This window comes from Hylobates moloch, unplaced genomic scaffold, assembly GCF_009828535.3.
Source record: "Hylobates moloch isolate HMO894 unplaced genomic scaffold, HMol_V3 SCAFFOLD_6, whole genome shotgun sequence".
Classification (NCBI taxonomy): Eukaryota; Metazoa; Chordata; class Mammalia; order Primates; family Hylobatidae; genus Hylobates; species Hylobates moloch.
In genome coordinates, this window is record NW_026652281.1 from 92099709 (window position 1) to 92170634 (window position 70926).

General features: G+C 46.0%; 2 protein-coding genes and 1 non-coding gene across 3 annotated transcripts; all 3 read left to right on the forward strand.

The window, feature by feature from the left end:
• The first annotated feature begins 26235 nt into the window (after positions 1–26235).
• MT4 (metallothionein 4) lies at positions 26236–30052 on the forward strand. The gene is made up of 3 exons (XM_032157385.2): positions 26236–26322; positions 28913–28978; positions 29936–30052. The coding sequence occupies exons 1-3, from the start codon at positions 26292–26294 to the stop codon at positions 30025–30027; spliced, it is 189 nt and encodes a 62-aa protein (XP_032013276.1). The 5' UTR covers positions 26236–26291; the 3' UTR covers positions 30028–30052.
• Positions 30053–35592: 5540 nt separating this feature from the next.
• On the forward strand, positions 35593–35654 carry LOC116472061 (U7 small nuclear RNA). Its single transcript, XR_004248972.1, has one exon. It is a non-coding gene; the product is annotated as a U7 small nuclear RNA (small nuclear RNA).
• Positions 35655–48135: 12481 nt separating this feature from the next.
• Positions 48136–50162, forward strand: MT3 (metallothionein 3). Its single transcript, XM_032157384.3, has 4 exons — positions 48136–48264; positions 48604–48699; positions 48952–49017; positions 49918–50162. The coding sequence occupies exons 1-4, from the start codon at positions 48195–48197 to the stop codon at positions 50025–50027; spliced, it is 342 nt and encodes a 113-aa protein (XP_032013275.1). The 5' UTR covers positions 48136–48194; the 3' UTR covers positions 50028–50162.
• The last annotated feature ends 20764 nt before the right edge of the window (positions 50163–70926 follow it).

The following is a 70926-nucleotide window of genomic DNA, read 5'->3' on the forward strand; positions in this document are numbered from 1 at the left end:
CATGATCTTACCTCTGCCACTCCAGCCTGGGTGATAGAGCAACACACTCCATCTCCAGGAAAAAAAAAAAAAAAGAGAAGAAAAGAAGGAAGGAAAGAAAGAAAAGGAAAAAAGAAATGGTAGAATTTCATAAACCTGCAAAGTATGTGTATGCATGGAGAGAGAATGGGATAGGAGTCTAGTCTTTTAGGTCAGCTTTACAAAGTTTATGGGGGCCACATCTGGAAAAAGGCCCTGTGCTAGATGCTGGTTACAATAAATAACAGCCAACAACTGTATGGCTCTCATCCCACAGCAGCTACTGTTATAAGCACTTTAAGCATGTTGACTTATTTAATCCTCGCAACAACTTGATGTTGTAGGTGCTATTACTAATTACCCCCATTTTACAGGTCCGGACTGTAAGGCAGGAAGAGGTTAAGTATCTTGCCTAACATCATTTGGCAATGAAGGACAGAACAGGGGATTGAACCCACAGAGTGGGGCTTTAGGGCCCTTGCTCTTGTTTACTACATGAGCTGCCTCTCAGGCACACAAACACTTACTGAACTTCGTGCCAAGCCCTGGGCTTCCTAATGAGAGGGATATAATGATGCCTTAGCCATAAACTTCACCCTTGAGGAGCAACAGGGACACAGTTCACCCCAATACAAGGCAGACAACTGATCTGTGTTATACAAGAGGAACATATAGAATGTTCTGGAGGCTAGAGGAGGGATGGTACCGAACACTGAATGCCATGTGGAGGATGTGACACTTAGATGTGAAAGGGAGCAACACCCATTTGTTACATCGAGTCTTCCTGACAATTCTATTATCATCCCCATTTCATAGGTTTAAAAAGATTACTGTAATCCTAACACTTTGGGAGGCTGAGGCTGGAGGATTGTCTGAGCCCAGAAGTTTGAGACCAGCCTGGACAATATAGTGAGACCCAGACTCTGCAAAAAAAAATTTTTTTTAATTATCCGGTATAGTGGTGCCTACCTGTAGTCCCAGCTGCTTGGGAGGCTGAGGCAGGAGGATCACTTGAGCCCAGGATGTCAAGGTTGCAGTGAACCATGATTGCACTACTGCACTCCAGCCTGGGTAACAGAGTGAGACTCTGTCTCAAAAAAAAAAAAAAAAAAAAAAAATTAATTAAGGCTCCCAGAGATGCATTAAAGTAGTGGAGCTGGGATCTCTCCCAGGCTCCTCTAACTCAGAGCCGTGCCTTGCCAAGACAGCCTGGCAAGGTCTTCCCCATGCTGTTCACGTCAGCCCTCCTCCATCAGGACGAACCACCATCCTTGGCAGGGCTGCACCGGGCAATTAACGAGCCAAAAGCACTTTGAAGATAAAATTGTCCGTAAAAAGGGCTGGTTCCCACAGGTGCAGGCAGTGAGGCAGGGATAGTCTGTGGGGAGGATTGTGGTGACAACAACGTGGGATCCTTGAGAAAGGAGGCTGAGTTTCCAGGCCCTTCCAAAAATTTCCTTCTCTGGCCCAGAGGAAGCTACGACTTGAAACCATCCCTATAAAGTTTATAAAATTAATCAGCTGACAAGGGAGGGAGATAAGTGAAAATAAACCAAGCTTTCAGGACATTCAGCATTAATCACTAGGTCACCTTGCTCCCTGGCCTCCTTCCTCATGGTCATTCACTGCCTCTTGCCCTAGAATGACGTAAACCCTGCCACCCCTTAACTGCTCTATAGATAACAACTTGAATGTTGTGAAACGTTGTTTTCCATTTGAGATAGTCTTTCAAGTCCTGCGTAACAGTGAAACTACTGACATCAGCTGGTCAGAAGGACACCATGAGAAGCTGACTCACCAAAAAATGCAGTTTCCACATCCTGATGGTTTCATTCCTCTTACCCCAACCAATCAACGGCCCCAATTTTCCAGCCCCTCACCTGCCATGATCCTCTTAAAAACCCCAGCCCAGGCTGGGTGTGGTGTCTCACACCTGTAATCTCAGCACTTTGGGAGGCAGAGGCGGGCAGATCACCTGAGGTCAGGAGTTCGAGATCAGCCTGGCCAACATGGTGAAACCTCGTCTCTGCTAAAAAAAAAAAAATAAGATACAAAAGTTAGCAGGACATGGCGGTGCACACCCATAGTCCCAGCTACTTGGGGGACTGAGGCAGGAGAATCATTTGAACCCGGGAGGTGTAGGTTGCAGTGATCTGAGATAGTGCCACTGTACTCCAGCCTGGGCGACAGGGTGAGAATCTGCCTAAAAAAAAAAAAAAAAAAATACCCCAGCCCAGCACTCCTCGGAGAGATGGATTTGAGTCTTCTTCTATCTCCTCATTTGGTGCTCTGCAAAAACTTTCTCTGCTGCAAACCCTGCTGTCTTAGTGTATTTGTCTGTTACTGTACCATGGACATATGAACTCGTTGGTCCTATAACAAATTGAAGGCAAAACATTCCAAACTTCAGCATGAAGCACTGTCCTCTGAATTTTGCCATAACTACATTCCACCTGTGCTATAGTTTATTTAGTACTATCTTTATTAAATTAACTCACTTAAAAATTATTCATCCTGGCCAGGCACTGTGGCTCACCCCTGTAATTCCAGCACTTTAAGAGGCCGAGGCATGCAGATCACCTGAGGTCAGGAGTTCAAGACCAGCCTGCCCAACGTGGCAAAACCCCGTCTCTACTAAAAATACAAAAAATTAGCTGGGTGTGGTAGCAGACGCCTATAATCCCATCTACTCAGGAGGCTGAGGCAAGAGAATAGCTTAAACCTGGGAGGTGGAGGTTGCAGTGAGCCAAGATCGCGCCACTGCACTGCAGCCTGGGGGACAAGAGCGAAACTCTGTCTCAAAAAAAAAAAAAAAAAAATTCATCCTAAGCACTTAATCTTTGTGAAATTATTTTCAATGCATTTATAATTTCTTTTTCATATACATAAGTTAAAACTATTAAAACAACAACAAAAAAAAGTTTTTCCATGGATCATCTAAAAGCCTCTCCCCTTTGGGAACACCAGGCTAGGGTACCCCTCTCCCTGGTGAGAGGAGATTCACTAACCCCACACTTCCTCCTGCTCCATGACTTTTGGCAACTTTTCTTTCTTTGAGCCACAGTTTCCTCATCCGCAGATTCCTTGCAGCTCTTATGTAAGGAATTGGTGAAATGCAGCCTCAAGCCAGTCAGCCTGGGTTAGAATCCTTGCCCTGCCCTTTCTTGCAGTGTGACCTCAGGCAAGTTATTTAGCCCATCTCTGCCCCAGTTGCACCATCTGTGAAATGGACAACACTTCACAGGGCTGTTGAAGGGCTTTGCGTCTCCCTAAGAAGCCCACCCTGACCATTTGATTGTATACACCACATGTTGCCTACCCCAGCAACTTCTGGGCCTCTTTATTGTACTTTTTCCCATAGCATTTATTACCTTCTAACAAACAACTGCATGATCTAACAAACTGCATGATTGATTGGTTATGTTTATTCTATTTCCTCCTGCCCTCTCTGAGAATGTAAATTCCACGAGGCCAGGGATATTCACCAGTTTTGTTTGCTGTTGTATCTATTCCAAGTACCTAGGTGGAAGACTGCCTGGCCCTCAATTAATATTTCTTGAATGAAGGGAACGACTGAATGATTCCTGAGTCTCATAGCCTCCCATATGGGGTAAGAACCCCACACCCCAGGAAAAGTCAATAAAACCCCGACCAAAGAAAGTATTCCCTTCAGTTTCACAGTGTGAAGGAACAGGGGCTATTAGGGAACAGTCTCTGACTCAAAGGAAGGCAGTATTTTGGGCTTTCTAGAAGTACTAATGATACACCAAAGGAAGTGAAATTGTCATCAAAATCAATGCCTTTCAGCAAGTTCAGCAGATGTGGGTGGGGCTGCTGTCCTGTGGGTTTTGAAAGGGGTGTGTACTGGGAGAGCCCCCACAGTCACCTGCTGGCTGTGATTTCTACCTCCCTGTTGGGTTGGGAAGTTGTAGTTACCTTTACTAAGTGCCTGCTAAATACCAGGGGCTTCCTACAGATTAGTTCATTTATTCCTCAAAACAGCTAAATGTTGGCTGAGCGGGCATGGTGGCTTACGCCTGTAATTCCAGTGCTTTGGGAGACCGAGGCAAGAGAATCATTCGAGCCCAGGATTCAAGACCAGCCTGGACAATATAGAGAGACCCCATGTCTACAAAAAATAAAAAAATTACCCAGGTGCGATGATGCCCACCTATAGTCCCAGCTACTCGGGAGGCTGAAGCAGGGGGACCGCTTGAGCCCAGGAGTTCAAGGCTGCAGTGAGCTCTGATGGCGCCACTGTACTCCAGCCTTGGCAACAGAGTGAAGACCCGTCTCTAAAATACCAACCAAAAAACAAAAATACAAATAAATGTAGTGGTGGAATTATGCCTATTGTACAGATGAGGAAAGAAGGATGAAAAAAGGAGTGAGTTGCCAGGGCCACCCAGCTAACTGATTAGTAGCAGAGTCTGGCTGGAGCCCTGGCCCACTGAGGCTTAGGCTTATGGTCCCAGTCTATAGCTCCTGCTCATGGTGCTCCCAGACCCTCACTTCCACCGCTTACCTCTGACCTGTGGATCTTGGGCTTCCCTGAAACAGGACTGAAATGAGCTTCCTTAGATGCTGATGTAGAAATATATCCATTCACCATGGAAAGATGGTTACAGCATCACTTGAAACCCAGACCTTGCTTTCTGAGCCCAAAGGAGTGTCCCACCTCATCTACTAGGCTGGTCTCCAAGAAATCTTGGCTGTTTCCAGTGGGATCAAAGGAGCCTGCTGGCCAAGTGCAGTGGCTCACGCCTGTAATCCCAGCACTTTGGGAGGCTGAGGTGGGATGACTGCTTGAGCCCAGGAGTTTGAGACCAGCCTTGGCAACATAGTGAGACTGTTTCTACAAAAAAAAAAAAAAAAAAAAAGGGAGAAAGAAAAGAAAAGAAATAGTTGGGTGTGGTGGCACATGCCTGTGGTTCCAGCTACTATACCATATCACTATATTACCTATTCAAAAACAATAAAACTGGCCGGGGACAGTGGCTCACCCTTGTAATTCCAGCACTTTGGGAGGCCAAGGTGAGCAAATCACCTGAGGTCAGGAGTTCGAGACCATCCTGGACAACATGGTGAAACCCCATCTTTACTAAAAATACAAAAATTAGCCGGGCATGGTGGCAGGCACCTGTAGTCCTAGTTACTCAAGAGGCTGAGGCAGGAGAAACCCTTGAACTCGGGAGGTGGAGGTTGCAGTGAGCCAAGATTGTGCCACTGCACTCCAGCCTGGGTGACAGAGCGAGACTCCATCTCAAAAAAAAAAAAAAAAAACCACAAATAAAACTAAAAATGGTTAATGTTAAAAAATAAAGATGATCATGATCTATGATTGGGGAGAGGGAAGGTTGCAAAGTAGCTTGTTTAATACAAGTTAATCGTTTTTGTGTTTTAAAAATGTATGTATGTCACTAGTAATGGACAAACTGACATCACACACCTCTCGGCAGGACGGACTGAGGACACAGCATCATTTCTGCCGCTGACAGAAATGCAGAACCTGTTGTATCTAATCTTAAGAAAGTATCAGGCAAACCCTGAGGGGCACTGTACATAATAACTGGCCTATACTCTTCAAGGTCAGCCCGGCTTGGTGGCTCTCACCTGTAATCCCAGCACTTTAGGAGGCCACGGCAGGCGGATCGCTTGAGCCCAGGAGTTCCAGACCAGCCTGGGCAACAGGCGAAACCCCATCTCTATTTAAAAAAAAAAAGAAACCTGTCAAGTTCATGAGGAAAAAGAAAAGCTGAGGAATGATTTCACGTGAACAGAGAATAAAACACAGGACAACAAAATGTAATTGTTGGTCCTGGGTTAGACCCTGAACCAGAAAAACAATCGCTGTACAGGCCATGAGTGAGACAATTGTGGAAATTTTAGTAAGGTCTGTAGACCAAATGATAGTATCGTATCAAAGTTAGATTTCCTGATATTGTTAATTGCATTATGGTTGTATAAATTAATATCCTTGCCTTTAGGAAATATATAATGATGTATTTAGTAGTAAAGGGGCAATGTACTCTCCAATAGTTCAGAGGGAAATATAATATATATATATATGTACTGTATATATCTACATATATGTAGAGAGTGAGAGGGGAAAGAGGAATGACAAACTAGATGTGGCCAGGCACACATGTGCGTAAAGAGATCTTTTTATTGTTATTTGCCAGTTTTCTTTAAGTTTGAAATTAATTCCAAAACAATAGAAAATTCTGAGTCAAAATCTTACCAGGGCTTATTTCTGAATGGTGTTATATTTTCTTCTATTTTTGCTTTTTTTTAATCTTTTTTTTTTTTTTGAAAACGTTAATACAAGCATATGGTAAAAATAATCCAAATGCTAAAAAAAAAAAACAAAAAACACCTCCAGTGTAAGTTTCCTTCCCAGTTGAGTGTGCCTTCAGCTCCCTAGTCCTCTCAGAGGCAGCTACCACTACCTGTTTGGTTCAGAAGTACACCTCTATTCTGCCAGGTTCTGCATTTATTTTCCTTTTTTTTTTTTTGAGACGGAGTCTTGCTCTGCTTCCCTGGCTGGAGTGCAGTGGTGCGATCTCGGCTCACTGCAACCTCCAGCTCTCAAGTTCAAGCAATTCCCCTGCTTCAGCCTCCCAAGTAGCTGGGAGTTACAGGCATGCACCACCACCTCTGGATAATTTTTGTACTTTCAGTAGAGACGGGATTTCACCATGTTGCCCAGGCTAGTCTCGAACCCCTGACCTCAGGTGATCTGCCCACCTCGGCCTCCCAAAGTGCTGGGATTACAGGCGTGAGCCACAGCACCTAGCCGGTTCTGCGTTTCTGTACTAAATAGGTAGTGGTCTACCAGTAGATATATTCTGTTCATAAACAAACACGTATGGTTAGGCTGCCTCTTCCCACTTCCCTCATCCCCCCACCAAAAATAGTGGTATCCTGATCCATACCAATCTACACTTTGTTTTTCCCTTAACATAATTATCTTCATGATCCTTCCATATGGTGACACATAGAGCTACTGTGTATTTGCAGTTGTTGTTGTTGTTTTGTTTTGTTTTGTTTTGTTTCTGGGACAGGGTCTTGCTCTGTTGCCAAGGCTGGAGTGCAGTGGTGTGATCATGGCTCACTGCAGCCTTAACCTCCTGGCTTCATGCAATCCTCCCACCTCAACCTCCCAAGTAGCGAGGACCACAGGTATGTGCCACCACACCCAGCTAATTTTTATTTATTTTTATTTTTTGTGGAGATTGGATCTCACTCTGTTGCCAAGCTGGTCTCAAACTCCTGGGCTCAAACGATCCTCCCATCTCAGCCTCCCAAGGTGCTGAGATTACAGTTGTGACTCATCGTGGCCAGCATACCTTATATTTTTATGGGCTATTTAGAATTCCACCATACGGACGTATCATAACTTATTGAACCCATTCCCATTGTCATGAACATTTAAGCCTATTCCAGTCTCTTACAAACAAGATTGCAATGAATGACAGCCACTTCTTTGTGCACAATGTGTAAAGAAATATACATAATAATCTCCCACAAGTGGAGGTGCTTTGTGAACATACATGTGCCTTTTACATTTTGAAAGCTACAGTGGTCACCCTCCAGTTAGCACTTGATCATCAGCACTTGATCACACCACCTTCTCACAGCCACCCTGCACAATACAGTTCACATTTTTTGATCTTTGCTAATCACATGGATTTTTTTTTTTTTTTTTTTTTTGAGACAGAGTTTTGCTCTTGTTGCCCAGGCTGGAGTGCATTGCGCGATCTTGGCTCACTGCAACCTCTGTCTCCTGAGTTCAAGTGATTCTCCTGCCTCAGCCACCTGAGTAGCTGGAATCACAGGCATGCGCCACCACACCCAGCTAATTTCGTATTTTCAGTAGAGATGGGGTTTTGCCATGTTGGGCAGGCTGGTCTGAAACTCCTGGCCTCAGGTGATCTGCCCACCTCAGCCTCCCAAAGTGCTGGGATTACAGATGTGAGCCACCAAGCCTGGGCCACATGTGTTTTTTAATGCTATCTGTTTGTAGTTTTAATTCTCATTTCTATCATTAAAAGTGCAGGTGAAAATCTTATCATTTGCTCTAAAAGTCACTTGTATTATTTTTTTCCTCTGTGATCTCTTCCTGAGCTTATAGGAACGGTCTGATTTTCTACAGTGGACCCAGCCCTTCTACAGGGAAACTCACAGTATTAATGCCAGGCTGAGCCTTTCTGGTCCTCTCTGGGTGCTGGAAAGAGGAGCATCTGTATCTTCTCGTATATTTGGACCAATGTGCGTCTCAACATGTCCAATGACTCACGTCTCCTTTCAGGTTTTCTAGCTATAAGCCCAACAGCGATAATTTACCAAAGGTGCTGGGTACGTGATGGCAGCCCACGCCAAGGGCAGCCTCCCTATCCCACGGCAGGCCTGTCCCAGGACGTTGCAGGGCGTCTATCTGCCCATCCCTGAGAAGCAGCACTTCTTAGTCACTCTGGGTTTGTTTTCTCCCCACGTCTTTCAAAGCTTCGGTGGGAACAGAACACTTCATTCAATAGGAGGCCCTGAAAGGCCCTTTTGTGCTGCATCCATCCCAGGAACCAGCTCAGTGTTCTCTGAAAGAAAAAAGGCTTGCATAAAAGCTGGCATTTTAAGAACCCTGGAAGTCAGGCCCTTGGTAATGAGCCTCATTAGTATGCAAACACACACAGAGCAAAGCTTTAGCTCCTCCTGAACCTAGCTCTTTGAAGATGCTGATTTTAGAGGTGGGATTTTTTTTTCCCCTTCAGCATCTGTGGGGTTGCTGCACAGATAGGAGATTTGTTTCTACCTGGAAATGTAGCTGAGACCGGTCACTTCCCAAGCATTCTGCCAGGTTCTGCATTTCTGTACCAAACAGGAAGTGGTCTCCTGGCAGATGTATTCTATTTATAAACAGATGAGCATGGTTAGCTTGCCTCCTCCCAATTCCCTCATCCCCCTACAAACGTAGTGGTATCCTGATCCATTATCTTGACCATCCCTGCATTGTGCACAGAGCCTGGGTTTTGGGACCAGATAGACTGAGGTTCAAATCCTCACTCTGCCTCTTCCTGGCTGGGTGACCTTTGCAGATGACTTCTTTGAGCCAGTGTTTTCACCTCAAATACAGATTTATAATAGTACCTATTTTGCAAGTGAGGTGCCCGTGTCTTAGGATGCAGAAAAGATGCAAAAATGAGATTTGGTGACCAGAGAAGAATACAATTAGAAGCGATTCACTGGCCAAGATTTTCCTGTAAGGAGATGAAATCAAGGAAGTAACCACTGAGCTCTGAAAAAAAATGCAATCAAATCCTAACATTTCCTTTTGGATTGAAACTCAGAAACTTCCTATTACCCTCAAGGTAAAAACACACACACACACGCACACACACACACACACAACAACAACAACAACAAAACAAAACAAAAACAAAAACACCCTTACTCTGGCTCCGAAGGCTCTGAGAGTGTGTGATTCACTTCCTAACTGCCAGTCTATGGCTTGGCCTTGGGCTCTGGGGCTCTGCCAGTGTAGACATCTCTAAGGTCTGAGACTTCTTAAGCTCTGTCATCCTCCCTCCAGCCTCTGATCCTGGAAGCTCCCTCTCCCTGGGATATTCTCCCATCCTCTCCTCCCCGCTGGCTAACTCCTGCTCAATGTTCAGATTTCAACTGTAGCATAACTTACCCAGGACTAGGGGGTATTAAGCCCCTAAAAGGGTTATTTGCTTCTGTGGCTTCTAGGGCCCCTACAAGTTCCACCTTGTAACACACACTACACATGGAATTTCTTTTCTTTTCTTTTTTCTTTTTTTTTGAGTCAGAGTCTCGCTCTGTCGGCCAGGCTGGAGTGCAGTGGCTCAATCTCGGCTCACTGCAACCTCTGCCTCCCGGGTTCAAGGGATTCTCATGCCTCAGCCTCCCAAGTAGTTGAGATTACAGGCACATGCTACCACGCCTGTCTAATTTTGTTTGTTTATTTTTGTATTTTTAGTAGAGACAGGGTTTCATCAAGTTGGCCAGGCTGGTCTCGAACTCCTGACCTCATGTGATCCACCCGCCCTGGGCTCCCAAAGTGATGGGATTACAGATGTGAGCCACCGCACCCAGCCATGTACGTGGAATTTCTGACTCCCTATTTTCCTTGCTGGGTTTGCAAGCTCCGTGGGGATGTATTTCTACCTGGTACTATGGCTGGCACACAGAAGGGGCTCACTGAGCTCCTGGGTGAGAAAGAAAAGGGGAGCTAAAGGAAAAGATAGGGTGATAGGGGAGATGTGAATATATTGGGGTGCTCCCCAGGTTCCCACAGCAGAGTGCAGCCACTTGTTCATATACCCTCTGAATCAGGCCCCCTGGACATGGGATGAGATGAAGCATATGGTACCACTTTAAGGAACAAGCCTTTGAAATTCCCTTCTGAGCTTTACTGGGTACTTAGCTCTTTCTTCTGCTTTGGAAAGCTTCAAAGTCATTTCCAAGCCCTAATTACCCCACATACCATAGCCCCAGGCAGCCGCCAAACTTGGCCAAACTTGGCCAAACTTGGCCTCAACACTCCCAGTTGCAAATTAGAAAACTGAGCCCCAAAGTAAAAGCTTGCCTGGGTCCCAAAGAGAAAATCCACCTGAAATGTCCCTTGTTCCTCAGGAAACCACCTATGGAACAAGGGCTGACGGCTGAGAATTCTTTGGGCCTCAGTTTCCTCACATGAGTGTGAGACGTTCCCTGCTGTACAATTCCTTGATTCTCCCCTGTGGATTTACCCAGTTCAAGGGCTGCAAGGAGGTAGCACCCAGGCTGTCAAATGTGTTATGAGGATCTTGATGTTGTTTTTTTAATTGGAGATTTTGTATAAAACTACCTATTTAGAGGTTCTTTTGAAAAATCAATATATCTGGCAACACTGGACTCACTGTTTCCATCTCCATATGTGTAAAACTGGCTGCAGTTGAACAGTAGCTGCCTCTTTTCAACAGGTCATCTTCTCTCCAGTTTGCCACAGTCCCCACTCCTCCATATTGTCTGTGACCTGGCTCACATTACTCTTTGTGAAACCTGCTAAACCCTGTAGGCATTTGATTCATAGCTCTTGCAGTAAACGCCTTCCCCTTAGTCACTACTTCTAGCTACACTGGCATTCTCTCAGTTTCTCAAAAAAGCCAAACTTTTTCCAGCCACAGTGCCCTTGCATATACTGCTCCCTCTGCCAGGAATGCCCCTTCCTCCACAAGTTGCAGCTGAAGGGTCACCTTCTTTGTCTGAATTGGGTTTCCCTTCATGCATCTGTATTCTTCCATGTCACTTATCACACTTTGTGATTGCTCATGGGTGTGATGGGGTGTCTGTCTTCTCTCTCCTCTATTAGAATTAGGAGGGCAAGGACTTGCTTAGTTTAAAGGATTGCTACCTCTGAAGCATACAGTCTAGAACCTGGTACATCTTAGGACCTTGGTAAATATTTGTGTAATAAATGCATGAATGAATACATGAGTGGATCTCTGCCAGGCATCCATTCCATGAGAAGTGGCTCCTAGGTGCAGTGGCTCACACCTATAATCCCAGCACTTTGGGAGGCCAAGGCGGGTGGATCACTTGAGGTCAGGAATTTGAGACCACCCTGGCCAACATGGTGAAACCATGTATCTACCAAAAAAAAAAAAAAATCAGCTGGGCGTGGTGGCATGCCTGTAATCCCAGCTACTTGGGAGGCTGAGGCAGAATTGCTTGAACCTGGGAGGTGGAGGATGCAGTGAGCCAAGATTGCGCCACTGCACTCCAGCCTGACACTGCACTCCAGCGACAGAGCGAGACTCCATCTCAAACAAACAAACAACAACAAAAAAGAAGTGTCCAATCATCCCATCTTCCTGCTTCCTGTGGGGTTGGTAAAAGGATGCCACTCTCTGGCCTCCCTATGTCCTCGGGCCCATGTCAGCAGGTACATGTGTTCTACTTTTCCAGAAGCCCTAGGATGAAAGGTGGGTGAAGACACTTTAGGAGCATTTGCATTCAAACCTGGGTATATTTGTCAGGCAACTGCAGATGCCTACAGAGATCGAAGGGATGATGAGATGACAGAGCTATGAAATGAGGCCTCTTCCACGTGGAGAAAAGGAGGTTTGGCTTGAATTAGATCTATAAAGTCCCAAAGTGGATGCAGAGGGATGGATGCTTTGACAATTAGAAGGATTCGAGGTCTCCCTTGAAGTATAAAAGCGTTCAAGGCAAAGAAACATCTCTTCCAACTGACTTGACTCAGAAGGATCTTATGAAGTGTTCTGCTCCTGAAGTGTCAAATCCCAGAAGGAACAGCTCCTTGTCATTGTTTAAAACTTGTCCATGTTTAAAAATTGCAATATTACCCTGCTCTCCTGCCCCGGCACACACACAGTCCTGATTTTCAATTTCTCTATAAAATCAGAAGAGCTAAGCCGGGCATGGTGGTTCACAACTGTAATCTCAGCACTCTGGGAGGCTGTAGGCAGATTCCTTGAGGTTAAGAGTTCAAGACCACCCTAGGCAACATGGTGAAACCCCATCTCTACTAAAAATACAAAAATTAGCCAAGTGTGGTGGCACCCACCTGTAATCCCAGCTACTCCGGAGGCTGAGGCAGGAGAATCACTTGAACCCCAGCGATGGAGGTTACAGTGAGTTGAGATTACGCCACTGTACTCCTTCTTGGGAGACAGAGTGAGACTCCATCCCTGCCTCAATCCCCTCCCCCACCCCCCAAAAATCAGAAGAGCCAGCAAAATTTGACCCTTATTCCCAAATCCCAATATTCAACTGAAGCTCAGACAGTTTGCCATAGTCCCCACCACCCCCTTTTACCTACAATCAGCCTACTTCACTCTTGTGTCTTAACCACCTAGCCCCTGAATGCACTTAAGTTTGAGATCTTTAATTCAAAGTTTCCCAAGAATTCATCAGCTCTGGATATTGTTGACTCTAAGGTGATTCCCAAATTGAGACAGAGCCGTTTGCTCCTGGCTGAGCTGGGAACTGAGGGGCCTAAGGTCTACACTTTCCCCAGCCCCCTGCCTCCCAACCGCTGACCTCTGGGTCCTGTAATTCTAGCACGGGGGCCAAGCACTTCGAAGCCAAACAAGATCTAAATTTAGTTGGCACACATCCTCTTTGGCCTCGACCTGTTTTCTTCTGCCAGGCAGAGCCTTCTGGACTCTGCTCACTTCCTATTAAAATTAACAAGCTTTGCAGGCAGGCATCAAAGGCCGGGTTGTGCCTTTAATATTCTAGGCAGGCCCAGGCTGTGATCACAGCCCCTCCCGCTTCCTCTCTTCCAACTGAACTGGGGAAAGTGGTTTGGCTGGGAGGGCCAGAATCAGAACATTGGCCATCCTTGTCTGTTTGATATCTGCATGAAGGAAAATTCCAGGGCCAGTAGAACATCCCCACAGTAATTTTCTTCAAAGTGCCCTGCAAAAACTGGCCAATTATTCTTAAGAAGCACCCTTAAAGGGATATATTATTATCCCTATTTTATTGGCAGAGAAACTGAGGACAAGTAGCTTGCCCAAGGCCACAGAGAGAAAGACAGAGAAAGAGAGAGAGAGAGAGAGAATCAAAGCCGTGACAGCATTTATCTGTGTCCATCCCAGGCTCCCTTAGACCTGTATCTGGCCCAGGAATTCTAGCACACCCAGGCCTTCATGCCCAGCCAGGGTTGTCGTGGCCACCCTGCCTCATTCTCAGGCTGGGCTTCCCAGATCCAATCTGTGTGAGGACATTAGGTCAGTAACCCACAGGTACTACTGATGGGGGCAACAAGCTCTGTCAGCCCCTTTACAACACAGGAAATGAATGCTGTGGGTAATTATTCTCCTTCTGTTAATGCTCAAACTGTCGCCTTTGTTTTTTCTACCTAACATTAATTGGAGATTATCTGATTTTTATTATTTTTTTATTTTTTTTTATTTTTTTGAGACTGAGTCTCACTCTGTCGCCCAGGCTGGAGTGCAGTAATGCTATCTCGGCTCACTGCAACCTCCACCTTCCAGGTCAAGCGATTCTCCTGCCTCAGCCTCCTGAGTAGCTGAGATTACAGGCATGCGCCACCACGCCTGGCTAATTTTTTTGTATTTTTAGTAGAGATGGGGTTTTTGCCATGTTGGCCAGGCTGGTCTTGAACTCCTGACCTCAGGTGATCTGCCCATCTCGGCCTCCCAAAGTGCTAGGATTACAGGCATGAGCCACCACACCCGGCCTGAGATATATATTTTAAGAAAGGGTCTCACTCTGTCACCCACTGAACTGCAGTGGCACGATCATGGCTCGCTGCAGCCTCGACTTCCTGGGCTCAGGTGGACCTCCTGCCTCAACCTTCCAAGTAGCTGGGACCACAGGTGCACACCACAGTGGCCTGGCTAATATTTTAAATTTATTTGTGGAGATGGGGGTCTTGGTATGTTGCCCAGGCTGGTATTGGACTCCTGGGCTCAAGCTATCCTCTGGCCTCAGCCTCCCGAAATGTTGGGATTACAGACGTGAGCCACCTTACCCAGCCAATGATCTTATTATTTTCAGAGAACTATGTATTCATACTGGAGAAATCAACACACAACCAGTGTGCAATGGTCTGGGTTTGTAGTGAAATCCCTGCTGGGCGGGTAAGGACTCTCTGGTTTGAGCCTTGGTCCCGCTACCTGAGGGTTCAAACAGAAGCTCACAGAAGCCAGGGATTTCAGAACAGGAGGAAACGGTGGAAATCTGCAAACCTGCTCTGTGTCGAGCACCCTGCAAGGGCTACAGGGCCTGAGCTGCTGAATTCACGCCCATATCTTTGGGGGAAAAGCATGGGCAAAAAGTGCCTAGGGACAATGAACAATCAGTGAGGTTTCTCCCAAGAAGGTCTATGATCCCAGTGCCTCCTATACAAACTAGTTTTGGGGAACATTGACTGGGGGGTTGCCCCTCTGGAAATCTTAGGAACAGGCATCCTCCAAACGGTTGTTTCCTTAGTCCAGCAACAGAGCTGGGAGGGGCCTGAGTAGTCTTCCAGGTGTGAACCCCTCATTCTTTCAAAGAAATCGAGGCCAGGGCAGGGAAGTGAACTCTTGAGTGAGTGAAGCCAGTGGGTGAGTCTGGAGGATTTAGATGCTCTGAGTCCCAGGCTGGTGTTCTTGCACTAGGAGAGAGAAAAGAAGAGACAGGAGACAAATGAGAGGTGAGAGGGTAAAGGAGGAATGAGAGAAAAGGAGGAGGAGAGAAAAGGGAGAAGAAGGAAAAGAAGAAGAGATGAGGCCAGACGCAGTGGCTCATGCATGTAATTCTAGCACTTTGGGAAGCCGAGGCAGGCGGATCACCTCAGGTTAGGAGTTCGAGACCAGCCTGGCCAACATGGTGAAACCCCATCTCTACTAAAAATACAAAGTTAGCCGGGTGTGGTGGCAGGTACCTGTAATCCCAGCTACTTGGGAGGCTGAGGCAGGAGACTCGCTTGAGCCCAGGAGGTGGAGGTTGCAGTGAGCCAAGATTGCACCATTGTACTCCATCCTGGGCAACAAGAGCAAAACTCAGTCTCAAAAAAAACAAAAACAGAAACAAACAAACAAAAGACAGATGGAGCGCCAGAGAAGAGAGAGAGGCTCTTTTTAAGGTGCACTGGGGTGCCTTAGTTAATTTCACATCTGAACGCACGGTTCTGTGATGCCCGCCAACGGCTTCTTCTCTGGGTGTCTGAACTCTTCAATGACATCATAAAACCTTCTTCTTTGTACCATGGGTTGAGCCGTATGGCACTTTGTGGGGTCCTTGTGGTTGCTTCATCCAAGAAGTTGGTTCTGCGACGGGCCACACTCCATAGCCGCCTAAGAGGTTTCAAAGGCACCTGGAGTTTCCTCCCCAATTTGCCAGCCCACTCAGCTGGGTCACACTGGGGTGGAATGATAGGCAAGACACTTCCCCTGTAGGGCCTCAGGCCTCTCAATCTGCTAGTGGGGTTGAGACTAAGAGAAAGTTTTGACCACGTTCCTGGTCTTAGAGCTCTGGCATTCTAGAATTATGTCAATTCCAAGTTATTCTGCTTCCCTCTTTCTTCTTCAAGTATTTGTGAGAGGCATTACAGACTGAGTCCAGAACTCCTTGCTATGAATTAATTACAACCGGAAGGAAAAGGTTCTAAATGAACAGGGGATAAAGTGCCAGGAGCCTAATACCGACCTTGCTCAGGTCGGTAAGACCATCCCCCATGGGGTTAACAACTGCTTTCAGTGGACATGAAGGCCAAGGGTGCTGATCCAGGCTGCCACCTCCCTCCACTCCCCAGCTACCTTGGACAACCTCCCTGGGGATATACCAGTATGTTCAGCATCTTCATCTTCCAAAGGCATTTTTGAGCTTCCTGAACTGGAAAGTTATTAAAAGTCAGAAGCGTGGAAAGACAGAAACACCCAGTGTGTTTGAGAAAATGATATAAATTGGTCCCAAAGTGGGATTGGTGAGTGCTGTATCCGACCAAGCAATCATGGGGTGTGGCATGTTAGAAACAACACCAGACCACAGAGAGGAGGTCCACATGGCCAGAGAATTTACGATAGCGTGCTCGGCCTCAGTAGTAATTAGGGAAATGTAAATCCACAACCAAGGAAGTGACATTTCATATCTGTTGTATCTGGTTGGGCTAACCCAAAGCCTAGCACACTGTTTAACTGGCAAAAATTAGAATCCGGGCATGGTGGCTCACACCTGTAATCCCAGTACTTTGGGAGGCTGAAGTGGGAGGATCACTTGAGCCCAGGAGTTTGAGCCCAACCTGGCCAACATAGTGAGACCCCATCTCTAAAAAAAAAAAAAAAACAATTAGAAAGTCTGATAATATCAAGTGTTGACAAGGATGTAGAGAAATGGATACTTGAGTACTTTGTTTGTGGGAGTGTCAACCTCCACAGTGAGCGATTTGGGTATATCTAGTAAGGTAGAATAAGCACATTCGCTTCAAACCAGCAAGTCCACTCCTAGCCATGCCCCCTAGAGAAACTGATGCATTTCAAATAAGGAAATATGTCTATGTGGACATTCATTGCAACAGTGTTCATCATAATGAAAAAGTGGAAATGTCTACATGCCCATCAACAGGGAAAAGGATAAACTGTGAAATAGTTCTACAGTAGAATACCATAAAGCAGTTAAAATCATGGGTAAATTTTGAAATGTCACACTGTCGTAAGATCTCTGGCCACGCGGGGCTCCTCTGTGTGGTCCAGGGTTCTTTCTAACATGCTGATGCTGCAGCCTGTGATTGCTCAGCGGGACACAGCACTCGCCAGTCCCACTTTGGGACCAGTTTATATCATTTTCTCAGACACACGGGATGCCTCTGTCTTTCCACACCTCTGATTTTTAATAACTTCCCAGTTTAGGAACAATAAAGACAAAAAAGGAAGGTAATAAGCTACATGGAGAATGATGCCATTTTATACAAGGTTTATAAACCTGTAACACAAGACTATGTAATTTTTATAGATACATACATATGCAGTAAAAGCAGAAAACTGTGCATGGTCTGGAGACAGTATAGGTCATAAAAATAAAAGAAAACTATGTGTGGGCATGATAAACACATAATTTGTAAAATTGGTTCCCTGGTTTGGTGGTGGGATAAGAACGAGATCAGGAAAGATTACACAGGGGGTTTCCACAGTCTTTGACTTTTTCCAACTCTTTAAAACATTGAAATGAATAGAACTTAATGCTAATATTTGATAATGTGAGAAGGCTTCATATTTAATTCTCGATTCTGGTCTGTTTTAAAACTAGTTGAGAATAAAAAAATAATTTCTATTCTATTAAAAAATTTCTTAGAGACACCTCTGTCACCCAGGCTAAAGTGCAGTGGCACCATCATGGCTTGCTGCAGCCTCTTGGCTAGATCTCCTAGGCTCAAGCAATCCTCCTGCCTCAGCCTCCAAAGTAGTTGGGACTACAGGTATGTGCCACCACGCTCGGCTCATTTAATGTTTTTAATTTTTTTTTTTGAGATGGAATATTGCTTTGTCACCCATGCTGGAATGCAGTGGCATGGCTTATGCAACCTCCACCTCCCAGGTTCAAGAGATTCTCCTGCCTCAGCCTCCCAAGTAACTGGCATTTCAGGCAGGTGCCACTGTGTCTGGCTAATTTTTTTTTGTATTTTTAGTAGAGACGGGATTTCACCATGTTGGCCAGGCTGGTCTCGAACTCCTGACCTTGTGATCTGCCTGCCTCAGCCTCCCAAAGTATTGGGATTACAGGCGTGAGCCACCATGCCCGGGCATCATTTAAAAAATTTCTTATAGAGACAAGTTCTCCCTATGTTGCCCAGGCTGGTCTGGAAGTCCTGGACTCAAGTGATCTTCCTGCCTCAGCCTCCCAAATTACTGGGATTATAGGCATAAGCCACCACATCAGCCAAAAAAATAATCTGAAAAAGAAGAAAAAACATAGAAAAGCATTGGGCCATGAGCTCCCTCCACTTGGGACTGCAGGTGCAGATCTGCTACAATCCTTCTGTTGTCCTGGGCAAGTCCACTAACCTTGCTAGGCAGGGCTTGTATTCAGCAGTTTTCCAACTGGTTCTCACTCAGCACTATCTCCCCTGGTACAATAAAGGCATTATGTGTGAGGGGGAAAGGTGGGATATACAGGATAAAATGGATTTTTGAAAGAGGAGTTGCCTGCGTAAATAGGGAAAGTGGGGAACAGATGGACCTAGCATCCCATCTGCAGCAGCCCCTACCATTCTCCATGAACCCCTGGGGCTCTGAGCATGCACAGCTTGAATATCCCTAGTCCAGCCCCAACATCCCATGAGGAACCTGGAGGCTACCTAGACTGGCAGAAATGAAAGGACAAGATTAGAGTGAGATGGGTGAGGTGCCTATGGCACAGCATTTCAGGAGGTGCTTACTCTTGGGGTAGTTCAAGTGCCCACTTGCCCTTGTGTGCCCTCACAGAAATCCTGCCTGCGTTCTCCTTTTCTGATGGTCATGGACATACTCATCACCCCTACTAGAAAAGCAAGCTCCTAAGGACTACGGCTCAGCTCTGTGTCTGATTCATTCACCCCATCCAGAGGGCAAGCTCAAAGCTTGGCATGCAGTAGGTCTTAAATATTGTTGCTAAAAGATTGATTAAAGAAGGATAGAAGAAAAAAGAAAGAAAGGAAAAAAATGGCTGGGCAAGGTGGCTCACACGTATGATCCCAACATTTTGAGAGACCAAGTCAGGAGGATCATTTCAGGCCGGGAGTTTAAGACCAGCCTGAGCAACACAGCAAGACCCTGTCTCTACAAAGAATTTAAAAACAAAATTGGCTGGGCACAGTGGAGCACACATGTAGTTTCAGCTATTCCAGAAGCCAAGGCAGGAGGATCCCCTGAGCTCAGGAGTTTGAGGCTGCAGTGAGCTCTGATTGTGCCACTGCACTCCAGCCTGGGTGACAGAGCGAGACCCTGTCTTTAAAAGAAAGAAAGAAAAGAAAGAAAAAAAAAACAGAGATAGGAGAAAGCAAGCAAGGAAGAAAAGAACAAAGAAAAGAAAGAAAAGAGGAGGGAAGGAGGAAAGGACGGACGGGGAGACTCCTCACCCTCTCCGAAGCCTGCATCTGGGCTGCCAGCCAACCTGGACCAGTCACTTTGCTGCTGGGGGCAATGAGTGTGGGTAATTGTTGGCTTCAGCCTTATTCATCCTTCTTGGGGGCTGTGTGCAAAGCAGAGGATTTCACTTGCCCAGTGGGTACTGAATTATAGCTGTGGAGCCGAGTCCCATGTAATTAACCAGCAGCCGCAAGCCCCGGAGAGTCTGTGAAGGTTGCCAAGTGCACAGGTGGTTTGAGCCCTGAGCAAGGCAACTCCTAATTAGCCTTGGCCTGGTTTTTACAATCCACAGCGCTGAGACCCACCTCCTGGGAGGCTGGCTACACACTGGTTGTGGAGTTCCTTACTGGGGCTCCCAGAGTGGAATAGGGGCCCAGAAAAGCAGAATTTTGTGTGTATTTGTGCATATATTTGGGTTGGGGAGAGAGGCTTTCTTAGAACTACCCTAAGACAGTAGTTCTTCCTTTATAATCATCTTCCTTTTAAAGATGACACACTGTCTTTAGAGAGGTGATGTGCCTTGTTGAAAGCATTGGGCTGAACTCCAAATATATGTGACTCCATATCAAGTTGCCTTATCCCTCCACTATAAACATGAAACCTTAATATCATCTACCATTCCTTGAACACTTGGTGTGTTAAATGTCAGACCTTTATTTTCTAAATTCTCACCATAACTTCATGAATAGACCCACTTATTCCCATTTTGTAGTTGAAGTTCACAGAGACAAGGGGGCGTGTCTGAGGTTGTACAGCAAACAGAGGGAGGAGCCAGGATGAAAACCAAATCTGAAGGTCTGCAGCCCATGATCTTCACCGTGCTGTCTCTTGCTAGGGAGTGAAAGGCTGATGAGACACCCACAGTCAGCATGGGGAAGACTGGACCGTGGCTCACTCTCCGGATGTTAATGGTTGATGAAGCTGGGAGGCAGAAACACACACATTGTACCTCAGTTAGATGCCACTGCACTTCTTCACACTGATTAGATGAGCACACTTTTCAAAGTCTGAATAAAGGAAGTATTGGAGGAGGTACTGGGGAAATAGGGACTCTCAGAAATTGCTAGAAGGAGCATAAATTGGCATAGGATCTTTGGAGATCAGTTGCCCCATACAGCCTAGCCGTCCTTCTAGGGAGGAATGAACACTGATCTACGTGACATGAGTGGGGCTATTCCTTCCTTGCAGCATTTTTGTAATAGAGGATATGGGGAAGCAAGTTAAATGTCAGTAGGGGATGGATAAGTAAAATATGGCATATTCATACAACATGATATTATAATCAGGCATCAGCATAGATAGATCTCAAAAGCATAGTGATGGGGCCGGGCATGGTGGCTCACACCTATAATCCCAGCACTTTGTGGGGCTGAGGCAGGCGGATCTCCTGAGGTCAGGCATTCGAGACAAGCCTGGCAAACATGTTGAAACCCTGTCTCTACTAAAAATACAAAAATTAACTGGGTGTGGTGGCTGGAGTCTGTAATCCCAGCTACTTGGGAGGCTGAAGTAGGAGAATCGCTCGAACCTGGGAGGTGGAGGTTGCAGCGAGCCGAGATTGCGCCACTGCACTCCAGCCTGGGCAACAGAGAGAGACTCCACCTCAAAAAAACAAAAAACAAAAAAAATCATAATGATGGAAGGAAAAAACAGTTGTGGAACAATATTTATGTTATAGTACCACTTATGTACTTTTTAAAAACCTATAAAGCAATACCGTATATATGTATACACATATATAAGAAAAGAATAAAAACAAGAATGGGGAGAATACACACGAATTTTATCATTGGCTTCCTTTGGAGAGAGAGGGGAGGAGTCTGGGAAGAAATATAAAAGGAACTTCAATATATTACATTCAACAAATTGAGCCCCTGCTTTGTTTCAGGTACTTTTCTGGACACCGAGTATATGGCAGTGAGCAAAACAGACCAAAATCCCTGCGCATGTGAAGCTCACATTTTGGAAAAGGAGTCAGACAATAAACAAGACAAATATGCAAAATATATAGTATGTTTCATGGTGATAAGTACCAAAGAGGAAAAAGAAAGCAAAATGGCATGCACGTAGTGTAGACATTTTAGATAAGGTGGCCAGAGATGACCTCACCTGAAGGAGAGGAAAAATATCTCCAGATAGCTCAAGCAGATATCTAGGGGAAGATGTTTTAGAGACCTGCAAAGGCCCTGGGGCTGAGGCATGATTGACAAGTTCAAGTACTGAGCAGGCAGAGAGGCTGGGAAGTGCCAAAGGCAGAGAGGCAACAGGGGCTGACCTGGTGGCCAAGAGCTTTTTTGTTTACTGAGTGAGATGGAAAGCTTCTAATGGATTCTGAGCAGAGCAGTGACACAATGTAACTTTTTTTCTTTTCTTTTTCTTTTCTTTCTTTTTTTTTTTTTTTTTTTTTTTTTTTGAGACAGAGTCTCGCTCTGTTGCCCAGGCTGGAGTGCAGTGGCAGGATCTCAGCTCACCACAACCACCGCCTCCCAGATTCAAGCAATTCTCCTGCCTCAGCCTCCAGAGTAGCTGGGACTACAGGCACACGGCACCATGCCCAGCTAATTTTTGTGTTTTTAGTAGAGACAGGGTTTCACTATGCTGCCAGGCTGGTCTCGAACTCCTGACCTTGTGTTCTACCCACCTTGGCCTCCCAAAATGCTGGGATTACAGGCATGAGCCACTATGCCTGGCTGTAACTTTTATTTTAATAGAATCACTCTGATTGTTGTGTGGCTAATTAGAGGGTTTGGAGAGAGGTAAAAAGGACAGCAAAAAGGGCAGAGGCAGGGGGGCCAGTTAGGAAACAAGTGCTGAGTCTAAGGGGGATGATGGTGGCTGGAATCAGGTGGCAGCCATGGAGACAGACAAGACTGCGGGAGGATCTAGCAGGAGGTAAGCAGGAGCAGGAGCTCAGTTGGGGACAGGAGGAATTTGAGATGTTATTTGACATTCACATGGAGGTGTGGAGTAGCAGCCAGGCTATGAGATTGGAGTTCAGAAGAGAGGCTGGGTTGAAAGCATAAGTTGGGGGCAACCAGCACATAGGTGGTGTTTAGAGCCATTAGCCTGTTAATTTATTTATTTAGTTATTTATTTTTGAGATAGAGCCTTGCTCTGTCACCCAGGCTGAGCTGAAGTGCAGTCGCGCAATCATAGCTCACTGCAGCCTTGAATTCCTGGGCTCAAGCAATCCTCTCACCTCAGCCTCCCAAGTAGCTATGACTACAGTCACATGCCATCACACCTGGCTTTTTTTTTTTTTTTTTTTAGTAGAGACAAGGTCTTGCTATGTTGGCCAGGCTGGTCTCGAACCCCTGAGCTCAAGGGATCCTGCCGCCCTGGCCTCCCCAAGTGCTGGGATTACAGGCATGAGCCACCGTGCTCAGCCCTGTTAAATTTTTATTTCTTATAATTAAAAGAGCTGAAGTAAATAGGGCAGTGTCAACATCTGTTAATTCTGGGTGGTAGATACACTGGTGTTTGGAATACTCTTCTTTGTACTTTTTAGTATGTTTGAACTTTTTTCTAACAAAAAATTAATTAATAAACAGCTTATAAAGCCACAGAGCCTTTAATGTGCTGCACAATTCTGTTATGAGGGCTTCGCACATAAGGCATGACTGCCAGCAACAAGTTGAGAAGTCAAATTCAAATATCCCCTGTCACCAGCCTAAGCTCAGTGGCAGGGCTTGGCCCCGTCTCTCTGGGTTCCTGTTTTCCTATTTGGACAACAAGGGGCTGGCTTCCGACTTATCAGGGTTCTTCTAGTGCCGATCATCTAGGAGTCAAGCTGGTGCCCCATAGGCCACTCTGCCCGCTCTGATTTTACCCCCATGCTCTCCTGCCTAATCCTATATATAAGGCCAGAAATACCCCCCAGGAGAGGCCTCTGTAGGTGAAAGGTCAACTTTGCCTCCGAACAAACAGAAACTGCAGCAAAGAGAATCAGAAAGGACAGTGCCGCATGCTCTCTTGACCCTGGGACCCAAAAGTTAAGTTGAGTGTAAAAGCTGGGAGCCCCGAGACAAAAACTCCACAGTATTTATGGCTGATGAATGCATCCTGCTCAGGACTGCAGAACTATGTGGGGATCTATGAGCCTGAAACATACAAATGGGTGGGTGGCCAAACCAAACTACCAATTTGTATTAGACACAGATCGTGATAATCATATTAATAGTAATAATGTTGGTGATAATAATATTGCGCCAGATTTTGAACTCGGTGCTTAATATATATTCTCTCATTTAACCTCCACAACAATAGTGCTGTAGGGTTGTCATTTGCACGAGCTAGATTTTGCAGATCAGGAAACTGAGGCTCAGAGAGGTCAAGTACCTTGAACTCCTGAGCTCAAGCAATCCTCCCGCTTCAGCCTCCCAAGGTGCTGGGATTACAGATATGAGACACTGCATCTGGCCTGGTTTTGATATTATCATTCAGTTGGGGCAACTTCACACTGTCCATCATCCAAGGAAAAAGCGATTCCTGGCCTAGGCAGAGGAGGGAGAGAGATGGCTTCAATAAGGGTGAAGGGAAATCGCTTCCTCTCTCTGGTCTCACTTGGTTAGGCCAGACCCTCTAAACCATTAATTCTTGCTGGAGGGCAGCCCAAGAGGTGGAGGAGGCTGGGCCTGCCATGAGAGATGTGCTGGAACTGGGCTGGGGGTGCAAGCCTGGGAAGATGGATCCAGCTTCAAGACTCTGGGAGCAGCCTCACCTGGTCATGGGTCTCCTGGGCTGAGATGTCCTCCCAACCTTCTGAACCATAAATTGCTTTTACTCACCATTGGCTCCCCAGTGCCCTGCACAGTGCCTGGCCCTTGGAGGGTGATGAATGAATACATGTCCCCTACTAGGCTGTGAACTCCTTTAAGGGAGGCACCACTTGGGGATCACTACAGTATTGCCCCCTCCTCCTCTCCCCAGTGCCTGTCACAGTGACCTGCTGATGACCATGGGTCCAAATCCTTTCTCCTCATTAGAAGCTTTCAGCCCAAAATCCATGGTTCCGTGAGTCAGACTGAGGCCCAGGTGGTCCTTATGGATGAATGATGGAGACCCCACCAATCTGAGAACTGGGAGGAATGATCTCCACTGGTTATGGCCAGGCCCGTTTTTTGCCGTTCTGAATGGCAACAGCATATTTCAGCAGAGGTCCTCAGTAGAGCCACATGCAGGAGATGCAGCATTTGTCCACTCGTCACTCACTTAGTCATTTGTTCACTTATATATCCACTCTCTCACTCATGCCTTCAGTCATTTGATTAATCATCTGATTAATTCATCCATTCATCCAACATTGTGCGGAATGTTGAACGGGTTTAGAGATGCTTCAGGCACAGGTTTTTTACCTGAGAGCTCCCAAATTGGGGCAAGAAAGGTAAGAGCCAGGAAGACAAATAATCATACAGCAGCTTAGCAAGTAGTAAATGTCATGAGAAATGTACAGACACATCAGCCAAGGGATACAGAGAGAGAAAGATTTCTCCCAACTAAGAAAGGGAGTGATCAGAGGTGGCTTCCTGGAGGAAGCACCAGCTCCAGAATTTCTCCATGGGGATTGGGTGTGGATGGCAGCTTGTCAGGGAAGCTGGTAGCTGCATCCTCTACAGGGCACTTTACAAAAGACTGAAAGGTAGGCCCGGCACAGTGGCTTACGCCTGTAATCCCAGCACTTTGGAAGGCCGAGGTGGGCAGATCACTTGAGCTCAGGAGTTCAAGACCAGGCTGGGCAACATGGCAGAACCCCATCTCTAATACACACAAAAAATAGCCAGATGTGGGGACTTACACTTGTGGTTTCAGCTATTCAGGAGGCTGAGGTAGGAGGATCCTTTGAACCCAGGAGGCGGAGGTTGCAGTGAGCCGAGATCGTGCCACTGCACTCTAGCCTGGGCAACAGAATGCAACCCCAACTCGAAACAAACAAACAAACTGAAAACTAGTCAGCTGCCCATACCAAAGAATGGGGTTATAATGGAGAGTGAAAAGGTGGTAAAATCTCCCCCAAGTCCCCTCTTGCTGCTTCTGCTTTGTGTGTGGTCTAGAAGGAAAGGTTGCACGTTCTGGATGGGCACAACTCCTGATTTTCCACCCTCTCACGCATGGGGAGGGTGCGGCCAGTAGAGGTTCTTGGTGGGAACTTCTAAAGCTCAGGGCCAAGGATAGAGGCCCCTGACTGCCCATAGTAAGGGCTTTTACAATCAACCAGGGAGATAGGATGAGGCCCTGAGCTGAGGCAGGAGGAGCCCCTGTGAAGGAGGGAACAGAAATGGCAGATAATAGAACGCATAGGACTTATAGGACTTGGAGACAGGGTGGACGTAGCTGCCAACCTGAGCTCCATGTGTGCATTTGAGCCTGAGCCTGGTTCCCTGAAACCTTGCCAGGTGGGCAGGTGATGTGAGTGCAGCCACCTGAACCCGTGGTGAGAAGCCACCCAAATGACTGTACTGCTCGGCCTCTCCTCTGCCCTCCTCCACCTGCCCTTCCCAACTCGCAGCCCAAGGCGTCTGGCTGGGCCGTGTGCAGGGCGTCTGGCCCCAGGGAGAGGTGGGGTGAGCTGCAGACTACACCCACATGACTATAAATGGGGAGCCTCTGGCTGCTGCTCACTCAGCCTCCCTTCCCCAGCCGTAACAGCACTGGAGCCTTTCGGACACCTGGACCATGGACCCCAGGGAATGTGTCTGCATGTCTGGTGAGTAAAGAGGCCCTCCCTGGGGTCTGGGAACCTTGGACCAGCTTCCTACAGGAAGCCTGCAGGTCCCTGATGAAAACTTCTCTTCCCTCCAATTAGGAGCCACCAATGGGGGTCGTCCTCGGAGCCGACAGATGGACTGGCCACCTGTGGGGCAGCTCCCACTCTCTGTTGGCTCCCAGCCTGATGTTCTAGAATCAATATCCTGGCTCAGGGAATGGCTGAGAGGGGGACCTGCAAACTTTGGTCTTTCTAGCGTTGGCCCCTAAGGGCAGCCACCAGGATGAGGAGAAGAGCTCTGGTCCAGAACCTGGCAACCTGATTTGGGTCCATTGCTGCCATCCCCTCCCTGGCGCTTATTCTTTCTGGTCCTCAGTTTCCTCATCTGTAGACTGAGGTTCCTTATTCCCAGCCAACTACATCCCAGAGCTGCTATGAAAGTGCTAAAACCATTAAGCGCCTGCAGATGTCAGGGGAGTTGTGGACTCCCCTAACTTATGTGGACTCTTGAGTCTCTGAAACTGCTTAATTCCACAGGAGCATGTTGGCCAGAAGGAGAGAAATCAGGGTTCAAAGCCATCCTGGGCTTTTACAGTCATGCAAATGGTATGAAGAAGTCTCACAAGTCTGGGTGCTGTGGCTTACAACTGTAGTCCCAGCACTTTGAGGCTGAGGCAGGAGAATCACTTGAGGCCAGGAGTTCAATACCAGCCTGGGCAACATAGTGAGACTCCACGTCTACAAATTTTTTTTTGAACTTAGCTGGGCATAGTAGTGTGCACCTTAGTCCCAACTACTCAGGAGGCTGAGATGGGAGGATCACTTGAGCCCAGGAGTTCGAGGCTACAGTGAACTAGGATTGCACCACTGCACTCCAGCCTAGGTAATAGAGCAAGACCCTCTCTCAAAAAAAAAAAAAAAAAAAAAGGAAAAAAAGAAAAAGAAAGAAAATGAAGTCTCACAAGACTCCCTTGTCCTTAACAGGACATCTCTGTACCAAAAACTTGCAAAAGAGGCAGAAGCTTCCAGCATTTTGAAACTCAAAATGAAAAATGGGATAATTTTTTTTAAGTGTAGATGATCATTATGATATAAAAACAAGGTGGTGGCTCACATCTGTAATCCTGGCACTTGGGGAGTCCAAGGCAGGATGATCACTTATGCCCAAGGACTTTGAGACCAGCCTGGGCAATATAACAAGGCCCTGTTTCTACAAAAACTTTAAAAAATTAGCCAGGTGTGGTGGTGCATGCCTGTGGTCCCAGCTACTCAGGAAGCTGAGGCAGGAAGATCACTTGAGCCCAGGAGCTTGAGGCTACAGCGAGCTGTGTTCCCACCATGGCACTCCAGCCTGGGTGACAGAGCAAGACCCTGTTAAAAGAAAGGAAGAAAGAATAGAAGGAAAGAAACAAGGAGAGAAAGAAAGGGAGAAAGGGAGAGAGAGAGAGAGAGAAAGAGAAAGGGAGAAAGGGGGAGAGAGAGAAAGAGAAAAGAGAAAAAGACAGAAAGGGAGAAAGAGAGAAAGAGAGAGAAAGAGAAAGGGAGAAAGGGGGAGAGAGAGAGAGAGAAAGAGAAAAGAGAAAGAAAGGGAGAAAGAGAAAAAGAGAGAAATAAAGAGAGAAAAAAGAAAGAAAGACAAAGGAAGGAAGGAAGGAAGGAAGGAAGAAAGGAAGGAAGGAAGGAAGGAAGGAAGGAAGGAAGGAAGGAAGGAAGGAAGGAAGGAAGGAAGGAAGGAAAGGAAGAAACAAAACAAGGTGTGGCTCTGTGGCTCTTGTTTTGAGTTCACTGACGTTTCTTGACCTTTCTTAAACCATTCACAGTTTTCATCTTGACTTGTGAAGGTGACAAGGGTGTGAAAGGGGTTTTTGTTTGTTTGTTTGTTTTAAGACAGAGTCTCACTCCATCACCCAGGCTGGAGTGCAGAGGTGCGATCTCGGCTCACTGCAACCTCCATCTCCCAAGTTCAAGAGATTCTCGTGTCTCAGCCTCCCTAGTAGCTGAGATTACAGGTGTGTGCCACCACGCCTGGCTAATTTTTTTTTTCTCGTAGAGATGGGGTTTCTCCATGTTGGCCAAGCTGATCTCAAACTCCAGGCCTCATGTGATTCCCCTGCCTTGGCCTCCCAAAGTGCTGGGATTACAGACGTGAGGCACTGTGCCTAGCCAAGAGGGTGTGAAAGGCTTTGATAGTTCTCAGAGGAATCTTGGGCTTGGAAACGCTGGCCTCGTCTGTTGGTTCTCATTGTACATAAGAATTATTTGGGTTGCTTTTCAAAAATATGAACTCCATTTCCCCACCAAGACTTATGAATCAGAACATCTCGAGTGTTGGTCCCAGGAATCTGCATTTTCACAGTTATCCCAGGCATGATTGATGCAGCCATGCCAGTTCCCATCCATGGCCTGTGACTGTGGACTATTGCACGGTCCTTGACACTGGGGTGATGCTCAGCAGCCTTGTCACCCTCTTGTCCAGCCAGTCCCCAAGGACAGCCCAGGAGCCTTGCCACTCTGACAGTTGGCATCATGCCTTATGTTCCCCACTCCATCTCCATCCTCACGTTTGTGGTGGCTCTGTCCTGTCTTCTAGGAGGAATCTGCATGTGTGGAGACAACTGCAAATGCACAACCTGCAACTGTAAAACGTGTCGGAAGAGTGAGTATGGTGACTGGGGGCACCATGGGCTGGGAGTTAGAAAAGTCCAATCCAGGCCAGGTGCGGTGGCTCACGCCTGTAATCCCAGCACTTTGGGAGGCTGAGGTGGGTGGATTACCTGAGGTCAGGAGTTCAAGACCAGCCTAGCCAACATGGTGAAACCCCGTCTCTACTAAAAATACAATAATTAGCTGGGCATGGTGGTGGGTGTCTGTAATCCCAGCTACTCGGGAGGCTGAGGCAGGAAAATTGCTTGAACCCAGGAGGCAGAGGTTGCAGTGAGCGGAGATCATGCCATTGCACTCCAGCCTTGGTGACAAGAGTGAAACTCAGTCAAAAAAGGAAGGAAGGAAGGAAGAGAGAGAGAGAGAGGAAAGAAGAAAGAAAGAAAGAAAGAAAGAAAGAAAGAAAGAAAGAAAGAAAGAAAGAAAGAAAGAGAAAAAGAAAGATCCAATCCCCATCCTCAATCCTCCAGCCATGGTGGATTGGGGCTTGCGGGGAGGGGGTCTGGATGCCTTTTACCCACTTGGGAGAGATCTGAAATGAGAACCATGTGGAGACCTATGGCAGAGCTCTCCATGGCTGCAGCCCACCCAGGGATGAGGGAATCCATAGTGTTTGGAGCAGGAAGAGGACTGAGGGGAGGTTCTGTCCTGCCCAGTGGTAACAGGGATAGAGCACTGGCCTGGAATCATGAGCCCTAGGTTCTAGTCTTGCCTTTGCCACTGTCTCATGACCTTGGCAAACCCTCTCCCTTCTGTGGGCTTCTGATGGACTCTAGATGGTCCCTTCCAGTTCTAACATCCCTCAACCTCCTGTCCCAGCATTTTTGCTAATGTGGATTGAAACCTCATACACACACCCTTCTTTTCCTACTTCCTCTAAGTGGTGGGAGGGGCAGTGGTGAGATGAGAGTGTTGACCCACAGCGGATCTGCGCATCTCCTGACTCTTTCAGGCTGCTGTCCCTGCTGCCCCCCGGGCTGTGCCAAATGTGCCCGGGGCTGCATCTGCAAAGGAGGCTCAGACAAGTGCAGCTGCTGCCCATGAAACCCATCCATCATGCCCACCCCTTCCAAGGAGAGAAACCTGGGAGGTGTCTATACAGTGCATGAATCGAGAAGGTGAAATAATTGTACAATAGGTTGTGCTTTTTATATATTTGCCCAAATGTGGCATTGGTCACATTCATGTAAAGTACTTGGGGCAATAAAGTTTTCGCTCTTGGTTGTCTGGTGGCTCAGAGCATTGTTTTACCCTAACCCAGCAAGACCAAAAGGGGCTGCTTCTGTTGCAGATCCTGTAACCACCACCCACATGTACCTGTGACAGTTGGCTGCCTACTGCAAGGTCCTACGACTCTGCCTGGGGGCTTTCTCCTCCTGCACAAGCTTGCTTGACCCATGCATAGGGCAGGCCAGGAATACTGAGGAGCTAAAGTCACTGGGAACAGCCCTTAGCCAATGACAAGTGTAGATCGGTGGGTAAATATCCCAGCATCTTTACCCCTCAAAAGGAACAACTCTGAGACTCATTCTATGCTGTCTCCCAGAAGTCTCTAGAAGCACTGAGCTTCAAAAACTCACAGCAGTAACCTGCTCATTAATGTAACCTACAGTGGCCTCCTTCCTTGCCTCACCTTCCCAATTCCCCACCATTGCTTTCTGGGATCTCCACCCAAAGAAACTACTTGTACAGGGTCCGCTTTGTGGGTAACCTAATCTTGGCCAGGCTTTCCTGGCATAGCCCAGAATACCTCATTGTGCAAATGTGGCTGTTTAATGGGCTTGAGCACTGAATCCGTCAGGAATGGAGGCTGTGTGTGTCTAAAGGAAATCTCCAAGGTCAAGACATGGAGGCCATTAGCTGCCCTGGTTTGGTTATTTGGATCAGTCTTTAGGACTGGATGACCTGGAAGGCATGAACCAGGAAGAAGATGCCGGTGGAGGTGCAGAAACAGCATCCTAAGCAGACCCCCAGGAGATGACTTTTTAGCTAAACTGCTGAGAAAGCTGAAGTCCCTGGAGGCTGGCACTGGGGACTGGGGGTGATCCCCAGCTCTCACCCACACCACCATCCTTAACAGAGCTGAAGACAAACCCAAGCTCTGAGATCGTTTTCATTCATGCCATCAAGGGCCTGAACTAGGGCCCCTCAGAGACCAGAGCGGCCTCCTCCTCCACCAGCCTCTGTCAAGCAACCATCAGATACAGGAGTGGGTGAGAATAGAGCCTTTGCTGAGGTCACAGAGCAGCCCCAGGGTGGGCTGGGCTCAGCTAGCAGGATTTACTGCATGCTTCCTGGAACTGGTCACTTTCATAATCCACACTGTCATTATCCCTGTTTGGAACTTAGCTGGGGCTTCCCTAGGAAGGTTTTCAGCCTCTGTCCATGAGTTGTGCCTTAGACACAGAATCATAGTGCAATGGAAACAGCTTGGCCCTGGGAGTCACTCTACCCATCCCTGGCAACATGACCTTGACCAGGTCATTTAACCTTTTGAGGCTCAGTTTCCTTATCTGTGAAATGTGTCTCCTTCACAGAGTTGTAGAGAGAAACTGTAGCATAGAATCTGCACATAGCAGTGCCCCATTAACATAGATTTTAGCAGAGCTACAGCCTGTCCTAGGCTTCTGTTTACTGATCTCTGAGAAGGCCCCTACTAAGCCATTCTCTGTCATTGCAGAGCTCTTAAGCACCTTGAGAAGGACACAAAGCAAGGGATTATACCTTCCAGGGGGCAGAACAGTCCCTTGTGCCTCCAGCAAGCAGGTTGGACACTCACCCTGCAACCTCTGCCTCGGTACCCACTGGGATGCCAACTCATCTCATCCAAATGCCTTTAGAGTCAGTACTTCTGCATGATCTCACTCCCATCACATCCTTGAAAGGGAGATTCAGCCTTCAGAGTCTCATATTAATAATAATAATATTAACAACTAATATTTATTGAGCACTTAATATGTGTTCAACACCTAATAAGTGCCAAGCGTTGTCCTAAGCAGTTTATAAACATCATCTCATGGACTCTGCACTAGCAGGACCACCTCAGAGCCAGATAACCAGGGCCCTGCTCTGGGCCCTCTGCTTTAGAGGACCTGGTCTTCCTCCTCCCCACAGGAGAGGAGTCCGAGGATCCCAGGAGATCTGTCCAGCTAGAACTCATGTTCATTCCTCCCCTAAATCCCCCATCTAGCACCATCTAGACAATGCTTTGAGTACCTGGGACCCCAAAGGCTAGTTCTAGGGTCTGCATAGGCCCCCTCTCCCAGCGGTCTATCCTTCCTGAAGGTGCACCATGCCATCAGTCTGTACACTCCTGGGCCCGAAGGATGGCCAAGGGCAGAGGTATTCAGAGATGGGAGGTTGTGTGAATAGAGATTGGACACACGAGTTTTTATGTCTACATAGAGTGGAGAAGTCAGGGTGGGAAGAGCAGGGGTTGAACTGCACCTAGGCTTCCATTCTTGCTTTCGCCCTAGGCTCCGCAAGTGTTAGGGGCAGGCCTGCACTAACAACCCTGGAAGAGGATCCTGTTAGATAATAGGATCCTGTTAGATCCCCCACTTTGCAGATGAAGATGCTGAGGCTCCAGGAAAGTCAATGGCTGAAAATCACAAGACTTCCAGGGGGCAGAACTGGGAACTGAACTCAGGTCTGCCTGACTCAGAGGCCATGCTCTTATCTATGCGATATGGATGAGGCAGAGGGGAGGCTGCAGGCAATGCTGCCCCAGACCCAGGCACGAAGAGTCTTTGCCTGGGGCCTTATACTTAAGAGAGCACGTACACTACAAGCACACAAATGTGTTAAAGCAGCGGCCCCCGACCTTTTTCGCACCAGGGACCGGTTTCAGTGGAAGACAACTTTTCCACGGACGGTGGGGCAGGGCGAGATGGTTTTGGGATGAAACTGTAGTTAGATTCTGATAAGGAACGCACAACCTAGATTCCTCGCATGTGCAGTTCACAGTAAGGTTCTCATTCCAATGGAATTCCAATGCCACCTCTGATCTGACAGGAGGCAGAGCTCAGGCGGTAACATTCACTTGCCCCGTGGCCTGGTTCCTAACAGGTCACGAAGCAGTACTGCAGCCCGGGGGTTGGGGAAGCCTGTATTAAAGAATACTTGGGGCCCCTGTCACTCAGGATCTCGTATTTGCCGTTACAGTGTGATCAAGTAATCCTGAACATCTTCCCTGGTTACTAACACTGTTCAGGCCCTGGGGAAACACTTCTCCATCTCTTGCTCTATGTCCTCAAAACAAAGAGTGACTATATTTGAATGCCAGCATGGTTTTATAGATTGTCCCAATGCTGATGTCAGAGATAGACACTGTCTTCAAAGTACAGGGAGGATTTAAGTGTAGAAATTAGAAAAAAGACAAATTAACAAACTCATCAAATCCTCCTCAAAAAGCATGAATGCAACAGACCCTCATGTCACACCATCATCTCCCATGAGTGTGACTTGTCCATTTTCTTGCTTTTCTTTGTGTTCCAATTTGTGTTTCCAGAATATTTATGATTTTATGCTAATTGCAGAAGCTGCACAAGGCAACTGAGGAATGTTTTGTAATATTAAGCAATTCATATTATTCATATAAATTCATATTACTCTTAAATTGGTGTAGATAGAGCTGTAGCTGTAGATAAATATACAGATATACATACTATGGACTAAATGTGTGCCCCCAAAATTCATATGTTGAAGCCTAAATCCCCAATGTGATGGTATTTGGAGGAGGGGCTTTTAGGAGGTAATTAGGTTGTAAGGCAGAGTCCTCATGAATAGAATCAGTGCCTTTATAAGAAGAGATGGGCCGGGCCCAGTAGCTCATGCCTATAATCTCAGCACTTTGGGAGGCCAAGGCAAGCAGATTGCTTGAGCCCAGGACTTTGGGACCAGCCTGGGCAACATGGCAAAACCCCATCTCTAAAAAAAATACAAAAATTAGCCAGGAGTGGTGGCACACACCTGTAGTCTCAGCTACTCAGGAGGCTGGAGTGGAAAGATGGCTTAAGCCCAGGAGGCAGAAGAAGAGGTTGCAGTGAGCTGTGTTTTTGCCACTGCACTCCAGGCTGGGCAATAGAGTGAGACCCTGTCTCAAAAAAAAAGAGGCATGAAGTGATCTCTCTGTCTCTCTTTTCACTGTATGTGAGGATACAACCAGAAAACAGCCACCTATAAACAAGAAAGTGGGCTCTCACCAGACACTAGATAGGTCTGTGCCTTGATCTTGGATTTCCCAACCTCCAGAACTGTGATAAATACATTTCTGTTGCTTAAGCCACCTAGTCTATAGTATTCTGTTATAGCAGCCTGAATTGACTAAGACATACATAAATATGTAAGATATACCTTTATATATGTAGATAGAATTTTTAAATATTTCAACTGGATGAACATCAAGTTCTAGAACAATGAATCATTTTATTTTAATAAAAATATTTAATAGAATTTCATTAAATCCTTAAGAAATTAAATAGGCTGGGCATGGTGGCTCAGGCCTGTAATCCCAGCAGTTTGGGATGCCAAGGTGGGCAGATCACCTGAGGTCAGGAGTTCTGCTGACCTAGCCTGGCCAACATGATGAAACCCCATCTCTACTAATAATATAAAAATTAGCTGGGCATGGTGGTGCATGCCTGTAATCCCAGCATGTTGGGAGGCCAAGGTTGGTGCATCACTTGAGATCAGGAGCTCGAGACCAGCCTGGCCAACATGGTCAAACCCTGTCTCTACAAAAATACAAAGCTTAGCTGGGCATGGTGGCACGTGCCTGTAATCCCAGCTACTCAGGAGGCTGAGGAAGGAGAATCGCTTGAACCTGGAAGGCAGAGGTTGCAGTGAGCCGAGATCTTGCCGTTGCACTCCAGTCAGGGTGACAAGAGCGAAACTCCATCTCAAAAAAAAAAAAAAAAGGAAGACATTAAGAAAGGAAGGAAGGAAAAAAGAGAGAGAGAGAAGGAAAGATGAAAGAAAGAAAGAAAGAAAGAAAGAAAGAAAGAAAGAGAGAAAGAAAAAGAAAAAGAAAAGAAGGAAAGAAAGAGAAAGAAAGAAATTAAAGAATATAGGACATTGAAGCTGGATGGAGAAATGTAGATGATCTTGGCGGCTTTCTTAAGCACATGCATCTCTGGGATGACCACTTCTGGCTGCCTCATAACAATAGAAAAATAAACCTCTATTTACGGTTTCAGCCACCGTTCAGCTAAAAGCAATCTGATATATTGTATAATCATGAATAAGTCTTCCATGCTCTGTCTGTTAAGTTGTTATGAAATTTGGAATAAAATAAAATTTGAAATAAAATGTCAAATAAAATTTTAAAGCCAGATGTGGTGGCTCATGCCTGTAATCTCAGCACTTTGGGAGGCTAAGGCAAGAGGATCCCTTGAGCCCAGGAGTTTGAGGCTGCAGCGAGCTATGATCATGTGCACTCCAGCCTGACAGAGTAAGAGCCTGTCTCTAAAAAATAATAACAAACAAATAAATCAATCATTTTTGCAATATTATGATTATGTAAGTACAGTTTACTGGAGAGCCAAGGATAAATGGATCCACAAAGAAGAATATGTAACTCCGTATCAATAAACGTGGGCCACTTAGATAAAGAAGTTAAGCTCTTTCAGAATTTATCTAGCAGATTTTCTGCTTCTCACCAGAAAACCCATAAAAAAAGAAAAAAAAAAAAAAAAATAATAAAAAATATAAATATAATTATATATAAATATAAATATATAATTTTTTATATATTATATTTATATTATATAAATTTTATTATATATTATATAAATATAAATATAAATTTTTTTATATATAAATATTATAAATTATATATTATATATATAAATAAATATAAATTTTATTATATATAAATAAATAAAAAAATATAAAAAATACAAAAAAAAAAAATAAAAGAAAAGAAATAAAAGAATAATATTCTCTTCTGAGACTTGCTCAGAATCAGGTCACATTTTAGTTTGCTTACAATTTGGACTATTATTTCCTTACAGGACTTTTATGTCTTTCCTGGCATTTCAACTGTCTTTTTTCCCCCTTGTATAGGCACATGGGCAGATATGTCTTTTACTCTATCATTAAGATAATTCCATTTTTAATCATGCTATTTGTCGAGTGATCTAATATTCACTGACTTGTTTCCGGATCTGCTATACAACTGTCATTCTGGGATGTATTTTCATTGCTCTCCTAGTTTAGAACCATTGCTTCTTGGATTCCCCTATCATTCTCTATCTTGGACTCCTTTTCATTTTGCTGGTGCCTCACCTCACCCCACCAAAACAAAAGCACCCCAAAATCTCCTATAGACTTCTGCACTCCTTGATTTGAGCTGTGGCTTTCTCTACTCCCATTTACCCGTAAATGTGATTTAACTCATTCCAGTATTCCAGAAATGGTAAAATCTCTGATACCTTGATGTACTGTCCAAGCCATCTCCCCCAACACAGCTCTTTCATTGGTTTTTCTTTTTCCCTCTTTATCCTTCTTTACTTTCTTTCAGTGTGTATTCAGGAGGAGGAGAGGAAATCTATGTGCCCAGCCTCTCATCTTGAGCCAAAAATCTGAGCCAGGCTTTTCATTGGTATGATTTTGAATCTTTACAATAACTGTGCAGGATAGAGATTATCATCCATTCCACAGGTGAGGAAAACTGAGACTCAGGGAAGTGAGAGACCTTGTCCCAAGCTCAAGCAGAACTAGCTGGTGGAGAAGCTTGAAGGCCATGAGGTAAGGTGAGATGGAGGGGAAGAAAGGCCACAGGGATAAGTGAGCAGAGCGGCTACCTGTGGCCCTGAGGGATAACACTTGAGCATTAAGAGGAATCACCAAGGAAACAGATTTTAGGTCAAGAAAAAGAAGAGCTCTCTCATGTCAGAGCAGCCTAGAGCAGGAAAGTGTTGTGTCAGGAGGCTGACACGTCATGGCTTGTGTTCCTGTACTGCCTAAGGGACAATGGCAACCTCAGAAAGGCTGTGACCCACTCTGCACCTGCTCAGGCCATACCTGGACTGGGGTGGAGGCCAGAGGAGGGTGTGGTGAGGAGGGAGGAGGAGCTCAGATCACAGGACAGGAAGGCAAGGTCCTCAGGTGGGCTGTAGGGGACGCTCCAGGCCCAGAGACGGGGCAGCAAGAATCATCTGCGTTTTGAGGGCGGATGTTCTCACTTCACTCTGGCTGCTGTTGGGACCCAAGAGAGCCTAGAAAAGTCCTAGGAACTTCAGACATGGCTGCTGGGAGGACAAATCAGGACAAGCTCTCCAAGGGCTCACCAGGCCATAACAACGTGCAAATCACCCAGATTCACAAGGCGTGGGCTTTTAAAATAATTTGGCAATATGAATACATCAAAGAACCATAAAAACATTCTTCCTGCTTGACCCTGTCATTTTACTTCTAGAAACCTATTCTAAGGAGTTCACCACAAATTCAGAAAAGAAGGAAAAAGAAGGCTGGGCACAGTGGCTCACGCCTGTAATCCAGCACTTTGGGAGGCCAAGGCAGGTGGATCGTTTGAGCCCAGGGAGTTTGAGACCAGCCTGGGCAACACAGTGAAGCCCCATCTCTACAAAAAATACAAAATTGGCCAGGCACGGTGGCTCATGCCTACAATCCCAGCACTTTGGGAGGCCGAGGTGGGAGGATCGCTTGAGCCCAGGAGTTCAAGACCAGCTTGGGCAACATAACAAGACCCCATCTCAATTGTCAAAATATTTATTAAAAAAAAATTGTAATACAAAAATTAGCTGAATGTGGTGGCATGCACCTGGAATCCCAGCTACTTGCAAGGATCTGGCAGGAGGATCACTTGAGCCCAGGAAGTCAGGGCTGCTGTGAATGTTTGCACCATTGTACTGCAGCATGGGCGACAAAGTGAGACCCTGTCTGAAAAAAGCGAAAGACAACCTTACTCACAAAAAGATTCATTGCAGTACTATTTATATTTGTGAAAAACTGGAAACAACCTAAAGTCCAAGTCCGTGAAAATGTTCAAGTAAGCTAAGACTATAAAAAAAACAAAAACAGGCCGGGTGCTATGGCTCATGCCTGTAATCCCAGCACTTTCAGAGGCTGAGGCGGGCAGATCACTTAAGGTCAGGAGTTCAAGATCCGCCTGGCCAACATGGTGAAGCCCCTGTCTCTACCAAAAAATATAAAAAAAAGTAGCTAGGAGTGGTGGTGCACACCTGCTACTCGGGGATGCTGAGGTGGGAGAATCGCTTGAACCCTGGGCAGAGGTTGCAGTGAGCCAAGAGCGTGCCACTGCACTCCAGCCTGGGCGACAGAGTGAGACCTTGTCTCAAAAAAAAGGCAAAAACACAGAAAATGGTTACAGCAAAACCTAAACAGATAATAAGCCATAAATTAGTTATGCAGTAGTTTTTCAAAAAGAAGCCACATAGAATACAAAATATACTATACTAAATGTCAACAGGGATTATGTTCAGATCACAGTAAAAGATAATTTTTACTGTTCCTTCTTTCTGTGTTTTAGAATTTCCCAAAATTTTCTGAAGTAGCATGTTTTAAAATAAATAAATACGTTCTGAAAAGGAAAAAAAAAGCATGTATTCTTTGAGCCAGAAATTTTACTTTAAGAAATGTTCTATGGAAAGGAAAAGAAGAACCATGAATATACACATACAAATGCTCCCAAGATGTTTATCATGGCATGGATTATAATAGTGAATTTGGAAACAATCAAAATGTCTCAAAGTAGGGTACTGGGTAAGTCAATTATGGAATAAATCTATTAAAATAAAATTATAGAAGTGAAATTCATGTCATGGATGTTCACAATCTACTGATAAGCAAGGAAGAAAGTCATTTATAAATCAGCATGTACTGTGGGCTTCTAATTTTATGTCTAAGGGGATTATATATGTACTTTTCATTTTTTTCCAGAATTTTCTACAATCAACAAAGAAGGAGGAGGAGTTGGGGAGAAGAGCTAGACCCAGGTGGAGACCCAGGTGTTTTTAAAATCTGAGGCACAGATGGCATGAATTATCAAATTTAATTTTGAAGACAAGGAAAGGGTAGAATATTTGGAATTGAAACCTTCTTGGAAAAGTTGGGCCATCTGACGACAAGAGATATAGGCTAAATGGAGGATTCCCCCTTCTCTGTGCCCAGCTTTACTGTCCACCTTCCCTTGAAAATTACTTCCCCAAGTGTCTTCCTTCGATTTGACATATTTGAGCCCCCAAACACCTTTGTTGACGAGGCAGGGGCAGCTCATGACACTCTGCGTTTGATAGAGGCCAAACATGCAAGTTGGCGATAAGGCCGGGATTGCGAAGCAGGTCTTTTGATTTCACTGGCTCTTTTCCCTACATGTTTGAGCTGCTAAAAATCAAGGTAGGGTTGTTACAGGATAAAGTAGAGCAGGATTTCTCAGCTTTGGCAATATTGACATTTGGGGCCAGATGAGCCTTGGTTTTGGGGGGTTATCCTGTGCATTTTAGGATATTTGGCAGTATCCCTGGCTTCTATCCATTAGACACCAGTAGTGCCACTGCCCCCGAAACCCCAACACTATCAAAAATGTTTCCAGACATTGCCAAATGACCCCGGGGGCAAAATCACCCACTGCTGAGAACCACTGAGATAAATGAGGTGTGAGAGGGATCTTTGATGCTCCAAAGTCATTCCTGGGAGAAGGCAATGCTGCCTGTTCCTGCACCTAGGAAGCTAATAATTAGGAAGGGAGAGAGGGGATATCAGTTTATGTAAAATGGCGTGGGTGCTACTGATCTACTATGCAGACTCCTAGCAGCATTTTGATCTTTTCTTTTCTTTCCTTTTCTTTCTTTCTCTCTCTCTCTTTCTTTCCCTCCCTCCCTCCCTTCCTTCCTTCCCTCCTTCCTTCCCTCTTTCCTTTCTTCTTTCTTTCTTTTCTTTTTTTTTTTTTTTTTTGAGACACGGTCTCACTTTGTCACTGAGGCTGGAGTGCAGTGGCATGATCTCTGCTCACTGCAGCCTTGACCTCCCGGGCTGAAGGGATCCTCCTGCCTCAGCCTCCCAGATGCCTGGGACCACAGGCACATGCCACCACACAGCTAATTTTTTGTAGAGATGGGGTTTCACCATGTTGCCCAGGCTGGTCTCGAACTCCTGAGTTCAAACGATCCGCCCGCCTCAGCTTCCCCAAGTGCTAGGATTACAGGCATGAGACACCGCACCTGGCCCATGTGTTGATCTTTTATTAAGCAGCTTTCTCCTCACCCAGGATGTGGGTTCTTGAAGAAGGAAATTTCTTACTAATCTTTGTATCTGGCATTCCTAACACAAAGTCTGGATTAAGTTGATGCTCAATAGATGTTTGTGGTCTGAAATGAAATTCACCACCATGTTACTCTTTTAAGCCAAGCAGGATGGTGGGGGCTACAGGGTAACTTCCTGGCTCCGTATTTAACTAAGCCTGACTCTTCATGACTCAACCTTCAAGGGGTCCCACAAAAAGAATTAGCCCAAAGTCAGACTCACTCAATTCTCACAGGCATTCATTCACTCAACATTCAAAGGACATTTCAGGTACTCAGGGAACTTTGCTAAGCACAGGAGTGGGGAGGGGAAGGAATCATCCCTCTTAGCCCCCAACTTCAGGGATCTCAGAGTCTGTCTTGGAGATGTCAGAATGTCTTGTCTCCTCTCCTGTAGGGGAGAATATATCTAGACAAGACCCCACAGAAGTGCCAAGGAGGGGAGGTTACAGCTGGCTGCAGGCAGGAGTGAAGACTTCCTGGAGGATGTGGCATTTGAGCAGGGCCTAAAAGGATATGTAGTTTTTTGTTTTGTTTTGTTGTTTTGAGACAGGGTCTCACTCTGTCTCCCAGGCTGGAGGGCAGTGGCAAGATATCAGGTCGCCGCAACCTCTGCCTCCCAGGTTCAAGTGACTCTCCTGCCTCAGCCTCCTGAGTAGCTGGGATTACAGACATGAGCCACCACACCCAGCTAATTTTTGTATTTTTAGTAGAGACAGGGTTTCACCATGTTGGCCAGGCTGGTCTCAGACTCCTGATCAAGGCGGTGATCTGCCCACCTTGGCCTCCCAAAGTGCTGGGATTACAGGCATCAGCCAATGCGCCCGGCCTGAAATTTCTTTTAAAAGGAAATCTCGTATCACTACTGTAGAAGAGATGCTGAATCATTTGCCATAAACAGGAGGTAACCATGGAGACAAATACAGACAACATAAAGCCAAGTTGTTAAATGTCTAGCTAGGTACTGTGGTATGGTGGGGCTCCCCTGTTCTTTCCTGACTCCTCAGCCCATTCTCTGTTAAAAAGGGGAGCTGGGATCGGGCACGGTGGCTCACGCCTGTAATCTCAGCACTTTGAGAGGTTGAGGCAGGAGGATCACTTGAGCCCAGGAGTTTCAGACCATCCTGGGCAACATGGTGAAACCCTGACTCTACCAAAACAAACAAACAACAATATACCCCCAAAACCACACACGCACAAATTAGCCAGGCATGGTGGTGTGTACCTGTGGTTCCAGCTACTTAGAAGGCTGAGGTGGGAGGATCGCTTGAGCCAGGGAAGTCAAGGATGCATTGAGCCATGATTGTACCACTGCACTCCAGCCTGGGTGGCAGAGCAAGACCCTGTCTCAAGGAAAAACGAGGGAGGGAGGGAAGGAGGGAGGGAGTGAGAGAGAGAGAGAGAGAGGGAGAAAAGCTGGGCACTGAGAGAGAGAAGGAGAGGCACTGAAGACAGCTCCAAGCTGAGTCTCCTTGGAGCAACCAGGAAGATTCATTAAGACTGAAAAGAGAATAATTTTTAATGTGATTCGAGGTTATTTCATACAATCATCTCACTTTGGGAAGCTAGACCAGTGGAATCAGGCTTGGAGTCAAGAGACATGGTTCAGGTTCTGGCTTCATTACAACTTTGCTGTGTGACTTTGGACAAAATCTATGCTGTCTCTGAGTTTCCTCATCTGCTAAAAAAAAGTCAGATGGTACTCATGGGGTGAGTTTTCAGAAAGAATCTCAGGATCCCTACTGAAACCCTGGTGTAAGTGGGGCAAGGATGTCACAGGTGAGCGGCAGCTATCTGGGCCAGGGATGCGGGGGTAAAGGAATTTACCAAGACAGTTGTAGATAAAGAAAGGCAGATTTATTAAAGAAAGTATGAAAATACATTGCCGGGGAGCAACTGGCAAAACCAGCAGAAGAGGAGCCAACTGCAAGGAAGCACAGGCTTTCTGAGGATTTTATAGAATGGAACTTGGGCTGATTGATAACACCAATGCAGTCGGGAGCTTAACTTGCATTCTTTCCTCAGCAGGGGTGTTTGATAAATTGAGGCGTTTGATGGTAAGCAGGAATTCTGTGAGTTATGTATGTTATCTGCACGGGAGGGCCATATGTCCTGGGCCAAGGTAGACCCAGAGGTTATTTGCTTTATCTCTTTGCTCTCTCTCGTCCCACCAGTCTGACTCCTTTTCCCTAATTAGGATTCCACAAAGGGGCTGGGCATGGTGGCTCATGCCTGTAATCGCAGCACTTTGGGAGGCCAAGGCAGGTGGATCGCCTGAGGTCAGGAGTTCAAGATGACCCTGGCCAACATGGTGAAATCCCGTCCCTACTAAAAATACAAAAAATTAGCTGGGCGTGATGGCGGGCGCCTGTAATCCCAGCTACTGGGGAGCCTGAGGCAGAAGAATTGCTTGAACCCGGGAGGTGGAGGTTGCAGTGAGCTGAGATCACACCACTGTACTCCAGCCTGGGTGAGAGTGAGACCCTGTCTCAAAAAAAAAAAAAAAAAAAAAAAGAAAAGAAAAAAAAGAGGATTCCACAAAGGATAGGACAGGGGAGGAGGGGAATTTTGCCAACTTGAGGGCAAGATCTCGGGGCATCAATGATCCAGTGACATTTGGGAAGCCAACATCACAAAAGACCTAAAAGAATGTAGGCCCCCAGAAGCTAGTTCCTGTGGCTCACAGTGACTGCACTGAGCTCAGAGATTTGGTCTCCTCCAGATAAGTGCTGGGACCCCGTTGTTGTGGGCCGGAACTTGGTCCAGGCCAGGATCTGCTTGGAATGGAGAATCTACCTTCACAGAGAGGTCTAAAGTCAGTGTTTTGTTTTGTTTTGTTTTGTTCTGTTTTTTTGTTTTTATTTTTTTGAGATGCAGTCTCACTCTGTCACCCAGGCTGGAGGGCAGTGATGCAATCTCAGCTCACTGCAGCGCCTCCCGGGTTCAAATGATTCTCCTGCCTCAGCCTCCCGAGTAGCTGCGATCACAGACGCCCGCCACCACGCCCAGCTAATTTTGGTATTTTTAGTAGAGGCAAGGTTTCACCATGTTGGGCAGGCTGGTCTCGAACTCCTGACCTCAAGTGATCCACCCGCTTTGACCTCCCAAATGCTGGGATTACAGGTGTGAACCACCACGCCTGGCCTAAAGTCAGTGCTTTGATGTCCTCTTGTGTGGGAAACCATGTACACTATCACAGGTCAGGCTGTGGGCTGAGTCAGGACTGGTGCAGGTCATGTAGGGCCTGAATGGGGCATTTCCAGAGGTCGAGGACCTGCCTTGTGGGTAGAGAGAGGAGGCAGAATGACTTTCTTTGCTGCTGATGAAGATTCTGCAATTCTGTAAAGTTTGCTTGGGGTAACAAAGCATTATTAACTATCCAGGAGCCTGGCAGGTAGCATGCCTAATAACTAGAATTCATAGTGGATTGAATTAAAGACATCAGGGCAGGCTGAAGAGTAATGCACTTAGATTTAAGTCCAGGGTCTGCCTCCAGGACAAGCCACTGAATCTGAGCCTCGATTTCCTCCCCTACAAAAGGGAGTTAATGATGCCTACCATAAGGATAACTGGAAGGAGTCAATGAGATAATATGTGAAGGAGTCAGTGAGATAACATGAGATTAGCTCCCCATGGTGCTCTATATGGTACCTGGCACGTGGTAAACTCCCAGCAAGTGGAAGACATTGTCCATAGTAGCCACTAGCAGTCATCTGGTCAATCCATGTGAAAAGTGGGGCACAAATTGGGGAGAGGCTTCCTTGGGTTCACTACACCACTTACTAGACAAACTGAAACTAGAAACCATGGGACTTCTAGACCCCTGCCTTTTCTCTAGCTTCAGCTGCCCTGTGTACAAAATTGTTCATTCAACATTCATTCTACTAATAAATCCGGATCTCTCCAAGAAATGACTTTATTTGTAGATTTGCATATTTGCAAACTCTTTTTGTATACTGTATGCCCAGGCTCCTAAAATCCTAGCCAATTGTTCAGTCCCAGGATAGTAAATTGGGAAACTGTTTGAGAGCAATTCAATCGTCTTAATCCTGCACTGGACCAATTTCAGTCAAGGTGTGGGACTTGCTGGGGGTCTTGCTTTTTTTCTGAGATCATCTGCGGATCATATGGGGATGGAAAATCCTTTAGTGTGACCTTGAGTGATCTCCACCCCTCAGCCTACTGGTCTTGCCTCTTGGCCCCAGTCTAATTGAAAAAGTAAAAGTTTCTGTGAACTCCCTTCTGCCAGGAAGCTCTAGGATTGGGTGCAAAGTCTCGACTGAGGACTGATGTCTGTGACTCAGGTGGCCCATGCTGATGTCTGTAGTACTGTATCAGTTACAGGCTACAGGTGACTGTGTTTCAGGAAGCACAGAGCTGAGGCCAACCATGAGACTGGGTGTCAAGCAGGAGCTTTAGGAACCCAGGCTCCCTGCAGAGTCCTCACCTGACTTCTTCATTTGTAAAGGGTGCGAACCAATGTGGTGAGGACCCTGCTCTAAGTCTTTTCCCAACGCCATCCTATTTAAGTCCCTGACAAATCTATTAAGCAGGAACTATTATTACTATTAGTATTATTTTCGTCTTACCGTTGAGCAATTGAAGGCACAGAAATGTTAAGCTGACCTAGCTAGTAACTTGCTATGGTGTTTGTTTGTTTGCTTTAGAGAGAGAAGGGGTCTTGCCATGTTGCCCTGGCTTGCCTTGAACTCCTGAGCTCAAATGATCTTCCTACCTCAGCCTTCCAAGTAGCTGGAACTACAGGTGCACACCACCATGCCTAGCTGCCATATTACTATTAAGTGGCAGAGTCATACTGTAAACTCAACTAGCATGACCTCAGACTCATTCATTCATTTGCTCATCAAGTAAATGTGTCCTGAATGTCTACCATGTACCAGGCACTGTTATAGGCACTTCAGCGACACCAGTGAACAAAAACAATGATCCTTGCTCTTTCTTCCTTAAATTCTAGCAGGAGGAGACAGACGACATATAATCATTACAAATAAGTAAATTATTTAGTTTGCTTGTAAATGTTAAATGCTATGGAAAAAGGGAAGATAGAGCAAGGTAAAGGAGATGAAAAGTACTGGGGCGTCGAGGCATGCAATTTTACACAGTGTGGTCATGATTGGCTTCACAGAGAAAGCAGATTTGAACAAAGACTTAGAAGTAAAGAAGGAAGGCAGTGACTTGCATGGTTATCTGGGGAAGGAGAATCACAGGCTATGGAAACATAGACAAAATAACTTCGAGCTGTTTTTTGTTTGTTTGTTTGTTTGTTTGTTTGTTTGTTTGAGATGGAATCTCACTTAGTTGCCCAGGCTGGAGTGCAGTGGTGCGATCTCGGCTCACTGCAACCTCCGCCTCTTGGATTCAAGTGATTCTCCTGCCTCAGCCTCCTAGTAGCTGGGATTACAGGCACCCGCCACAATGCTTGGCTAATTTTTTTGAATTTTTAGTAGAGACGAGATTTCACCATGCTGGCCAGGATGGTTTCGAACCCCTGATCTCAAATGATTCGCTTGCCTCAGCCTCCCAAAGTGCTGGGATTACAGGTGTGAACCACTGCACCTGGCCACTTCTAAATGTAAGAATTAACAAGGGCTCAGAAAGGATAAAGGTAGGGGAGAAAGGGACCTCCTGGAGTGATAGACCTGCACGGCATGCTCCTCATGGAGGCTGAGAACTGAAGGCCACATGGAGGATGAGGGGTAGGGGGTATCAAAAAGATGCTGTGGTTTTCAGACCCCTCAATATCCTGGCCACCCTTGGGGCAGGGAGGAGGTTGCTATGCCAGCTCTGAAGCCTCAACCCCAAAGAAATCTGACAGACCTGAGGGAGACTGTGGGGGAGGCAGCTTCGGTTGAGTGCATCCCAAGCATGAAGGTCCTAGATACAGAAACCCTGAGGTTCAGGGCCTAGGGCAAAGAAGTTAGAGGCCAGAGTGCCCTTAGGCAAAATGAAAGCAAAGAAACAGATGACTGGCTGATGCTAGAGTTGGCGAACTCTGAGATCTGATATTCCAGCTGTCCAGTGGCTGGAACCTACACTGTCCGTGTGAGAGCCTACACTTGAATACAGCCTCTGACTCTCCATACAAGGCTCTATTTTGGACCTTGGTTAGCCTTGGTTGGCCTGGGTACCCCTCTCCTGTGGTAGCACAGCATGCAGCTGCTCTCTCCCTGCCCAGTGCAGGCTTTGCTTTAAAAATTCTCATCTCAGGATGAATTTCCTTATTGGGTTACTCCAGTGTGACTAGTTCTTTGTCAAACACCTCCTCTGTCCCTGCCTTCATTTGGGGGCCATCTTTTTTGTGGGGGAGGTACAGGGTCTTGCTCTGTCATCCAGGTTACAGTTCAGTGGTGTTATCATAGCTCACTGCAGCCTCAAACTCCTGGGCTCAAGCAATCCTCCCACCCCGGCCTTCCAAGTAGCTAGGGGTACATGTGCTCCCCACCACTCCTGGCTAATTTTTAAAATTTTTATTTTATTTATTTATTTATTTATTCATTTTGTAGAGATGGGGTCTTACTATGTTGCCCAGGCTGGTCTCAAACTCCTGGCTTCAAGTAATTCTCACCTTGACCTCCCAAAGCATAGGGATTACAGACGTTGAGCCACTGGCCTTGGGAGACATCTTAATGCTCGTCTCCATCTACCCCGAAACACAACCCCTTCTGTGAAAGCATTAGCAAGCAATGAAGATTTTCAGAAAGTCTCAGAGGGACAGCAGAGACAGTGACAATCACACACTTCACAGTAACATTTTTTAAAATGCCTTTTACAGAGGTCCTCTCCCAGCTCTGGTCCCTTCTTTGCTGCCCCGCAAACTTCATCTAGACCCCTGAATGGCCCTCGCTTTTGAGGAGCAATGACCTCTCTCCTCTCCACTTCTCGGGGTCTCATTCTCACTCACACTACCCTGCTCAGTCACAAATGATTCTCCTTGGCAGCTTAGACCTCTTTTCCTTTCATTTTGCACCCAAATCCCTTATATTCATATAAACATTGATCAGTCTTATTTTACCTAGGCTCTCTTTTCTTTTTGAGACAGGGTCTTGCTCTGTGACCCAGATTGGAGTGCAGTGGTGCAATAAGGCTTACTTACTGCAGCCTCCCAAACCTCTTGGGCTTAAGCAATCCTCCTGCCTCAGCCTCCCAAGTAGCTGGGACTACAGGTGCATGCCACCACATCCAGATAATTTTTTTTTTTTTTTTTTTTTGAGACGGAGTTTCCCTCTTGTTGCCCAGGCTGGAGTGCATTGGCACGATCTGGGCTCACTGCAACCTCTGCCTCCCAGGGTCAAGTGATTCTCCTGCCTCAGCCTCCTGAGTAGCTGGGATTACAGGCGCCTGCCACCACGCCCTGCTAATTTTGTATCTTTAGTAGAGATGGGGTTTCTCCATGTTGGTCAGACTGGTCTCGAACTCCCGACCTCAGGTGATCCGCCCGCCTCGGCCTCCCAGAATGTTGGGATTACAGGCGTAAACCACCACGTCCGGCCTCCTTTTTATAAATAGAAAAATCTCACCGAGCTGCCCTGAGTTTAACATGCCCCCCACTGACAATCCCTCTAGGTACCTGAGTTCTGAGTTCTAGGCCTGGCTCGGCCTCAGGCTCATTCTGGGACCTAGGCACATTTCCGCTTCTCTGGCCTCACTTTTCCTTGTCTGTATAATGGAGGGTTAGGAGTCAAGGATCTGAAGATGCCAGGCAGGACAGCGGGGAAATGGAACACGCCCCTTTCCAGTGACACTCGGAGGGCGCAAGAGTCAGTGTCGGGCTCAACGTGAGCAGGTTCTTTCTGCCCCCAGCTCAGCAACCCGTTTGAACGGATCTGGCGTCCCGGATAATTATTTTATTTATTTATTTTTTTGAGACGGAGTCTCGCCCTGTCGCCCAGGCTGGAGAATTCTAGAATGAAGGGGAAGAGAGGCAGGGAAGAGCCGGGAAATAGGCAAAGCGCGTTTTTCTTCACTTTCGGAGATGGTACGTGCGCGCTTCCACGCAGTGGCGGCTGCTGCGGCGAGCATGTCCCCTGCGGAACCCACGCGGGGAGTGGGCTGGCAGCGCGCGCATAGCGGCGGCGAGTGGGTCGTGCACGCGGATGCGGGGTGGGAGTGGGGGCGCACGCGCGGGCGTGGGCGAGCGGGCCCCAGCCGTGCACACACACGGCGGGGGCGGGCGACAGATGCCGCAGTGCGTGCGCCGGGGCCCAAGCGGACAAACGGAAAGAGCGGGCGCGGTGCGCAGGGGCGGGAGCCCAGCGGGCTTGGCATGCGCGCCCCAGCCCGGGGCTATAAAAGCATCGCCACCTGCTGCCACTAGCCAAGCCGCGCGTCCAGTTGCTTGGAGAAGCCCGTTCACCGCCTCCAACTGCTGCTCGCCTCGACATGGACCCTGAGACCTGCCCCTGCCCTTCTGGTGAGCCCCCGCCCCCGCTCCCATCCTGCTGCACTGCGCGCCCTTGTACCTGCAAAGAAACCCACGCCCTGCGCCTTCGCTCAAGGACACTTGGGGGAAGGGCTCCTGATTCCCTATTCTTCACCTCGTGAAGGGCGGGTATGCCTGTGTCGCGGAGAACAGGGAGACTTGGCACCCCATCTCCTTGTGAGGACAGGCGTGGGGACCCGAGCTTGTCCACATTAACCCTTCCTGTGGCGTCGCCCTCTCTAGGTGGCTCCTGCACCTGCGCGGACTCCTGCAAGTGCGAGGGATGCAAATGCACCTCCTGCAAGAAGAGTGAGTGCAGGGACCCTTCCCCTCTGCCGCCGCCCCCTCCGCTCTGCGGAGTCGGTGTCTCACCACGCAGGATGTGGAGGGACAGCCAGGCCCCGATCCCGTGGTTTCTGCCTCTTGCTGGAACAGAACCACCCAGGCAGACATTAAAATACAGATGTCCCTGCCCCACACCCAGGAACTGATGGCCTAGGCGTGGGACGAGAGGTTTTTGTAAATCCCCAGAAGACTCCAATGGCAGCTGGGATTGAGGACTGCCACACTGGTCCAACCTTTCCTGCCCCACCCCCAAAACCCCCAAAACCTGGGGAAGCCATTAGTGAGGCTGGGCCTTAGCTCTGGAGTTCCGGTCCCTTGGCCTCTCTCGGGCCTTAGGGATCCTCTCAGTTTGATCTCAAAATCTCCCCAGCTCAGGGCAGTGTAATATGCATACGGAGTAAGAGGTGGGAGGAAGGCTCCCTTCTTCCCTAGGTATAAAACCAGGCACAGGTCCCCACCGCCTCCCCACGGCTTTCCTGGGCCCCTTACATCTGCACCATATCTGCCCTTCCCAAGTTTATCCTTTAAGGCCCCTTTCAAGGTCGTTTACCCTGTGATGCTTTCTCCTTAAGGCCTAGTACCCACCTAACCTGGGCTTGAGCCCACCAGCCCCCAGGACTTCCTGGCATCCACCCACAGGGCTCTGGTCTATTTCCTGGGTACCTCGCTCCTGTGGTGGTGCAGGATGCCACTGCCGCGACATAGATGCTGAGTCAAAGCAGGTGTGAGACTAAGAAAGGGGCTGCGACCAGCCCTGGCTGAATGAACCAGGATGACTCCCCACCCAGCACTCTTCCCTCCCCTTTGATGGGGACGGATTGGGGGAGTGTGCATCAGACTGGTCATCTTCCATTTTATCTGCAGGCTGCTGCTCCTGCTGCCCTGTGGAGTGTGAGAAGTGTGCCAAGGACTGTGTGTGCAAAGGCGGAGAGGGGGCCGAGGCAGAGGGAGAGAAGTGCAGCTGCTGCCAGTGAGGAAGCGCCCTCCGTGTGGAGCACATGGAGATAGTGCCAGGTGGCTCAGTGCCACCTATGCCTGTGGTGAGGTGTGGCTGGTGTCCCCTTCCCCTGTTGACCTTGGGGAAGTGACAATAAATCCCATGAACAGCATGAGCCAAGGACTGGTCTCTTCTTAAAGGGGGGAAGGATGTGGAGCAGTGGGGGAGCCTACTCCAAGGGAGCCACACAGTTCAGAGTGAAGCCCTGGCTGGGTGCAGTGGCTCATGCCTGTAATCCCAGCACTTTGGGAGGCCGAGGTGGGCGGATCACCTGAGGTCAGGAGTGCAAGACCAGCCTGGCCAACATGGTGAAACCCCATCTCTACTACGAATACAAAAATTAGCCGGGCCTGATGGCATGTGCCTGTAATCCCAGCTACTCGGGAGGCTGAGGCAGGAGAATCGCTTGAACCCAGGAGGTGGAGGTTGCAGTGAGCTGAGATCCTGGCACTGCACTCTAGCCTGGGTGACAGAGCAGGACTCTGCCTCAAAAAAAAAAAAAAAATACTGACACTTGGCCACTGGTCTGTTTGGGGCTGGGGTGGAGCCCAGGGGACAGAATGCATTCTCCCCCACCTCCAGATGGCACCCCACCCTCCTGCTAAGTCAAGTTCAAGTCTGGGAAACAGGAGAGACCAGGCTCAACTAGGTTTGTCCCTCTCCAACCTCCTGACCTCACTTTCTTCATCTGTAGGATAGGGTTGGGGGAGTTAAGGCCAGCCTCTAGCCTGTAGGGCCTGTGAATTTGGGGATTTTCTAGTTGCTCCTGCAAAGCTGCCTGTTTTCAGAGTTATTGGAGAAGAGTCCAGGAGGCCCAGGGGCTTGTCTTGGCTGTCAGCTGCATTCCCCAAGTCACCACCCTGAATAGCCTGTTTCTCCAAAGCACATTGTTCGGTTCCCTTTCACATCTTCTTATTTGGCAGTTTGTCTCCAGCCCCTCCTGTCTTCAAGGGGAAGTAGGGTAATAAGAGCTTTTATCCACAGTGGTTGTGATCCAGTCCTTAGTGAAAGAGAACACTCAGGTTTACCTGGGTGAGCTAAGAAGGGAGAAATGAATTCTGGGAAACAAAAGTTTCCCAGTAAGAGGATACAATGCTGTGAACACATCACTTTTCCTCCAAGTTAGTTTTTTGCTGACAGTTAATTCAAAAGCTCACCAGGATATATATATGTATATTGATATCTCTCCTAACAGGCTGAGTTTAGAAAAGGAGAATGCAAGGAAAGCCAAGCCAGCTTTGGAAAGGAACAACAAAGGGAACTGGCGCCAACCTGGTAGCTCCACTCGTTCCCAAAGCTCTGGAAAATGGTGGAGGGTCAGGAAGAGATCAACTGGACAGAGGACAGTCCAAAAACAAACCTCTGTGTTGCTGGAAGTAAGAGATGAACAAACCAGTGGGAAAGTACGCACTACTCAGTGAAAGGTGTTGGAACAATTTACATGTCTGGCTAATTTTTGTAGAGATAGGGGTTTCACCATGTTGCCCAGGCTGGTCTCGAACTCGTGAGCTCAAGTGATCCACCTGCCTCGGCCTCCCAAAGTGCTGGGATTAGAGGCAGGCTTTTTTTTTTTTTTTTTTTCAGGCTGGAGGGCAGTGGTGCCATCAGGGCAGTGTGGACCTTCAGGGCTCAAACAATCCTCCCACCTCAGCCTCCCGAGTAGCTGGGACTACAAGCGCATCCCACCACGCCCAGCTAATTTGTTTTTTGTTGTTTTTTGGTAGAGGCTGAATTTTGCCAGGTTGCCAAGGCTATCAGTATGATTTTTAACTTCATTTTACAGATGGGGCAATAGGGGTTGGGGAAATTTGCATGAGGACACACAGCTAGAGTGATGTGGTATAGCCAGGATTTGAACACAGGCTATGTAACTAACGGGTAGCCCTCTAAACTTAAGCATGCATTGTTTTCTTGCTTCTGGCTTGCCTTGTGTTACAAAAAGCATAAAAAAAGAAGGAAAGTCACCTCATATACGCTAAGATGACTGGTATCAGAAAAACAAAATAAAAGTGTTGGCCAGAATGTAGAGACACTGGAACCCTTGTGCATTGCTGGTAGGAATGTAAAATGGTGCAGTGCTGTGGAAAACTATAGTTCTCAAAGTTAAAAATAGAATTCCATATGATCCAGCAATTCCACTTCTAGGTATACCCCAAAGAATTGAAAGCAGAGTCTTGAAGCGATTTTCTTATACACATGTTCATAGCAGGATTATTTATAATCGCCAAAAAGTGGAAGCAACCCAAGTGTCCATTGACAGATGAACAGATAAACAAAGTGTGTTATATACATACAAAGGAATATTATTCAACCTTAAAAAGCGAGGAAATTTGACATGTACTACAACATGAATGAATCTTGAGGACATTATGCTGAGTGAAACAAGCCCGTCACCCAAAGACAAATTCTGTATGATTCCATGCGTATGAGACACCTAGAGCCATTATAGTCTAGCTACACAGAGACAGGTGTAAGTGTAGGATGGAAGTTGTCAGGGGCTGGAGGGAGGGATGATATGGTTTGGCTCTGCATCCCCACCCAAATCTCACCTCAAATTGTAATCCCCATGTGTCAGGGGAGGGACCTGGTGGGAGGTGATTGGATCATGGGGGTGGTTTCCCCCATGCTGTTCTCATGATAGTGAGTGAGTTCTCATGAGAGCTGATGGTTTTGAAAGTGTTCGGCAGTTCCCCCTCTGTTCTCTCTCTCCTGCCACCCTGTGAAGAAGGTGCTTGCTTCCCCTTTGCCTTCTACCATAATTGTAAGTTTCCTGAGGCCTCCCCAGCCATGCAGAGCTGTAAGTCAATTAAATCTTTTTTTCTTTAGAAATTACCCAGTCTCAGGTAGTATCTTTATAGCAGTGTGAAAACGAGCTAATACAAGGTGGGAATTGAGAGTTGTCTAATCAGTATAGAGTTTCAGTTTTGCAAGATGAAAAGGGTTCTGGAGATGGGTTGCAGACAATCTGAATATACTTATCATTACTGAACTGCACACTTAAAAATCTTTAAGATGACAAATTTTATGTCATCGTATTTTATAATTTTAAACAATAAAGCTAAATGATGAAGGACAATAGTTTCTATTAATATACTGTGTGCTGTGGATTTGTGTCCCCTCAACAAAATTCCTGATGAAGCCCGAAGCCCCAATGTGACTGTATTTGGAGACAGGGTTTATAATGAGGTAATTTAGGTTAAATGAAGTTACAGGTGTGGGGCCCTCCAACTATAGGGTTAGTGTCCTTGTAGAGGAGTCACCAAGAGCTCACTTGCTCACTCTCTCCTCTTGTGCACAAAGAAGAGGTCACGTGAATACACCTCTTCTTTATGAAGATGGTGAGATGGACAAGAAACTGACCATGCTGGCACCTTGATCGTGGACTTCCATCCTCCAGAACTATGAAAATATAAATGTCTGTTGTTTAAGCTGTCCATTCTACAGTATTTTGTTACAGCAGCCCGAGCTGACTCATATAGTTTGTGTATATAGTAGTCCCCCCTTATCCACAGTTTCACTTTCCAGTTACCCACAGTCAACCACAGTCCAAAAATATTACACACAATAAGATTATGAGATGAGAGAGGGAGATCACATTCATATAACTTTTATTACAGTATATTGTTATAATTGTTCTATTATTTGTTAACGCTTATTGTGCCTAATGTATAAATTAAACTTTATCATACATATGTACACATAGGAAAAAACATAGTATATATAGGGTTCAGTACTATCCACAGCTTTGGCATCCACTGGGGATCTTGAAAGTATCCCCTGTGGATGAGGGGTACTACTGTCTACGTACATATTGATCTTTTGTACACAAACACACAAACGTTTGACAAAAGATCATTATCTACAACATATAAATAGTTTCTATTAATAGATAAGAAACAGACAACAATTTAAAAATTAGGCAAAAGGACGGGTGCAGTGGCTTACACCACGAGTGCAGTGGCTCCCAGCACTTTGGGAGGCTGAGGCGGATGGATCACCTGAGGTCAGGAGTTCGAGCCAACATGGCAAAGCCCCGTCTCTACTAAAAATACAAAAATTAGCCAGATGTGGTGGTGGGTGCCTGTAATCCCAGCTACTTGGGAAGCTGAGGCAGGAGAATCACTTGAACCCAGGAGGCGGAAGTTACTGTGAGCCAAGATCGCGCCATTGCACTCCAGCCTGGGCCACAGAGCGAGACTCCATCTCAAAAAAAGAAAAAAAAAATAGGTAAAGGATATAACTAAGCAATTCATGGAAAAATAAACTTGAAAGGCTAAAGAACAAATGAAATGAAATAGAATGAATGTTTTACTTCATTCTATCAAGGAAATGGAAACTAAAATAACATTTTGTCATTCATTTGGCAAAATCATAAAAGGTTGTTATTTTTTATTGATAGTGAGGGGTAGGGGACTGGTTACATACCTCCATCCCCTGCTGGAGTGTAAATAGGTACAGCCACTTTGGGGATGTACCTACTTAACAGTAGTTACTCAAATTTAACAAGTATATACCTTCACCCAGGACTGTACTATCATCTGTATCAGCAGAAGTCTCAAAACAAGCTAAATATCCTTTAGTAGAGAAGTAGTTTTTAAAAATGATCATAATGGGCCAGGTGTGGTGGCTCGCGCCTGAAATCCCAGCACTTTGGGAGGCCGAGGCAAGCGGATGACGTGAGGCCAGGAGTTTGAGACCAAACTGACCAATATGGCGAGTCCCCATCTCTATTAAAAATACAAAAATTAGCCAGGTGGTGGTACATGCCTGTAATCCCAACTACTCAGGTGGCTGAGGCAGGATAATTGCTTAAACCCAGGAGGTAGAGGTTTCAGTGAGCCAAGATCACCCCACTGCACTCCAGTCTGGGGAAGAGCCTGTCTCAAAAAAACAAACAAAAAAAAGATCATAACGAACATCTAATAGAAAGAATGAGATAAGACTTGGATAATGCAGTGGAAACACCTCCACAACTTACCATTAAGTGAAAGAAAAAAAAAAGAAGAAGCCGTAGAACAGAGTGTATCATATAATGCTAAACAATACATATAGTATAATGCCAATTATGTAAAAAGAGGAATAAAAACCCCACATTTGTGTATATATGAATATAAATGTATAGAAAGGGAATGGGATTTTTCCAGGAGAATCAAGGGGGAGAATCTTTAGCTTTACACATATTAATGTTTCACTTCTGTCTGACTAATTTTTAAGTATGCAAGTGAATAGTACCACTTACCTTTTTTTCACTCAACAATATGTCTTGGCCAGGCATGGTGGCTCATGCCTATAACCCCAGCACTTTGAGAAGACAAGGTGGGAGAACCACCCGAGCCTAGGAGTTCAAGACCAGCCTGGGCAACATAGTGAGAAGTGGGACTCCGTCTTTCCAAAAAAATAAAAAATGAGCCCGGCATGGTGGCACACACCTGTAGTCCTAGCTACTTGGGAGGCTGAAGTGGGAGGAACACTTGAGCCTGGGAGTTTGAGGGAGCAGTGAGCTATGATCATGCCACTGCACTCCAGCCTGGGCAAGATAGCACAACCCTGTCTCAAAAAAAAAAAAGAAAGAAAAAGAAAATGTCTTGACAATTTTTCCATGTTAGGAGATAAAGATCTAATAACTGCTACAGAAAACATAATGGAATGGTTATATCATAGTTCATTTTGCAACTGTCTTACAGACTGATGGACGGACATTTAGGTGGCTTCCACTTTTTTCAATATGCAGACTGTGCACCTGTGCCAGTGAGTTTCTCTGAGTTATAAGCTGAGATGTGTAATCACTGGAGCACAGGAAATAGCCCTTATTACTTTTCACATATTCTGCCAGACAGCCCTCCACTGAGGCTGTTCCAATTTACATTCCACCTGCAGTGTCTGAGAATTTTCAATGCTTAATCCTGTCATCAGCCCTAACTATTAACTTTACATTTTGTTGACCTGGTGGGTGAAAAATGACATCCTAGGTTCTAAATTGCATCTTTTCTTTTAGCAGTGAGGTTAAGCATTTTCCCACTGGTTTATTAGTTGTCATTTTCTGTGCACTGTTGTTTCACGTTCTTTGTTCTTTCTATATTCAGTTATTTGTCATTTTCTTATTGATTTGTAGAAGCTCTTTATATATTTTGGTCACTGATCCTTTGTCTTCCATCTGCTTTTTGTTTTTCAGAAAGTTTTCAAAGTCTCTGGCCTCCTTGTGGTATTCTTTTATTTTTTAACACCCTTATCAATGTATAGTTTACATGTCACAAAATTCACGCATTGTAAGGGTACAATCCAATGATACTAGCAAATTTTTAGAGTTGTGCAACCAACTCCACAATCCGGTTTTAGAACATTTCCATCATCCAAAAGTTCCCTTGTGCCTATTTGTAGTTAATCCCTGCTCCCACCCCACCCCTAGGCAACCACTGACTTGCCTTCTGTTTCTATAGGTTTGCCTTTTCTAGACATTTTATATAAATGGAATGATACAATATGTAGTCTTTTGCATTTGGCTTCTTTCACTTAACATAATATTTGTGAGATTCATTCCACTTTGTTGTATGTATTACTAATTCGTTCTTCCTTTAGATTACTGAGTAGTGTTTAGATATTGTATTTGTTTATCCATTCACCAATTGATAGACTTTTGAGTTGCTGCCATTTTTTGCTATTTTGGATGATAGCTATGTTTATAAATGGCTGTAAACATTTGTGCATGAGTCTTTGTGTGGATATATACATATATGTATATTTTAGAGATGGGGGTCTTGCTATGTTGCCAAGGCTGGCCTTGAACTCCTGGGTTCAATTGATCTTCCTACTTCAGCCTTCTGAGTAGCTGGGACTACAGGTGCGTGCCACTGCGCTCTACTTTGCCATATATTTTTATTTCTCTTGGGTTGATATCTAGGAGTGGAATCACTGGGTCATATGGTACTAAAGAGGCTATACCACTTAACGTTTCCACCAGCAATGCATAAGCATTTCAATTTCTGCACATTCTCACCAACACTTTTTGTTGTCTATCTTTTTTATGATAGCCTTCTAGCAAGTATAAAGTAGTATCTCACTGTGGTTTTTTTTTTTTTTTTTTTTTTTTTTGAGACAGAGTCTTGTTCTGTTCTGTTCTGTTCTGTTCTGCTATGGCACGATCTCGGCTCACTGCAACCGCCGCCTCCCAGGTTCAAGCGATTCTCCTGCCTAAGCCTCTCAAATAGCTGGGATTACAGGCGTGTGCCATCACTCCCAGCTAATTTTTGTTTTGTTTTAGTTTTGCCAGGATGGTTTCAATCTCTTAACCTTGTGATCCACCTGCCTTGGCCTCCCAAAGTGTTGGGATTACAGGCATGAGCCACCACACCCGGTCTCATTGTGGTTTTAATTTGCATTTCTCTAGTGACTCATGATGTTAAGCATCTTTTCATGTGCTTATTAGCCATTCATGTATTTTCTTTCATGACATGTCTATGAGAAGATTTTGCCCATTTTTTTCTCTTTTATATTGTGGTAAAATATACATAACATAAAATGTACCATTTTTAAGTGTACAGTGCAGTGGCTTTAAGTACATTTACATTGTTGTGAACAGTCACCATCATCCATCTCCAGAACTTTTCCATCTTGCCAAACTGAAACTCTATCCATAAAACACTAACTCCACGCCACCCCCCCATCCCCCACCACCCAGCCCTGGGGCCACCATTTTACTGTCTGTCTCTGTGGATTTGACTACGCTACTTACTTCACATAAGCTGGGATCATACAGTATTTGTCCTTTTGTGTCTGGCTTATTTCATTTAGCATAATTTTTTTTTTTTGAGATGGAGTCTCACTCTGTCGCCCAGGCTGGAGTGCAATGGCATGATCTCGGCTCACTGCAACCTCCGCCTCCCGGGTTCAAGCAATTCTCCTGCCTCAGCCTCCTGAGTAGCTGGAACCACAGGTGCACATCACCATGCCCGCCCAGCTAATTTTTGTATTTTTAGTAGAGACAGGGTTTCACCATATTGGCCAGGTTGGTCTTGAACTCCTGACCTCGTGATCTGCCCACCTCGGCCCCCCAAAGTGCTGGGATTACAGGTGTGAGCCACCGCGCCCGGCCATCATAACATTTTTAAGGTTTGTCTATGCTGTAAGATGTGTTAAAATTTCATTCCTTCTTAAGGCTGAATAAATTTTCCATTGCATGTCTATACCATATTTTGTTTATCCATTCATTCATCAATGGACATTCAGCCTGTTTCCACTTTTTGGCTATCATGTGTAATGCTGCTATGAATATTGTTATACAAATACCTGTTTGAGTCCCTGCTTTCAATTATTTTGAGTATGCATTTTTGCCAGTTTACTTTTATTTTTTATTTTTATTTTATTATTATTATTTTTTTTTTTTTATTTTTATTTTTATTATACTTTAGGGTTTTAGGGTACATGTGCACAATGTGCAGGTTTGTTACATATGTATCCATGTGCCATGTTGATTTCCTGCACCCATTAACTCGTCATTTAGCATTAGGTGTATCTCCTAATGCTGTCCCTCCCCCCTCCCCCCACCCCACAACAGTCCCCGGAGTGTGATGTTCCCCTTCCTGTGTCCATGAGTTCTCGTTGTTCAATTCCCACCTATGAGTGAGAACATGCGGTGTTTGGTTTTTTGTCCTTGCGATAGTTTACTGAGAATGATGTTTTCCAGTTTCATCCATGTCCCTACAAAGGACACGAACTCATCATTTTTTATGGCTGCATAGTATTCCATGGTGTATATGTGCCACATTTTCTTAATCCAGTCTATCATTGTTGGACATTTGGGTTGGTTCCAACTCTTTGCTATTGTGAATAGTGCCGCAATAAACATACGTGTGCATGTGCTATAAAGATAGCAGCATGATTTATAGTCCTTTGGGTATATACCCAGTAATGGGATGGCTGGGTCAAATGGTATTTCTAGTTCGAGATCCCTGAGGAATCGCCACACTGACTTCCACAATGGTTGAACTAGTTTACAGTCCCACCAACAGTGTAAAAGTGTTCCTATTTCTCCACATCCTCTCCAGCACCTGTTGTTTCCTGATTTTTTACTGATGGCCATTCTAACTGGTGTGAGATGGTATCTCACTGTGGTTTTGATTTGCATTTCTCTGATGGCCAGTGATGATGAGCATTTCTTCATGTGTTTTTTGGCTGCATAAATGTCTTCTTTTGAGAAGTGTCTGTTCATGTCCTCTGCCCACTTTTTGATGGGGTTGTTTGTTTTTTTCTTGTAAATTTGTTTGAGTTCATTGTAGATTCTGGATATTAGCCCTTTGTCAGATGAGTAGGTTGCGAAAATTTTCTCCCATTCTGTAGGTTGCCTGTTCACTCTGATGATAGTTTCTTTTGCTGTGCAGAAGCTCTTTAGTTTAATGAGATCCCATTTGTCGATTTTGGCTTTTGTTGCCATTGCTTTTGGTGTTTTAGACATGAAGTCCTTGCCCACGCCTATGTCCTGAATGGTATTGCCTAGGTTTTCTTGTAGGATTTTAATGGTTTTAGGTCTAACATATAAGTCTTTAATCCATCTTGAATTAATTTTTGTATAAGGTGTAAGGAAGGGATCCAGTTGCAGCTTTCTACATATGGCTAGCCAGTTTTCCCAGCACCATTTATTAAATAGGGAATCCTTTCCCCATTTCTTGTTTTTGTCAGGTTTGTCAAAGATCAGATAGTTGTAGCTATGCGGCATCATTTCTGAGGGCTCTGTTCTGTTCCATTGATCTATGTCTCTGTTGTGGTACCAGTACCATGCTGTTTTGGTTACTGTAGCCTTGTAGTATAGTTTAAAGTCAGGTAGCGTGATGCCTCCAGCTTTGTTCTTTTGGCTTAGGATTGACTTGGCGATGCGGGCTCTTTTTTGGTTCCATATGAACTTTAAAGTAGTTTTTTCCAATTCTGTGAAGAAAGTCATTGGTAGCTTGATGGGGATGGCATTGAATCTATAAATTACCTTGGGCAGTATGGCCATTTTCACGATATTGATTCTTCCAACCCATGAGCGTGGAATGTTCTTCCATTTGTTTGTATCCTCTTTTATTTCATTGAGCAGTGGTTTGTAGTTCTCCTTGAAGAGGTCCTTCACATCCCTTGTAAGTTGGATTCCTAGGTATTTTATTCTCTTTGAAGCAATTGTGAATGGGAGTTCACTCATGATTTGGCTCTCTGTTTGTCTGTTATTGGTGTACAAGAATGCTTGTGATTTTTGTACATTAATTTTGTATCCTGAGACTTTGCTGAAGTTGCTAATCAGCTTAAGGAGATTTTGGGCTGAGACAATGGGGTTTTCTAGATATACAATCATGTCATCTGCAAACAGGGACAATTTGACTTCCTCTTTTCCTAATTGAATACCCTTTATTTCCTTCTCCTGCCTGATTGCTCTGGCCAGAACTTCCAGCACTATGTTGAATAGGAGCGGTGAGAGAGGGCATCCCTGTCTTGTGCCAGTTTTCAGAGGGAATGCTTCCAGTTTTTGCCCATTCAGTATGATATTGGCTGTGGGTTTGTCGTAGATAGCTCTTATTATTTTGAGATACGTCCCATCAATACCTAATTTATTGAGAGTTTTTAGCATGAAGGGTTGTTGAATTTTGTCAAAGGCCTTTTCTGCATCTATTGAGATAATCATGTGTTTTTTGTCTTTGGTTCTGTTTATATGCTGGATTACATTTATTGATTTGCGTATGTTGAACCAGCCTTGCATCCCAGGGATGAAGCCCACTTGATCATGGTGTATAAGCTTTTTGATGTGCTGCTGGATTTGGTTTGCCAGTATTTTATTGAGGATTTTTGCATCAATGTTCATCAAGGATATTGGTCTGAAATTCTCTTTTTTGGTTATGTCTCTGCCAGATTTTGGTATCAGGACGATGCTGGCTTCATAAAATGTGTTAGGGAGGATTCCCTCTTTTTCTATCGATTGGAATAGTTTCAGAAGGAATGGTACCAGTTCCTCCTTGTACCTCTGGTAGAATTCAGCTGTGAATCCATCAGGTCCTGGACTCTTTTTGGTTGGTAAGCTATTGATTATTGCCACAATTTCAGAAGCTGTTATTGGTCTATTCAGAGATTCAACTTCTTCCTGGTTTAGTCTTGGGAGGGTGTATTTGTCGAGGAATTTATCCATTTCTTCTAGATTTTCTAGTTTATTTGCATAGAGGTGTTTGTAGTATTCTCTGATGGTAGATTGTATTTCTGTGGGATCGGTGGTGATATCCCCTTTTTCGTTTTTTATTGCATCTATTTGATTCTTCTCTCTTTTCTTCTTTATTAGTCTTGCTAGCGGTCCATCAATTTTGTTGATCTTTTCAAAAAACCAGCTCCTGGATTCATTAATTTTTTGAAGGGTTTTTTGTGTCTCTATTTCCTTCAGTTCTGCTCTGATTTTAGTTATTTCTAGCCTTCTGCTAGCTTTTGAATGTGTTTGCTCTTGCTTTTCTAGTTCTTTTAATTGTGATGTTAGGGTGTCAATTTTGGATCTTTCCTGCTTTCTGTTGTGGGCATTTAGTGCTATAAATTTCCCTCTACACAGTGCTTTGAATGTGTCCCAGAGATTCTGGTATGTTGTGTCTTTGTTCTCGTTGGTTTCAAAGAACATCTTTATTTCTGCCTTCATTTCATTATGTACCCAATAGTCATTCAGGAGCAGGTTGTTCAGTTTCCATGTAGTTGGGCGGTTTTGAGTGAGTTTCTTAATCCTGAGTTCTAGTTTGATTGCACTGTGGTCTGAGAGACAGTTTGTTATAATTTCTGTTCTTTTACATTTGCTGAGGAGAGCTTTACTTCCAACTATGTGGTCAATTTTGGAATAGGTGTGGTGTGGTGCTGAAAAAAATGTATATTCTGTTGACTTGGGGTGGAGAGTTCTGTAGATGTCTATTAGGTCCACTTTATGTAGAGCTGAGTTCAATTCCTGGATATCCTTGTTAACTTTCTGTCTCGTTGATCTGTCTAATGCTGACAGTGGGGTGTTAAAATCTCCCATTATTATTGTGTGGGAGTTTAAGTCCCTTTGTAGGTCACTGAGGACTTGCTTTATGAATCTGGGTGCTCCTGTGTTGGGTGCATATATATTTAGGATAGTTAGCTCTTCTTGTTGAATTGATCCCTTTACCATTATGTAATGGCCTTCTTTGTCTCTTTTGATCTTTGTTGGTTTAAAGTCTATTTTATCAGAGACTAGGATTGCAACCCCTGCCTTTTTTTGTTTTCCAGTTGCTTGATAGATCTTCCTCCATCCCTTTATTTTGAGTCTATGTGTGTCTCTGCACGTGAGATGGGTTTCCTGAATACAGCACACTGATGGGTCCTGACTCCTTATCCAGTTTGCCATTCTGTGTCTTTTGATTGGAGCATTTAGCCCATTTACATTTAACATTAATATTGTTATGTGTGAATCTGATCCTGTCATTATGATGTTAGTTGGTTATTTTGCTCGTTAGTTGCTATTGTTTCTTCCTAGCCTCGATGGTCTTTACAATTTGGCATGTTTTTGCAGTGGCTGGTACCGGTTGTTCCTTTCCATGTTTAGTGCTTCCTTCAGGAGCTCTTTTAGGGCAGGCCTGGTGGTGACAAAATCACTCAGCGTTTGCTTGTCTGTAAAGTATTTTATTTCTCCTTCACTTATGAAGCTTAGTTTGGCGGGATAGGAAATTCTGGGTTGAAAATTCTTTTCTTTAAGAATGTTGAATATCGGCCCCCACTCTCTTCTGGCTTGTAGAGTTTCTGCCGAGAGATCAGCTGTTAGTCTGATGGGCTTCCCTTTGTGGGTAACCCGACCTTTCTCTCTGGCTGCCCTTAACATTTTTTCCTTCATTTCAACTTTGGTGAATCTGACAATTATGTGTCTTGGAGTTGCCCTTCTCGAGGAGTATCTTTGTGGCGTTCTCTGTATTTCCTGAATCTGAATGTTGGCCTGCCTTGCTAGATTGGGGAAGTTCTCCTGGATAATATCTTGCAGAGTGTTTTCCAACTTGGTTCCATTCTCCCCATCATTTTCAGGTACACCAATCAGACGTAGGTTTGGTCTTTTCACATAGTCCCAAATTTCTTGGAGGCTTTGTTCATTTCTTTTTATTCTTTTTTCTCTAAACTTCCCTTCTCTCTTCATTTCATTCATTTCATCTTCCATCAGCGATACCCTTTCTTCCAGTTGATCGCATCTGCTACTGAGACTTCTGCAATCTTCGCGTAGTTATCGAAACTTGGCTTTCAGCTCCATCGGCTCCTTTAAGCCCTTCTCTCCATTGGTTATTCTAGTTATCCATCCTTCTAATTTTTTTTCAAAGTTTTTAACTTCTTTGCTATTGTTTTGAATTTCCTCTCGTAGCTCAGAGTAGTTTGATCGTCTGAAGCCTTCTTCTCTCAACTCATCAAAGTCATCCTCCATCCAGCTTTGTTCCGTTGCTGGTGAGGAACTGCGTTCCTTTGGAGGAGGAGAGGTGCTCTGTTTTTTAGATTTTCCAGTTTTTTTGCTCTGTTTTTTCCCCATCTTTGTGGTTTTATCTACTTTTTGTCTTTGAGGATAGTGATGTACAGATGGGTTTTTGGTGTGGATGTCCTTTCTGTTTGTTAGTTTTCCTTCTACCAGACAGGACCCTCAGCTGCAGGTCTGTTGGAGTTTACTAGAGGTCCACTCCAGACCCTGTTTGGCTGGGTGTCAGCAGCGGTGGCTGCAGAACAGTGGATTTTCATGAGACCACAAATTCAGCTGTCTGATAGTTCCTCTGAAAGTTTTGTCTCAGAGGAGTACCCGGTTGAATGAGGTGTCAGTCTGTCCCTACTGGGGGGGTGCCTCCCAGTTAGGCTGCTCAGGGGTGAGGGACCCACTTTAGGAGGCAGTCTGTCCGTTCTCAGATCTCCAGCTGCGTGCTGGGAGAACCACTACTCTCTTCAAAGCTGTCAGTCAGACAGGGACATTTAAGTCTGTGGAGGTTCTTGCTGAGTTTTTGTTTGTCTGTGCCCTGCCCCCAGAGGTGGAGCCTACAGAGGCAGGCAGGCCTCCTTGAGCTGTGGTGGGCTCCACCCAGTTCTAGCTTCCTGGCTGCTTTGTTTATCTAAGCAAGCCTGGGCAATGGCGGGCGCCCCTCCCCCAGCCTCGCTGCCACCTTGCAGCTTGATCTCAGACTGCTGTGCTAGCAATCAGCGAGACTCCGTGGGCATAGGACCCTCCGAGCCAGGTGCGGGACACAATCTCCTAGTGTGCCGTTTTCCAGGCCCGTTGGAAAAGCGCAGTATTAGGATGGGACTGACCCGATATTCCAGGTGCCGTCTGTTTCCCCTTTCTTTGACTAGGAAAGGGAACTCCCTGACCCCTTGCGCTTCCCGAGTGAGGCAATGCCTCGCCCTGCTTCGGCTCGCGCACAGTGCGCTTCACCAACTGTCCTGCACCCGCTGTTAGGCACTCCCTAGTGAGATGAAACCGGTACCTCAAGCAGAAATGCAGAAATCACCCGTCTTCTGTGTCGCTGGGGCTGGGAGCTGGAGACCGGAGCTGTTCCTATTCGGCCATCTTGGCTCCACCTCCCTATTATTATTATTTGAGACAGAGTCTCTCTGTTGCTCAGGCTTGAGTGCTGTGACATGATCTCGGCACCCTGCAACCTCTGCCTCCCGGGCTCAAGCAATTCTCGTGACTCAGCCTCCCGAGTAGCTGGGACCACAGGTGCATGCCACCACACCTGGCTAATTTGTTTTTGTTTTTGAGACAGAGTCTGACTCTGTTGCTCAGGCTGGAGTGCAGTGACATGATCTTGGCTCACTGCAACCTCTGCCTCCCGGGTTCAAGCGATTCTCTTGCCTCAGCCTCCTGAGTAGCTAGGATTACAGGTGTGCACCACCACACCTGGCTAAGTTTTGTATTTTTAGTAAAGATGGGGTTTTGCCATGTTGGCCAGGCTGGTCTTGAACTCCCGACCTCAAGTGATCCACCCACCTCAACCTTCCAAAGTGTTGGGATTACGGGCGTTGCCCTTTTTAAAATTCCATTGTTTGTATTATTGAATTATAAGATTTCTTTATATATTCTGGATACCAGTCCTTAATCAGATATATGCTTTGTAAATATTTTCTCCCAGTCTTCTGGGGCTCTCTCCTGATTTTATTAATGATGTCTTTGAAGCACAAAACTTTTTAATTTTAAGAAAGTCTAATTCATCAATTTTTTTCCTTGATAAGTTGTGACTATGGTATCATATCTAAGACCTCTTTGTTTAACCTAAGGTCATAAAGATTTCTCCTGTGCTTTATTCTAGGTGTTCTATGTTCTATAGTTTTAGCTCTTAAATTTAAGTCTATGATCCATTTTTAGTTAATTTTGGTGTATAATGTGAGGTAAAAATCTAATTTCTTTTCTTTTTTTTTACATGTGGATATCCATTTGTCTCAGTATCATTAGTTTAAACATCTACCCTTTCTCTATTGAATCGTTTTGAGACCTTTGTCAAAATTCAATTGGCCATACACGTGATTTCCTTTTAGACTTTCGACTGTGTTCCATCTATCTATGCCTGTCCTCGTACCAATACCACACAGCCCTGATTACTGTGGCTTGTTGTAACTTTTGGAATTGGATAGTGTGAGTCCTCCAAATTTGTTCTGGGTTCTTCTTTATCTTCTGCCATTCAGCCTTTTAATGAATGACCTTTTCTGGCTTTGCAAGGGATTGAGCACGCACAGGAGACGTACATATCCACTGAGTCTGCATCTCAACCCAGCCCTCCACACCGTTTCATCACAAAAATATTTATGGATGCCCAAAAGTCACCATGCCCTCTGGTGGTCACTTGGGGATACATGAAAAGAAAGGGTCTCTGCCTTTCAGGGAGCTCACAGACTGATGGGGAGGATAAGACCGTTACAAGAACAACCTGAGTGGAATCCTGGATGCTTTAGAGCTGGCAGAAAAGTCCAGGCCAAGGCATGTAGGCTGTGCTCATTTGATAGATGGGAAGACTGCGGCTCAGGGAGGGAGGGGAGGTGCAACCTAAAATCTCTGGGGGCTTTAAGAAGGGAGAGATGGTCAGGCGCAGTGGCTCATGCCTGTAATCCTGGCACTTTGGGCGGCCAAGGCAGGAGGATCATTTGACGCTAGGACTTTGAGACCAGCCTGAGTAACACAGTAAGACCTCTGTCTCTACAAAAAAAGTTCTAAAATTAGTTGAGCATGCTAGGGTATGCCTGTGGTCCAGCTACCCGGGAGACTGAGGCAGGAGGATTGCTTGAGTCTGGGAGGTTGACGCCACAGTAAACTGTGACAGAGCCACTGCACTCCAGCCTGGGTGATAGAGTGAGACTCTGTCTCAGAAAAAAAAAAAAAAAAAAAAAGAAGGGAGAGATGCCATCAGGTTGGGGACTCAGTAAAGACTCCTTGGAGGAGGGGGCATTTGGGGGATGGTAGAAGAGGAGCAAAAACATGGAGTGTGTGTTTGGAGAAGGGTGTGGCATGGCAGGGTCTGACCCAACAGCAGAAGCACAGGGCTTGGGGACAGGTAAGACAGAGAGGGAAAGTTGAGGCCAGATGGGTGAAGAAGGGATGATGCAGCAGGAATTTAGCTTCTCCCTGAATGCAGGTTTTCCAAGCTGGCTCTCCACAAGGCAGGCCTCACCCTTCACAGCGCCTCCTTCCAGCTCCTGGCAGGATCCGATTCTCTCCATTCCTCTGCATTATTAAGCACCCACCATGAGCCGGGCGCAGTGCCAGATGCCAGAGCTAGGACGGTGAATGCAGCAGACACAGCCCACAGCCTCCTGGGGAGACAAGGATTAAACAAAAAGCCACACACAGCACCGGCTGCAGGGAGAGGCTAAGGGATAGAAGGCCAAGCTCTCAGGCTCTGGAGCTCCAATGCCTGGTGTGGCCCTTTCCTAGTGAGTGACTGGTAGTGTTACTTAACCTCTCTGAGCCTTGGTTTCTCCCTCTGTCAAATGTGGATAATAACAGTCCCCATCTTACAGGGCCATCGAAAGGATTGAGTTCACATATGCAAAGAACTGAACAGCTGGCACAGGATGTGTGATATAGAAAAGTGTTAGCAGGCTGGGTGTGGTGAGTCACACCTGTAAGCCCAGTCCTTTGGGAGGCCGAGGAAAGAGCATTGCTTGTGGTCAGGAGTTCAAGACCAGCCTGGGCAACATAGCAAGACCCTATCTCTATTAAAAATAAATAAAAAGTGTTAGCTTCTTTCTTACTAGCAACTGTAATTGCAATAAGTGCTACAAAGAAGGGATGTGCTTGCTGGTAACAAGGGGTTACAGGAAGGCTTTCCTGAGCAAATTGCCTTTAAATTGAGACCCACCAGATGAGGAAGAGAGACGGTTAGGGAGAGCATCCAAGACAAAGGAAACAGCACATGCAAAGAGCCTGAAGTCACACACGTACCAGCACCTTTGCCCAGTGGTAGCCAGGCTTTGAAGATGGTCCCAGTGATGCCAGACTCTGGTATTCATGCCCTGGTGTAATCCCCTCCCCTTGAGTACAGCCTGGACCTAGTGACTTGCTTCTAAAGAATAGAATACTGAAAGAGGGATGGGAGATCACTTCCGTGATTAGGTTACAAAAGATGATGACTTCTTAATTCAAATACTGGAAGAAAAAAAGAAGGGAGGAAGTTGTTTTCCAAATAATTTGGAAAGGGAGAAATACCTATTTTATGGAACAGCGGAGAGTACCTCGAGAAGTGAAGGTTCACAAAGAGGATTTCTGCTATATGGACAAAATCTTGTAGAATGAAAACCTTCATCTGGGTTGACTATAGGTTGTCAATGGTATGATTTTTCTGATGTTTATTTATTTATTTTTGAGGCAGAGTCTCGCTCTGTCACCGAGGCTGGAGTGCAGTGGCGCGATCTCGGCTCACTGCACCTCTGCTTCCTGGGTTCAAACGATTCTCCTGCCTCCGCCTCCTGTGTTCAAGTGATTCTCCTGCCTCAGCCTCCAGAGTATCTAGGATTACAGGCACCACCACCACGTTCGGCTAATTTTTCTAATTTTAGTAGAGATGGGGTTTCACCATGTTGGCCAGGCTGGTCTCCAACACCTGACCTCAGGTGATCCGCCCGCCTTGGCCTCCCAACGTGCTGGGATTGAGGCATGAGCCACTGCACCTGGCCTATTTATTTATTTTAATTTTTTTAAAAATAGAGCTGGAGTCTTGTCCTCCCTGCCCAGGCTGGAGAACAGTGGCACGATCACAACTTACTGCAGCCTCAACCTCCTGGGTTCGAGCAACTTCTAAAAATCTTTTGTAGAGACGGGGGTTTCACTGTGTTGCTCAGGCTGGCCTCAAACTCCTGACCTCAAGCGATCCTTCCACCTCAGCCTCCCAGAGTGCTGGGATTACAGGCATGAGCCATCACGCCCAGCCTAATTTTTCTGATGTTGTAAAATGAAAAGTTTCCTCTTCATCCCTGTCCCACATGGCAGGGGAGAGAAGGGGACTATATCCTGCCCTGGACCGCTATCATATCACTATTTGGAGGCCATGTGATTGAGATTCCACGCCTTGGATGCCTCTTGAATAAAGTTAGTATCATCTTTCATTAAGAATGAATGAATAAAAGACCATGACAATACAAAATTAGCTGGGCGTGGTGGCGCACACCTGAAATCCCAGCTACTTGGGAGGCTAAGGCAGGAGAATTGCTTCAACCTGGGAGGCGGAGGTTGCAGTGAGCACACCTGAAATCCCAGCTACTTGGGAGGCTAAGGCAAGAGAATTGCTTCAACCTGGGAGGCGGAGGTTGCAGATCGCGCCATTGCACTCCAGCCTGGCAACAAGAGCAAAACTCCGTCTCAAATAAATAAATAAATAAATAAATAAATAAAATTAAAAAAAATAAAACACCATGACTTCTTTCTTGCTCCCACCCTTGTTCACACTCTTTGGCCCTCTCACTGGCTCGCTGTCCTGTGGTGAGATGCTCTGTGGAGGGACCCATGCGACAAGGAGGGAAGCCGCAGTACCATAGCCCACACGGAACCAAATTGTGTCCACAACAACATGAGGGAGCTTGGAAGCAGATCCTGTCCCTGCTGACACTTGAGCTGACAGCAGCCCTGGCTGGCACCTTGATTGCTATCCAGGAGACATCCTGAGCCACAGGGCCTAGCTAAGCCTGTCTGATTCCTGCCCACAGAAACTATGAGATAGTTCATGTGTGTTGTCTTAAGCTGCTAAGTAATTTGTAATGCAGCAAGATAACTAATACACCTCCAAAATGAAGGCAGCATCCATAGAAGGAGGAAGAACTAAGAGCGGATAGATGGTACCTGTGATGGGAGCCACTGAGTCACAGAATCTCCTGGGGAAGAAGGAAACTAACCTCTTCCTATCCCCCTATTTAATGCTGGGATCTGCTGGCCTCTGCTGTGGTTAACAGGGAACTATCTCCCAAGGGGTCCCTTCCACTCATAACCAGCTCTAATTGCAAGAAAGACCTTTCTAGCTGGGTGCAGTGGCTCACACCTGTAATTCCAACACTTTGGAAGGTTGAAGTGGGAGAGTTGCTTGAGTCCAGGAGTTCAAGGCCAGCCTGGGCAACACAGTGAGACCCCCATCTCGACCAAAAAAAAAAATACAAAAATTAGCCAAGTGTGGTGGCACACACCTATAGTCCCTTAGTCCCTACTACTCAGGAGGGCTGAAGTGGGAGGATCTCTTAAGCCCAGGAGGTCAAGGCTGCAGTGAGCCATGATCACACCACTGCACTCCAGCCTGGCAACAGAGCTGAGACCCTGTCTTTAAAAAAAGAAAAGAAAAGAAAGGCGATGGGAGGGGAGGAAAGGAGAAGAGAGGAGGGGAGAGACCCTGCTACCCAGAACACAACCTTTATTCCTGTAACCTTACCCCACCCACTGCGATTGTCCTGATTCTGCCCTTAGGACCACAGAAAGCAAGCCTAATTTCCTCTTTTCAGCATGGTATAAACATGTAGGTATGGGTTCAAATCCCAGCTCTGCCACTTACAAGCTGCGTTATCCTGAACAGATCCCATACCTCTTCAGTGCATCATTTGTAAAATGGAGATAACAGCACCTGCCTTGTAGGGCTGTGTTAGGCTTTAAGATAAACTCATAGTGTTCTTAGCACAAGTCTTGAGTCACAGCAGGTGCTCAGTATTATTCCCCATGACTACTATGGCAGATTAGACATGCTTGAAATTTGTTGACTCCTCCCTTCAAGACAGGGGGTCTTGTTCCCCTCCTCTTGAATCTGGGCAGGTTCTGTCACTGCTTGACCAATAGAATATGGTGCAAGCGACCTGTGCTAGTTTCAGGGTCCAGGGTTTAAAAGACTTGCAGCTACCACTCCCATCTCTTGAAACGCTCACCTGTATGACCTGACCCTAATTGCCCTGAGGCCACCATGCTGAAGAAGCCACATGTAGAGCTCTGGTCAATAGTTCCAGCTGAGCCCAGCCTCCAGCCATCCCTGCCAAAGTGCCAGATGTGTGACTAAAGCCATCTTAGATTCTCCAGACCAGCCCATCCACCAGCCGAACAGCACCAAGTGACCTCAGCTAATGACACATGAAACAAAAGAATCGCCCAAGTGAGCGCTGCTCCAACTCCTGACCCACAAATCCAGGAAAGACAATAAGATGGTCGTTGTTTTAAGCTGCTAAATTGTGGGTAATTGGTTGCATAGCTACAGATAACTGGGGCAACCATTGCCAAATATTTGAAGGTAACTGTTCCCTTCCAGACTGAACCTGCATACCTCTCTCAGCTGATGCTCACATGATAGGGTTTTGGGCCTTAGGACCCCTGCGATCAGCGGTCTTCTGGACAATGGGAGCCCAACAATGAACACAGCCTTCAGGGCAGAGGGGAGGTTCTGCCCAACTATGCCAGTTAG

What these genes read in the sequence shown, in the direction of transcription:
- MT4 (XM_032157385.2), top strand. Translation starts at nt 26,292, where the DNA reads ATGGACCCCAGGGAATGTGTCTGCATGTCTG. An exon ending in GGAATGTGTCTGCATGTCTG is followed by an intron (nt 26,323 to 28,912) that starts GTGAGTAAAGAG and finishes CCTGTCTTCTAG; the next exon opens with GAGGAATCTGCATGTGTGGA. An exon ending in CTGTAAAACGTGTCGGAAGA is followed by an intron (nt 28,979 to 29,935) that starts GTGAGTATGGTG and finishes TGACTCTTTCAG; the next exon opens with GCTGCTGTCCCTGCTGCCCC.
- MT3 (XM_032157384.3), top strand. Translation starts at nt 48,195, where the DNA reads ATGAAGGGGAAGAGAGGCAGGGAAGAGCCGGGAAATAGGCAAAGCGCG. An exon ending in GACCTGCCCCTGCCCTTCTG is followed by an intron (nt 48,700 to 48,951) that starts GTGAGCCCCCGC and finishes CGCCCTCTCTAG; the next exon opens with GTGGCTCCTGCACCTGCGCG. An exon ending in ATGCACCTCCTGCAAGAAGA is followed by an intron (nt 49,018 to 49,917) that starts GTGAGTGCAGGG and finishes TTTTATCTGCAG; the next exon opens with GCTGCTGCTCCTGCTGCCCT.